The sequence below is a fragment of the Triticum dicoccoides genome, chromosome 6B (genome assembly GCF_002162155.2).
Source record: "Triticum dicoccoides isolate Atlit2015 ecotype Zavitan chromosome 6B, WEW_v2.0, whole genome shotgun sequence".
NCBI classification, from domain to species: domain Eukaryota; kingdom Viridiplantae; phylum Streptophyta; class Magnoliopsida; order Poales; family Poaceae; genus Triticum; species Triticum dicoccoides.
This window is the reverse complement of record NC_041391.1, coordinates 696,989,993-697,062,081: the sequence shown is the minus strand read 5'-3', so window position 1 is coordinate 697,062,081 and position 72,089 is coordinate 696,989,993. Positions and strand designations below refer to the sequence as shown.

At 46.3% G+C, this 72,089-nt stretch overlaps 1 protein-coding gene, 1 long non-coding RNA gene and 1 pseudogene across 2 annotated transcripts; 2 read left to right on the top strand and 1 right to left on the bottom strand.

Moving 5' to 3' along the window:
* Positions 1 to 6,910: 6,910 nt before the first annotated feature.
* LOC119325787 (probable LRR receptor-like serine/threonine-protein kinase At1g05700) lies at positions 6,911 to 9,041 on the top strand. The gene is made up of 3 exons (XM_037599517.1): positions 6,911 to 7,336; positions 7,554 to 8,121; positions 8,362 to 9,041. The coding sequence occupies exons 1-3, from the start codon at positions 7,030 to 7,032 to the stop codon at positions 8,906 to 8,908; spliced, it is 1,422 nt and encodes a 473-aa protein (XP_037455414.1). The 5' UTR covers positions 6,911 to 7,029; the 3' UTR covers positions 8,909 to 9,041.
* A 24,134-nt stretch (positions 9,042 to 33,175) lies between these two features.
* On the top strand, positions 33,176 to 41,194 carry LOC119321539 (annotated as a pseudogene).
* Positions 41,195 to 42,248: 1,054 nt separating this feature from the next.
* LOC119325341 lies at positions 42,249 to 46,516 on the bottom strand. Its single transcript, XR_005157480.1, has 4 exons — positions 46,430 to 46,516; positions 45,388 to 45,659; positions 42,582 to 42,644; positions 42,249 to 42,495 (listed from the first exon to the last, which is right to left on the bottom strand). It is a non-coding gene; the product is annotated as an uncharacterized LOC119325341 (long non-coding RNA).
* Positions 46,517 to 72,089: the final 25,573 nt, after the last annotated feature.

Sequence of the window (72,089 nt, the reverse complement as noted above, 5' to 3'; positions counted from 1 at the left end):
TGTCAAAGACAGTTCACTTCCGAGTGACTAAGGAAAAATTATAGCATTTCTAAGACTACAGCCGAATATAAACATTCGACCATAGTCTCGGGGACTACACCCAGTGGGTGCACTCAGCGTGCCCCCACTAGTTCTATCAGTTAGAGTCGATCAGTCGACCAACAAATAGCCAAAAAAACGAGAGATGTTCTTCAGACTGCAGTCGACTGCCAGCAGTCAACCACAGTCTCTGGGACTACACCCAGTGGGCGCACTCAGCGTGCCCCCACCGGTCTATGAATCCATTCGACCTGATCGAGTAAAGAAAAAGCTTAAGACATAAAGACTATGGTCGACTGCCAGCAGTCCACCATAGCCTTGGGGACTACACCCAGTGGGTGCACTCAGCGTGCCCCCACTAATCCGGAATTTCAATCGACGCACCCAGTGGGTGTACGACAGACACTAAGATTTTCAGAAAGAAGGATTTTCAGATATCATATCCTAACAGAACAGGCGGTGACCGACTAACCTGAACATTGCTTTGAAGAGCTGAACTGGTGTCATAAGCCGCCTGACTGGCGTCTCGGATCGCCTTCACTTGCTCCATCATGACCCCCGCCTGGCGTATTGCTTCTTTAGCAGCGCTTGCTTGGTCTTCTGGGATGTGGTGGGTCGAGAAAAGTGAAGGCTGAGCAGCACTCGACGACGAAGGGCGAGCACTCGTCAGCGGCACCGCAAAAGATACGGTAGGCCGAGTGACGTTGTCCCCCTCCGCAACCAATGTCTCGGGTGCTGACACGTCCTGAGTCGCCTTGCCAGCCGACTCTTTCCTATTCCTCCTCTGCCTCAGTGGTTCCTCGTCATCGTCATCAGGAAGGTCAATGATGATGTTAGTTGGAGCTGCAGAAAAGATCCAAAGTTAAAAATGAAGATCCTACCGACTGAAAACGAAGCTACAAAGGCCATACCAGTGTTGGAAGTGACAGCATCCTCCATTTCATGATCCTCAGGTCTGGTCGAGGTATCAGAAGTAGCAGCACTGCAGTTCCAGAAGTCAGTCGGTCAGCTCACGAATCGACCAAGTATAAATCCATGAGAAATAAGAAAACTCAAGATACGTCATTACCCTGAGATAGTGGGGATAACCATCTTCATCTTCGGCTTCGACGGTGCCACTCGAGATTGCTTCGGCGCTTTCTTAGTCGGCACCGGAGAAGTCGTCCGAGGACGCTTGGTCGACTGCACGACAGGCGCGACTCCCTTACCGCGTTCAACCGCAGGGTCATGGACAAGCTTCGAGCATCTTTCAGAACGGGGAGGTGCAACTTCCTCCTCTTCTTCCTCTTCCTCCTCATCAGAGTCGTCATCTTCATCGTCGTCATCACCATCCGAATCCCACTCCTCCGGGCTTTCGCCTCCACTTCCTTCCTCCTCCTCAGTCGGTGCCTGCGCCCCATGGGCATCGAGTAAAATTCAGTGGTGGCCTGACAGACAACAAAACAAGACAAAGGTCAATCGACCGATTTGCAATAAAACAGGACCATAACCAGGGATAAGTGGTCATACCTTGTCCGGCTGGTAGGTACGGTCGAGTGGTGGGATCCTCCTAGCCCCACGAGGGTTATCCTTGTTCCCTGTGATGGCGGTCATCCACCTCTCCAGTGTGGCATCGCTGACCGCTTCTGGATGGACCCGAGTGGTATCTTCAGTACCACAGTACAGCCACATCGGGTGGCCTCGGTATTGGAGTGGTTGAATACGCCGTCGAAGGAAAACCTCCAGAAGGTCCATGCCAGTCACTCCATCCCGAATGAGCTGGACTACGCGTTCCATCAGCATTTTAACCTGAGCCTTCTCCTCCGGAAGCACCTTCAGGGAAGATGGCTTGTTCACTCGGTCCATAGAAAATAGAGGGAGACCAGTCGACTGCCCGGCGTCGACTCGTCTTGGCAGTAGAACCAGGTCGACTGCCACCCTCTAACCGACTCGGGAAGGGGGTCATGGCCGGAAAAGCACTCTTACTCCTCATTTGGATCCCAAGACCCCCGCACATCTGGATAACCTTGGTCCTCTCATCATCCGGACTCGCCTTTCTCACCGTCTGAGAGCGACAAGTAAATATGTGCTTAAAGAGACCCCAGTGCGGCCGGCAACCCAGGAAGTTTTCGCACAGAGACACGAAAGCGGCGAGGTAGGCAATGGAATTGGGAGTAAAATGGTGGAGTTGTGCCCCCAAAGAAGTTCAAAAACCCTCGGAAGAAAAGACTCGGTGGCAGAGAAAATCCGCGATCTACATGAGTGGCCAGGAGAACACACTCACCCTCCAGCGGCTACGCTTGCCACTCGGTCCCCGGAAGTCTGGCTGACCCGTGAGAGATCAGTCCTTCATTGGCCAGATCGTCGAGATCCTGCTGGGTGATGGTCGAGCGGATCCAATCTCCTTAGACCCAACCTTGCGGCAGGCGGGACCGCGACGAAGATCCACCCCGACTGGTCGCTCTCCCCTTTCCTTTCGTCGTCGCCGTCGCCTTCTTCGCTCGCTCCAAGGCCGCCGTCTTCTCCTTCACCATTGCCGCCGGCGAGGCGTGCGAGGGGTGGGTGGGCGGAGATAAAAGCGGGCGCAGCAGGCGAGGGTGAGGAAGGTGGAGAGGGGAATGGAGACGCACTGTTCAAAACCCTCGTCCGGCACCTTATATAGGGACACTTCCAAGTGGATGACAGGTAGGCCCGGCCGATCCTGTCAAATCCCGAAACAGTTGCGCGCGCGATACGTGGCGAAAAAGGCGGCGCGGAAATCGAGGCATCTTCGCCTTATCCCATCCGAGTACCGCGGTCCTCCCCGCTTCGCGCGCTTCCCAAAATTCGGATCCCACTAAATCTGCTAGCAGCAGAGCAACCTATCAGACAGTAGATTTCCTACGATCCGTCGCTCGGAAGTCCACCAAGTTCAAAAGTTCACTCGACAGAGGAAAAGAATGGATCAAGGCGACTGAAAGAAAAGTTGATGCCATCTCTAAAAAAGTCATTGATCCAGAATGAGACATACTCAGAGCACAAAAACAGGTCGGAAAGATTATCAACTCCTTCCTCACTCAAACCTCGGTCCATTCGGGGGCTAATGATGAAGTCATGTACCTAGGGTAGGGTCATGGACCTGTCCAAAGTACCCTCCCTAAGGACATTTTTAGAAGAAGCTGCCTTCCAGTCGACCAAGAGGGATTCCACTCGACGGACTCGAAGACAGTCGACCATGAAGACTCACTCGACCACCAGGAGATCAAGAGCCACTCTGTATCCAAACGGTCTGTAATTAAGTAGTCTTTATGGTCATGATGACACTTTATGTAAGGCGTTACAGGTAATGCTTGGCCTTAATGTACTTTAAACCCTCCGCTGCGTGGGCTGGCTGGGGTCCTGGCGGACACTATATAAGCCACCCCCCTCCACTAGCAGAAGGGTTCGCACCCCTGTAACTCATACACATATAATCCAGTCGACCGCCTCAGGGCTCCGAGACGTAGGGCTGTTACTTCTTCCGAGAAGTGCCTGAACTCGTAAATCCCTTGTGTATACAACTACTCCATAGCTAGGATCTTGCCTCTCCATACCTACCCCTATTCTACTGTCAGTCTTAGTACCACGACAGATTCTACGTTGGTGTTACCTATGTCCGGGATTTCTCGGCTAGAGAAAGTCCACTTTTGTAAGGCCGGTTGCTACCCCCTAAGGCCCTGTTTGTTTCATAGGTCATAGGACTTTTTTAAGTTCCAACTTATAAGTCATAAGTCCCTACTTGTTTGTTTACATCGACTTATAAGTCCCGAGTCCCTGCCTGTTTGTTTACAAGGACTTATAAGTTGGTAAAACACTTGTTCACATAACCCTTGTTCATACCGGCGGATGAGCCCAACTCCGGGAAGACGTCGACGTTGCTGTTGAGATCCAAGAAACCCATTCCCCTCCCGAGATTTCCACCGGCGAATGAGCCTTCGGGTGCCTGTTGAGACGAGGGGAATTGAGAGAAGAAGGGGATCTCGTCCTCCTCATCGGCCATGGCGGCGGCGGTTGAGGGTGCCGGCTGCAGCGGCGATTGGGGCGAGGCGGGGAAGGAGCGAGGCGAGGAGGAGGGGAACGAGCGGGGCGGGGTTCGTGCGGGGCGATGCGGGGTAGGTGCGTTCAGATCGATAAGTCCCAATAAGTTCCTCCCTGAGAGTCTTTTTTGACAAGTCCCAAATGACCCCAATAAGTCCCTATAAGTCCCTCCTGTTTGGTTTAGATGGGACTTATAGGGACTTTTTTAAGTCCCTAAACCAATAAGTCCCTGGAAACAAACACCCTCTTAATTTCAAGCAGTTAAGAGAAAGTTGCAGTCTGATTGGGACATGGCCCATGCGCCATGCAGTCAATATATGCGTGTGGTGCAGCAATGCATGCGGGAGCGTTGATGGATGCAAGGAGGTTTAACAATTAATTTACGGTAGTTAAAACCATTCAATCCTGCTCACTAATTGGGCAGATTCAAAACAAAAAAGTGGCCCTGACGTGCCTTTGTTTTGGCGATATTATGGGTAGGCACAATAAATCCTCACATGCAAGAGGTCCATGGTTTGATTCCTAGTAGTATGTGCATGTACTTTGTGAATTTTTACCTTTCCGTGAACAGCCGCACTCTCTACATCGGTCACTAATGGACCGGCCCAGTAGGCGTACGGTGTATACACTTCGGTGGAAGGTAGACGTATTTAAAAAAATATCAATCACTCAAAAAAAAATTAAGAAAAGACTATCCTATCCTTTCTTATGAAGGGGTATGGATAAATCATTAAATCTTTAAATCTCCCTCGTTGATGTGTTTAGGGGGTTGTATCGTAGCGAAAGTGTTGTTTTTATAAGACGTTTCAGACAGCTTGTGTTGTAGTACTGTTTTGAACAGTGTCTGAATGTCTAAAACGTCTTATAAAAATGAAAAAAAATGAACAGAGGTAGTAAAATCAACAGCTCGGCTATGCTAGACAACTGCGTACTCTGTCCCAGGCTTGCTTTCCGGCGAAAAGAAAGAAGACGCTGCCAAGTCTTGTCCAGGAAATGGACGGCTCAGCGGCTCTCGTCGTAGCGCGGAAACACACGGGGATAGAAAACAGATGAAAGGTTGCCGATCAGTTTAACTAGTATCCGGTCGGTTGTCTTACTCTCTGTCGACCGCGTGCCGGTCTTCGACACGGTAGACACGCTCACACACATACCAACTCGATCGGTCCGACGAGGATGGATGTGGACGTTTGAACGGTAGCCAGGAGAACGCACTAGTTTACGTTGGCTCATTTTGTAATCGTTCGAGTATGAAACGCACAAGGCCTTCACGTCTGAACGGGTCCATGCACATTGCTAACCATTTTTTCTACTCGTATATGAGTGCATCTAAAATTCTCAATCTTTCAGTTTTTGTTAGGTATTTCTCCTTGCAAATAGACAACTTTTTAATTAAAATCACATCATTTTTCCATCTAATTTTATCCTCTCCGCCGCAACCTCGTTCTGTTGTGTCACCTTGTCGGCGGTGGGCCTCGTCTCCGCCGAGGTGTAAAAAACCGTCAGATTGCGTGGCGGAGCGCTGCATTGTCATCCTTGGCGGGCGGCAGCAGCTTCAGCGCAGATCTGGACGACCTGCGGCTGTGCCTCACTCCGCCCTGTGTTGCCGCCTGGCAGTAGGCACGGCCCGTCGTCTTCGGATGTCGCTGCCGCGCCGGCGGGCTGGGGGTGCGGGCACCAGCACCCAGCGGCTCCCAGCAGGGGGCAGGTGATGGCGCTGCCGAGCGCCGCTGCTCATGCTACCGCCTCGCCGTGGATGACAGAGAGCGGGCTGGGCGGCATCAGGCCTCTGCGAAGGACGGACTGCCAACCCAGGAGCTTGGCGATGCCGAGTGCTGGAGCGCCAATGCGGAGCACGAGCTCCTCCTCGTCTAGGTCAGACAAGCTTGGCGGGTCGCCAACGGTGAGCCCCACCCAGTCGATCTCTTTCGATCCGGAGCTGGCCATGGCGGAGGGGGCGGTGGGGAAGCAGAGATTAGACGGGAGTGAAGGAAATATGCCCTAGAGGCAATAATGAAGTTGTTATTTTATATTTCCTTATTCATGATAAAGGTTTAATATTCATGTTAGAATTGTATTGATCGGAAGCTTACATACATATGTGATACATAAACAAATACTGTGTCCCTAGTATGCCTCTACTAGACTAGCTCGTTGACCAAAGATGGTTAAGATTTCCTAGCCATGGACATGAGAAAGAAGGGACAACAGTGGGTACCTGCAACGCCGACGAGGGCCAGCAGCAAATCCCCCCACAGTCCAGCAGCAAATCCGCCAGCGGTTTGAGAGACGCGGCACGATTTCGCCGCAGTTGCGGGAGCGAGAGCGAGACGGGAGGAAAGGAACGGAAATGGGGGAGAAAAGAAAGAAAATGGGGGAGAGAACGGCTTGCATTTCGAAACCGCCGCCCACGATCTCCCTCTACCGCTTACTTGTGGGTTCCTTCCTCGTCCAGGTAAGGACAAGTCGCCCACGACCGCGCGGTGCGAGGTCTCCCGACCAGGTGGCACCTAGAGCTCGCACGAGACGATCGCGACGCGATCGTGCGGCCAGGAAATGGCCACCCGTTCTCTCTGTTTAATGCGCGTGCACTTTTTAGATTTTAAGTTTAATTTAACACATAAGACTAGTTCAGAATCACGTGCTGCCAACACCGGCCCCGCCAATCCGCCATAGCTACGCTGTCGTGCGGCCCCTGCCACGGATCCGGGTTAAAGCCCACAGATCCAGAGGCCTCAAACCACGCCGCTTGTTCAATTTACCAGAGAAGACTGGTTCAGAGGAATGTCAACGCTGTAGGAGCAAGCTGCATGCATGCATTGTGGCCAAAATCCAGTGGGACTTCTTTATCACGGTGATGGGCCGCACGTTAGCGCTGAGATTGTCAACCTAAACTCCATGGCAAGTTGCACTTTCATTTTTAGATGAATACAAGTTGCATTTTCTATTTCTAAATGAATGCAAGTTGCATTTCTTTCACAAAAAAGGTTACTTGTTGATGTTTCCTCCATATTGTTAATCGAGCACCAGGCAAATTCAATCCAAATACTAAATTGTGCCGGTTGTGTTTCTCTGCTATATAACTACGCACACAAGTCATTTGTTGCTTATACGAAGCTTCTTGGTTTGCATGATTGCTTCTCGGCAATGCAAGAACCCAAGAGTGCCATGGTGTTCAGCTTCAGTTGCTCGGCAAATAGAAGACTGCCATGGATCTTGGCTTTGCTGCTCATGATGACTCGAGGCGATGGCCAGTCTACTCCGGGTAATACAAACCATATCCTCCTAGTTTCACTTATCGCAACTTTAATCCCTGCTCCATCTGCACATTTTAGTTTACTTCAGCGTAGAACTGAAGAAATCCCACTTTACTGATATCTTAATAATAAAGGTATTATTAGCTACTGAATACCTAGTGGCACATGTCATGATCATCTTAAACATGAGACACATGAAACTGATACATACTCTCCATTACGCAGGGTTTCTAAGCGTAGATTGTGGATTCACAAACGATAGTCCCTACAAGGACAGCACCACGGGACTCCTGTTCCTTCCTGACCTTAAATTTGTCGAGGGCGGTGTGAGCAACAATATTTCAGCAGCATTCATGGCTGATGCCCCATATGAGAACCAGAAAACCTTGAGGAGCTTTCCTCAGGGCAAACGGAATTGCTACACACTGCCATCGACAATTGGGAAGAAGTTTTTGTTGAGGGCTATGTTTACTTATGGCAACTACGATGGGTTGAACAGGAGTATGGACGGGTCACCTTTTCTGTTCGGGCTCCATATTGGCGTCAACTTCTGGGATACGGTGAACTTAACAAATATGGATCCATCGATCACGGATTGGAAGGAGGTACTCACCATTGCTCCGAGCAACTTCGTATCCTTCTGTCTGATAAACTTCGGTTCAGGGACTCCGTTCGTGTCTTCCTTGGAGCTGAGGCCACTGCTAGATCCGATGTACCCTTTTGTGAATACAAGGGTATCAGTCGGCTATTTTAGACGGATCAGATTTGGCAATGCCACTGAATATATCACAAGGTGAGACTGACATCCATGATAGTTTTAGATTGAAATCGGATTATGCATGTCAATTGTTTTTTAATGTGTTGGCTAGCTCAATGCATTTGAAGCAGAAGAGCACACACTTCAAATACATTGTCCAATAATATCTCATGGTGCCAAGAAATTTATATAACCAGCTCCAATAGAACCAAAAAATAGTGTATCATGCTAGCTTAGCTATTTACATGTTTTCCCTTGTCTTTGTGTGCGATGAAGATATCCAACGGACCCTTACGACCGGTTTTGGGAGGGCTGGTCTTTCTCCTACAGCTCCTACCCCTGGATTAGCCCCAGCACTAGCAACAAAGTGGAGATTCTCCCAGGAGACGACTACTTCAATGTGCCGATGGCCATCTTCCAGAAGGCCACGACCCTAGACGCAAACTACTCCTTCATGAGCCTCGGCATGGCAAAGGGTCCTAATTGGGACCATGAGAGTGTCCGCCTTCTCCCGATCTTCCACTTCGCTGAAATCAATGGTAGCAACCCGAACAGAAGGTTCGACATCTACAACGAAGGCGATTTGCTGCACCGGGGCTTCTCCCCGTCGCTTTTACAGGCCAACAGCTTGCACGACAGCGGGCGGTTCTTGTATAACGGCAATGCGTTGTACACCCTGAATAAGACGCGCAGCTCGATCCTGCCACCGCTCATCAATGCGCTTGAGGTGTACTCGCTCATTCGGATGGAAAACTTCACCACTGACTCCGAGGATGGTAAGATCGATCATCAACGTAGATATTGCACGCATATCCGCATATAACAAATATAACATGTAGGAGTATGTGGCAGATTCGCATTATCATGATGCAGTTTATTCAGTTGATGAACAACACCTCCAGGCTCCAACTCTCTGCATTTAAAAAAATCTTAATGACAAAAATCTCATTGTGTACACCCTTCGTTCCTAAATACAGGTCTTTCTAGAGATTTCAATAAAAACTACATACAGATGTATATAGACATATTTTAAAGTGTAGATTCACTCACTTTGCTTCTTATGCAGTCCGCGTTAGAATCTCTAAAAAGACTTATATTTTAGGAATGGAGGGAGTACTTGTTTAGACCCCCGAAGATTCTAATCTCCATTCGACATTGTCAATATCCTCATTAAAGTAATAGAAACAAGCTTATTAATCTAGTACACTCAACTCCTGAGTCCTGAGTAATCCATGTTCTAAAATTCAAAAGCCATAGAACCATGGCCAAGACCTTAGTAGAGAAATGGATTAATGCAATTTATTGACTTCTATTAAATAGATAAAACATGCATATAACAAATATAACATGTAGGAGTATGTGGCAGATTCGCATTATCATGATGCAGTTTATTCAGTTGATGAACAACACCTCCAGGCTCCAACTCTCTGCATTTAAAAAAATCTTAATGACAAAAATCTCATTGTGTACACCCTTCGTTCCTAAATACAGGTCTTTCTAGAGATTTCAATAAAAACTACATACGGATGTATATAGACATATTTTAAAGTGTAGATTCACTCACTTTGCTTCTTATGCAGTCCGCGTTAGAATCTCTAAAAATACTTATATTTTAGGAATGGAGGGAGTACTTGTTTAGACCCCCGAAGATTCTAATCTCCATTCGACATTGTCAATATCCTCATTAAAGTAATAGAAACAAGCTTATTAATCTAGTACACTCAACTCCTGAGTCCTGAGTAATCCATGTTCTAAAATTCAAAAGCCATAGAACCATGGCCAAGACCTTAGTAGAGAAATGGATTAATGCAATTTATTGACTTCTATTAAATAGATAAAACATGCATAAGAAGTAATTAACTTTGCAACTAGCTAAGCTTCTATGTTTTCATTCTTTTTTAAACATATGAGCGCCCATACCCAACATATACAGCTGTCTTTACACTTCTTCTTCTTCGGTACAATCCCCCTAAACACATCAACGCACGAGATTTCTTCATACCCCTTCATAAGAAAGGGTAGGATTGTCTTTTTTTAAATACGTCGTGAACATATATATGGCATGGGAGGCACCCTCGACCGGGCCGGCCCATTGGTGAAGGCTGCAGGGAGCGCGACGCGAAATGTAAAAATTCACAAAATACAAGCCCCCGTTAAGAATCGAACCACAAACCTCTTTATATACATGTAGTAGATCCACTCACCAATTGAGCTGACTTGTGTTTGTGAATAATTAGGAGCCTGCAAACTTAAGAATCTCCCCGCCCGGATTTATTGGGCCCTTGAGCCGAAACAGAAAGACCACTAAATACGCATAGGAAAAATTGGAAATAAATCTCTTAGATAATCACCGCTATTAATTAGGCCTATTAACTAATCTGTGCATGCAATGGCTACTACCTGATCCAATCAAGGAGACCCATGCGCTAGCTTCCATGAAGAGACGAAGGAATAAAGTGACGTGTTTAAATGCAGCAGCCTATTTTTTTCGTTTTTGATATAAAGTTTGCAGCAACCTAGTAAACATGGTAGTACAAGTTTTGGTGGCTCTCGGACCCAATAAACCCGAATGGAGGGAGTAACACCAAGGAAATTATGTATGAATTTTAAAAAATTGAATAATGTTTCATAATCCAACATTTGTTATTGAACAACTTGAACACAATTTGAAAAAGTCATTTTTCATAAAAGCATGAGCATTTTTCAAAAAAAAAAATTGAATAACATTTTTACAAGCGTGAACATTTCAAAAACAAATCAGGAGATATGTTAGTTCAAAATGTTAAGAACATTTTAAAAAAATATGAGGAGTGTGCAAACTTCAGAACTAACATTTTGAACACTTCCTTTCTTTTTAGCTTCTTATATGGCTAATGTAACTTTCTGAATTTTCAGTAAAAAAATCGTGTGTTTTAAAACCAGCTTTTGTTTGGTTTTCTTCTAGGTTTTTTCTTCTCTTTTTTTTCAAATGCCAGAAATTTTTAAAATAAAAAAAACAAATTCGTGAAATTTCTCATTTTTTAAACTTTTTCTCAACTTTTATTGGGTAATATTTCTGAAAATCTGCAAAAATAATAATAATTAAATTTGTGAACATTTTTTCAACATCGATGAACTTTATTCAAATCTGCGAACTCTTGGGCCGGCCGAACAGGCGGCCGATTGGAGCGATGCCATCGCCTATCAGGGTGGTAGAAACCGAAAATTTGGTTTTTTACCATCCGTTCTTTTTAAATTTTTGGTTAGCAAACCTAAAAATCAAAAATGTTAAACCAATACAACAACTGAAGATGTCGACAAACAACGTGCTCCCAGATAGAGCCTTTTGACCTACACGGACACCTTTCGTTGAACATGTTCCAGTTTTGGACATTCTTAAGACCACTGCAATTTTATCTAGTAGATGGGCATGCGCATGGTAGGCATCCATGCTAGTTTGAACGATTCCGACACCTTATGCAAGTTGCGTGACATTTGGCCATTTATCGATCATTTTCACCGAGAAAACTCTAAAAAATGTAAGAATTATCGAAAACGCAAACAACTTAGCATGGTGCCTTGAATTGGTCATACAAGCTCATGGAAAATTTTGGACTCATCTGAAGATGCCAAAAAAGTATTCTCATGCGGACCCATGTGGCCTACCCGAACACCCTCCATTGAACATGGTATATTTGGACATGCATGAAATGACCCAACCTTTTGCCAGCAGGTGGTCATGCCCATGGCAGGCAATCATGCCAGGTTTGAACGATTTCCAACGCCATACGCAAGTTGCGTCACGTTCGGTCATTTATCGTCCATTTTTCATCAAGAAAACTCCATAAATTGCAAAAAATAATGAAAACTCAAACAACTTGACATGATGCCTTGAATTGGTCATATAAACTCATGAGATTTTTTGGGTCATTTCACAATGCCGATAAATACGTGCTCTCATACAGACCAATCTCGCCTACCCGAACAACCCCCATTGAACATAGTCTATTTTTTGGACATGCATGTAATGATCCAACTATTGCCAGTAGGTGGGCGTGCCCATGGTTTGAACGAATTTTGACACTATATGCAAGTTGTGTCATGTCCGAGCATGTATCAGCCATTTTTCATCGAGAAAACTCCAGAAAGTGCAAGAATTGTTAAAAACTCAAACAACTTGGCATGGTGCCTTGAGTTGGCCATTTAAGCTTATGGGGAAAAATTGGAGTCAATGGAAGATGTTGAAAAACATGCTCTCATACGGACCCTTCTGGCCTACCCGAGCACCTCCGTTGACATGGTCTATTTTCGAACATGCATGAAATGACCCCAACTTTTACGAGCATGTGGGCATGCTCATGGTAGGCATTCACGCCAGGTTTTAATTATTTCCAACACCATATGCAAGTTGCAACACATCCGGCCATTTAATGCCCCTTTTTTTACTAAAAAAACTCCAGAAAAAGCAAAATTTATAGAAAACCAAAACAACTTGGAATTGTGTCTTGAATTGGTCATACAAGTCAATGAAAAAAATGAGGTTTTTTAACGGATGTTGAGAAACAACGTGGTCTCGGTGGAGCCTTCTCGCCTATCTGCAAACCCTACGTTGAACATGGTATTTTTTTGGACATTCAAAAAAGGGCATCAACTTTGGTAAACAGGTGGGCATGCACATGGTGAAAATGCGAACACTTTTTCAAATTTGCCAGCATTTTTTCATATTTGCGAATATTTTTTGAAAGCTTTTCTTATTTTCTAGGGCCTAAGCACTTTTTTCTTCTCTATTTTTTCGCTTTTCTTCTCTTTTTTTGTTAATTAATTTTCTCCTTCTTGAACTTTATCATTATTTTTTTAAGTTGTTCAAAAATTTGAAAATTTCTTTAGAATACCAGATTCTTTTTTCAATATAAATTTTTAAAATTGATCTAGAATTTAAAAAAATGTCCCCGTAATCTCATACAAACCCTTCTCGCCTGCCTGAACAATCTATGTTGACTATCGTCTATTTTTCGACATGCATCAAATGAGCTAACTTTTGCCAGCAGGTGGGCATGCTCATGGTAGTCATCCATGTCAGATTTGAACGATTTTCGACATCGTATGCAAGTTGTGTCACGTTCGGCTATTTATCGGCCATTTTTCACCAAGAATACTCTAGAAAATACAAAATTTTGTAGGAAACACCACCAGGGTCCTGATTGCTTTTTTACGCTGCTTATGTGTGGGCCCAACCGGTCAGATTCGGGCTTAGCGCGGCCGAACCGAGCAGTTAAACGAGTTGGTAGTTTTTTGCCACGGTTTAGGATAAAAGTGGTAGTTTTTCGCACAAAAACGTAAAGTGGTAGTTTTTCGTCACGTTTCCATGAATTGTGGTAGTTTTTGGTTAAATACTCGCCGTGAACAGATGAGGTTTCAGACGAATTGTTCTTGAAAAAGGTTAAGGTTTCAGACCAATATTGATGTCAGGCAGCTCTAGAATTCAGGAGGGACACCCCAATGAGATCCCATTGAATGAGTTCCTGAACATCAGTCCAAGGTAGTTTCAGGCAAATTTTATGGCCTTTCAAAGTTGTTACCATGCAGTTTTTATGGCCAACATAGCTCAAGTATTGAACTTGCCGTGAACAGATGAGTTTTTGGACCAAATTCAGTGTTCCAGTCCAACTGGGAGGGATATCTTTGTCAAATTTTAAGCTTGTATAGGCAGATGGTTACATGAGACGAGCTCTTGCTTCTAGGATTCAGGAATACAGGGAAGAAGAAAGAAAAAAGGCGGCACTTCCGAAAAATAAAAATGCAAGATGATTGATTTTGAACACAACCTACAAAAGTAAGTGAGAGTGAATGAACCCTGCGAACATATAAGGATGGGTCACCAGGTCCTGTTGTGACAGTCGAATCAAAAGCTAGGAAATTCATCTGGGTTAACAGTTGCGGCCGCGGTGCTGCTGGCTGGGTAGAAACAGAGAGTCAGGGAGAGGGGAGTTGGACTGCACGGTCCAGGAAGAAGTCTGCACAGGCCGGGTGTTGATATGGGTTTCTATTCAGAAAAATAAATTGATCTGGGCTTCTATTTAAAAGGGAAATTCATCTGGGCCTGAATTATAAAAAAAATGTTTGGATATGGACAGTTTTTTTTGGAAAAAGGATACGTTTAGTCTAGGTTTCTGAAACGCGAGACCTATGTCTCATATCAAGTGATCTGGCCCAATTTGGTTTTGGTCTTCCTTTTTCATTATTTTTTCTTTTTTCTTGACATTTTACAAATGGACATTAAATTTTTTAATACACATTAATAAAATATCTATAGAATTTTTCAAATACAAGTTGAATATTTTTAATGTGCATTAGGTTTTTTTAAAATGAATGGCGAACAGTTTTGAAATATATGTTAAAGAATTTTCTAGTTCACGTTGAACATTCCAATAAATAAATGGTGATTTAAAAAAATATGTTGAACAATTTATAAAGACACGATGAGCTTTTTTTAAATAAACGAGGATCATTTTGTAAACACATGACAAAAAATTTAAATACAAAGGTAACATTTTCCAAATACACAATGACCATTTTTGAATACTCCCTCCTTCCCAAAATATAAGGCGTGATTGACTTTTTACGGTCTTTGATGCACGACTTCGACCACTAATATATTCTCCCTCCGTTTCTAAATATAGGGTGTATAGTTTTTGGCACGGAAATTAAAGAACACACATGGAGGAAAAATTTCACAAGTTTTAGGCAAGATTACACCTGACTAATTGACATGAGAAAATAGAGGAGCTTGCCTGATATAAGAAAATGTAATCAAATCCCTAAGAAAAATATCCAAACGAGTGGTGCAACGTAATACACCTTATATTTAGGATTTTTTTCTCAAAAATCTATACACCTTATATTAAGGAACGGATGGAGTATTAAAGTATATGGATTGGACATGTATAAATGGCATCGTCATATTTCTCTTGCCAAACAATTTTATTTTATATGTATGTATACTAGTTTTTATAGACATATAATACATGAAAAACATAGTCAAAATTGTGCAACGAAGACCAGAAAAGTTAAACCGCGCCTTATATTTTTGGAAGGAAGGAGTACATGGTTGACATTTTTTAACCAATACGTGAACATTTTAGAAAATACATGATTAGCATTTTGAAAATCACACAATAAACCTTTTTCAAACATATGAAAACTTTAAAAAATGTAGAAGAAAAGTTCAAGGTGTCTTTGAAAAACCAAGAAATGCATTTTTAGCGAAACAAGCGATCATACATACACAGTAAAAACAATGCCCCCTGCTCACTATACTAATATTTGATGTGCTTGCCGCATGTGTTAAGCCGCGGAACGACGCTGGGACCGGCCATCTATCAGGAGCTGTTGGGAAGTGAGATGATAGTCGCATAAAGCGATATAAGGATGCACCCTTTTTGAAAGAAGCTCAAACTAAAAAAACTTACTGAAATTAAAATTTTGAAAAAGGACAATATAGGTCATTAGATGAGCTCTTTGATGGTACATGTCCGCTGAGGTTGTCAGCGAGTTATTGGATCCGTCTCTCCTCTGCCCGATGCTTTGGCGGCTGATGGCGAGGGGGCAGGGGGATCCTTGTGCCGCAACTCTTGCTAGCAGTTTAGGTTAGGGTATTATTTTCTTCATAGGAGCGGCACTCGACAGATGGTAAAGCTTCATCTTCCAGTTGAACTCCCTAGTTTCGACCCTTCTCGATTTTGTCCATTGGAACGGAGTTTGCCATTTTATTCGCTGACGAGGTCAGGTTTATTCGCTGACGAGGTCAGGGTGTCATGCTATGGCAAGCTTTGGTGCCATACTTTTGAGATCAGTTGAAGAGTTCAATAACAATTTCCATAAAAAAAGGAGTTCAATGACAACAAACTATTGAGTTGTTAATTCTTAGGCCAACTCCAATGCATGACCGCATTTGGTCCGACTCTGTCTGTTTGGGTGGAAGGCAATAGAAAACACGGTGCAACGCGCCGAGCAACGGACAAACGTCCGTTTTCTATTCGTCAGTGACCCATATCCAACTCAAATATGTGACATATTTGCATCGAAACGGACAGAGCACGGACGTGCGCGGCACATGCCCTTTTACTCCCCTGGTCCGTCGGGGGCACAACGTCCCCATTTCCCTTCTCTCTCAAAAACCCTTCCGTTCTCCCACTCCCGCCATGGCCACCGCGCCAAAGCATGCCGCCGTCGTCATCCCGGCCGCCACAGCCGACCGTCCAGCTCCCCGAAAAAGAAGAAGCCCAAGAAGGTACTCACGCCGGAGGAGTTTGCCAGAGAATTGAAAGAGGGTTGGCCGTAGGGCTAGAGATGCGAAGAGGAAAGCTGCCGCGTGGCCCTTCCAGTTTATATTTTTCTTTCTTGCAAAAAATCCAGACACCTGGACGAAATGCAGCTGCCTGTTGGGTGCAAGCACAAACATAAAAGAGGCCAGCCGCCGCCTATTTGGCCGATCGAAACAAACAGAATCCAAATAAAACCGATGTCCGTTTAAAGTCGTCTGTTAGAGCTGGCCTTAGGGCATGTGACTTTTGAAGTGTCATAGATGAAGTCAAAGCTGACTCTGGCCGAAACCACTTCTTCAGCGGCGCACTGCCCATAGTTGCTGCTTGATGGAGAGTAAATAGCATCAAACTACTAGTTTACAGGTTAGGGTTTCAAAAAACTACCACTTCTTAATTTTTCTCAGAAATTAATCTACCAAACGCGCGGTCCGCTGTTTCAAAAAATCCAAACCCACGGTGACTAGCGATTAAACCATTTTTCTGACGGATTGGGCCCATCTGTCAGCCCACGTGGCCACGCGCGCTCACGGCGCGGCCGTTAACGGCCGTTAGCCCGTGCGGTCCAGTCAGAACCAAAGTAGGCGGTCGAGCCACACACTCTCTCAGTCCCCCTCCTCCCCCCTCCTCTCCGCCGCAGTGACCTAGGTGGGCGATGGCGGCGGCGCAGCCAAATGTCGGCGGCGGTGAGGTATTGAGCCAAGGCGGCACCGGCCAGGAGGGCGGTGGACACTCAGAGGTGGACAAATGGCTAGGCAGCTCGAGCTTCCCGACGCAGCGGTCGCAGCAGCCATCACCGCCCGCGGCTCATGTGGATCCGGCGAGCTCAGATCCGGAAGTCCGTGCGGCTAGAGCAGTGGCGAAGCGCATCCACACTGATCCAGCAGGCGGCCACCATTGGGCGTCGTCCTTTGGTGGAGTGAGATAAGCACTGGTCAATGTTTCTGGGTCCTTTAGTTAAAATTTCTAGGTGCTTTAGTTCAAATTAGAACTAGGGTTAGTAATTGTTTGTTCTTGGCATGCTACTGTATTTAATTGGTTAAGTCAGTGTAGAAGAAAGTGCATTTGGTTAGTTCATTTGGTCAGTGCATTCACTGTAATTAGAAGAAAGTTCAGTAATGTTCAGTGACTTAAAAAATGGTTGTTTGTCAATTTAATCCTACAACTTAGATGAAGAGATTTGGGACTTGAGGCTACATTTTCAAGGAATAGATAATATGGAGAAAAAGTATTCAGTTTCCTCAGATATCAGTTATCTGACCATATTAGCATTGGTTGAGTTGGAGGGCTATGGCATGGATGCATTTCTGACTTATGTAAAGGAAGAGGGAAAGGGGCTGGAGGGTGTGGAGGCCCTGGATAGTGAGGAGGCATTATGCTTGACTTATTTGTTGATAAGAAGGTACTGAACATCAGTGTCAGAAAAGCTACTGATCCAAGCCTAGCAGATGAGGAACAAATCCACATTGATCATGTTGGTGAGCCTGTTGTTTACAGAGTTTCACAAGAAGGTGTTATGTACCCTGCCTCTAATGCTAGTTTGCCAGCTTTAACCCCTGATGAGCCCTACATGAACACACATCAAAACAACAATTTGAACAAGGGGAAAACAGTTGTGGAAGAAGAAGATGCAGAAGAGGAAGCAGCAGAAGAAGAAGAAGAAGTACCAGAGGAAGAAGATGAAGTTGAAGATGACAAATCATCTTCAGATTTTGAGTTCTTTAGGGGTGATTACAGAGGGGAGAAAATTTCTTACAAAGCTTGGTGTAGGGGTGAAGATGAGGCTGGCATTGATATTGCAAAGCACTTTTATGCAGCTAACTCAGAACCTTCTGAGTTTTGGAAGGAAGAACCAATTGTTTCTGAAGATGAAGAAGTAGAGGATCCTGCTGCTGTAACTACAAAAGCAGCCAAAAAGCTTAAGCCAATTAGAAAACCTGGCCCAACTAGCAAGTCTCACAGTGAGCCTGAGCACATCAAGTTTGAAGATTATGTCCCTAAAGCTAATGAGTACTGTTTTCCAGGTGATTTTGGCATAAGTGATGAAGAGGATGCACCAAGGCTGCCATCTGGAAGGAAGAGTAGGAAGAAGCAGAAGAAGGAGAGGAGATGGTATGATCCAAAAAGGCCTGATGCACATGAGCAGTTTTCAATGCATTTGTGCTTTGAAAATGTAGTTGAGTTCAGAGAAGCACTTAGAAATTTTCATGTGAGGACTCTTAGGAATTTTGAGTATCACATAAATGAACCAACTAGGGTTATTGCTTGATGCTCTGAAAGAAAACATGGTTGTGAGTTTTACATAGTTGCCTCCAAGATATCTCATGAGGCAACTTTTAGTATCAAGAAGATGAACCTGGATCACACTTGTGGAGCAAGTGGAGAGAACACAAAGGTGACAGTCAGTTGGGTTGCTCAGGTTTGTGAGGATACAATCAGATCCAACCCTGGAGCTGGTGTTAACACAATTATGTCATACACAAAGAAGAAGTTTGGTGTACATGTGCCTAAAAGCTTGGCATATAGGGCAAGGAAGCAAGCAGTTGAGGTTGTGCAAGGAGATCACAAACTCCAGTATCACAGAATAAGGGACTACCTGCAGTGTGTGCTAGATACTAACCCTGGCAGTAGGTGCATAGTAACAACACATGAGGACCCACTTAACCCAGCTCCTACCCCAAGGTTTCACTATATGTTTTACTGCTTGTTTGCATGCAAGGAGGGTTTTCTGAATGGATGCAGGCCATTTATAGGTAAGTATTCAGAAATTTATATGATTTTTAAACATTGATGTACTTAAGCACTCATGTTATCATGTTAGCAGGTTTGGATGGTTGCTTCATCAAGCTAAGCACTGGTCAGCAGATATTGGCAGCTACAGGGAGGGATGGCAACAATAACATCTTCCCAATAGCTTTTGGTGTTGTTGATAAGGAAGAGACAGACAGTTGGACATGGTTTCTCACACAGTTGAGAACAGTCATTGGAACTAGCAATAAGTTTGGCAAATACACAATTATGTCTGACAGGCAGAAGGTATTGTTCTGAACCTAGTCTTTACATTTGCCTTTACATTTTCCATGAGTAAAATGTTATTCAGTAGATGAGTAACACTTAAGATTACACTATATTGAACAGGGATTGTTGAATGCAATAGATGATGTATTCCCTGACTCTCCACAAAGGTTTTGTCTTAGACATATTTATGCCAATTTCCAATCTGCTGGTTTCAGAGGAGAGAAACTTAAGAAACATTTAGATCAGGCTGCCTATTCCTTTACAAAACATGGACATGATTTAGGCATGGAGAATTTGAAAAAAGAAAGTTTAGAAGCTTGGTAGTGGTTGTCACAGATACCAGAGCATACCTGGGCTAGGTATAAAATGGACACTGTGTGCAAAACAGACCTATTAGTAAACAACCTTAGTGAGATTTTCAATAGAATGATATTGGATGTTAGGAACAAGCCAATCAGAACTATGTTAGAGGGCATAAGAACAAAGCTGATGATTAAGTTTCAGAAGATCAGAGAGAAGACAGAGACATGCAGATGGGAAATCGCACCTACTTATTCAGAGATGTTAGAAGAGGGGAAGAAGTGGGCTAAATATTGTGAAGCATACATGGCAGGTCCAGGCATATGGCAGGTCACAAGTAGCTCTGAAAACACATATTGTGTTAATTTGAACAATGAGACCTGTGACTGTAGGAGGTGGGACATGACAGCTGTCCCCTGCAGTCATGCCATAGCTGCAATGCAGAAAGTGAAGATACACCCTGAAGACTATGTTTCTGCTTTCTTCAAGAAACCCATGCATTGTGAAACATATAAGCACATAATATTCCCCGTGCCAGGTCCTGACTATTGGCCTCATACACCTGGTGATGATATTTCTCCCCCTGTTTTTAGAGAAAAGAAAGGTAAAAAACAAACTGCCAGGAGGAAAGGCCTGTTTGAGGTGCCAGCTAAAAAGGATACTTCTAGGATTGGTACAGTGACATGCAGCAACTGCAAGAAGCAAGGGCACATGATCAACAATTGTGGTGTCCCTTTGAAACCTAAGTTCCAGATAAGGATGAACAAGCACCGGGTATGTCCATTCATTCTATTGTTACATTCATTGCATTGTTACATTCATTTCATTTGTAGGAAAATAGTTCTAACTAATATTGTTGTGTAGGAAAATAGAGCAAACTACTCTGAGGCTGGTTCTTCAATGGCTGCAACTGCACAAAGGCCACCAAGGGTACCTACTGCCTCTGCACCTGCACCAACTCCTCCTCCAACAACAAATGAGTCAACACAGACAACTTCTAGGTCAAGGAAGAGGGCAGCACCAGCTACAACAGCAGCACCACCACCTCTCAAGAAGAGCAGGACCAACACCTCTTCTGCAACACTAGTACCACCTCCCAAGAAGAAGATAACAACTATTTCTGGCAATGGATCAAGGTCTTCTCCAGCAAAGAACACCAGGTCATCAAGGTCTTCTCCAGCAAAGAACACCAGGTCAGCTGCTGCCAATAGAGCTGGCAATGGATCTTTCATTGCTCCTAGACAATCTTCTACAAGTGCTGTGCAGGATGGGTCAAAGAGGGTCAGGAAGCCATCTGGGAGGCTGAAAGATTACTTTTATGCAAGTGGTAACTAGCTGAAGTGGTTGAACTCCTATGTTATCCTAGACAATCTGCTACAAGTGCACTGTTTAATTTTGGTTTGTAATAACATTGCCTCACTAAGTACTTGATACTACACTATTTGATTTGGTTTGTAATATGGTACTGTATGTGGATTCTGCACTTGTCTGCAACTTCAATTCATCTGCAATTTTTATCTATATGTGGATTCAACACTTGATAAATTGATGGTGCTGCTGACCAAGTGCATTATATGGTACTGAGATATACATCACTGACCAAATGCATACATTTATTCAAAAACATCCAAATGTTACATGGATAGAAAGATAGTCTCATAGATTACATCCAAATCTCACAAATACTACCAAAACTCTCTCTGAAATTGACTTACAGATAGAAAGATAGATAGCAAGATAGATAGATAGATTGACATATCAGTCATAGCACTCAAAGAAACGGACCCACTTGGCCCTAGTTGCTGGATGAGGAGCCATGACTGCCCTCATCCTTGCCCACCTAATGATCTCCATGAATGACCTTCCCCTGCCGCCAGTGAAAACCAGCTCTAGTTCTTCATCATTGCACTTCTCCAGTACCTTGTTGGAGAGTCGGTGATTGAACTCCTCTTGCTGCTCATCCTGGGCCGCCTCTAGTGCCCTCTGCCTGCGCCTCCTCCTCCTCATCTGTGCTGCTGCTGCTGTCCTAACCTCCACAGCCTCCCCCTCTTCCTCTGTGACATCTCCCATGTCAGGATCCATCTGTAGGGTTTCTTTTGGGTGGCGGCTGGTGGAGTCACTGGAAAAGGGTGGGGGTGGGGAGGGGTTTATATTGAGAGATGGATGGGGTTGGGTTTAGTAGGCCTAGGGTTGCATTTGGTCAGAGACTAGTGGGCCACTAAGCCCAATTACCCACAGAAATAATATATGTAGGCTAACAAATAACATATAAAAAATATAAGATCAGGTTGAACACTTAATAGCATACAAGATTCATTTCCACAACTTAGTAGCATAGGAGATCCATTTTTCCACTACTTAATAGCATAGGAGATCCATTACAACACTTAATACCATAGGTGATCCATTACAACTTAACAACATAGGAAATAAGGTTCTTACACTAGGTTAAACTTCACATTCCCCTAAAATGTACACCCATAATCACTTGCAGTCATGCCAGGCCACATCCTTGTATAAAGGCCTTTGGATGTACTTACTTCACCAACATATCACAGCAAGTTCAAGACTCAAGGATGGCCTTGATTTGCTCTAACTTCTCCTTGCTGCCACACCCTTCTTTCAGCAGCTCAGCAACAACAAGCTCAAGCTTTGCCTTCTCCTTCTTAAGAACATCTCTGTCAACTTTAGCATCCTTCATAGCCTTCCTGGTGTTCTTGATGATATCATCTTGGCTCTGCAAAATGCACCTCTGCTCTTTTGCAAGTTTGAGCTTTTCCATCTGCACCTCCAACATAGCTTTCTCCTCTAGCTCCTTCTTATTCTCAAGTTCTTCCTCCTCCACTTGTTTCTGGTACACCTGCTTGTCCACCCTACCATCCTGCCAATCAAACATCTTGGATACATCATCAACAAGCTTGGTGTACTCAATGCAAAGCTTGTCATTTTCAGTCCTAAGCTTGGCCAACTCCCTATCATGTTCACTCTTAAGCCTGGCCAACTCCTTCTCAAACTTCTCCTTGTCTTGTACCCTTCCAAAGTTCTGCTCATGAAACATCTCCCATAGCTTGCACAAACATCTCTGAAGAACAGTTGGCCAAGGCCCATCAACCCACTCTACAACACCACAATTCACACCATTTTCTTGCATTTGTAAATGTGATAAGTTATTACAAATGGACCAGTACCTTATTTCAATTCCATGATTAACTTGATAAACTTGAGACTTTCTAACTATTGATAACATAAATGAGATATGATAAGTTATTACAATGCCATGATTAAGTTTCCAAAGTGACAAAAATACATATGTGACTGTCATATCAAACAAACTGCTGCATCATATCAAACATCACTGAACATCCATAGCAGAAAACTTAATTGGCATCTAACCTGGACTAGGCAGCCATAGAAACGCCTTCCTGTTACAGGCCCTTCAAAAGCAACACGCTTAATAGGCCTCAGTTGGTGCAGAATGCACTTGGGATGAGCAAGCTCAAGTTGGCCACAGAAAAGGGGCTCCACAGTGGTGTCTAGTTCCTTCTGCGACCATAATAACCAACAAACACTGGTTTCAATCTGCACTCAATACCAGAATCAACTTGCACTGTTCATTAAACCTGATTACTAAAAAAATCCCCAAATCAGCATGAACCCTAACACTGTACAGAGATGAACCCTAGGTTACCTCAATCCTACAATCAAACCCCACCCTCACTAATCAAGAACAGTATCACACACACAACAACAACACTACACTCAGCAACATCCATGGCTGTAGCCTAGGGCTACTAGCACCTAACCCTAACCCTAACCCTAGGTGGCAAAGAACTTACCATAAGTCCCATGTCCATGCTGACAACCTCGCACTCCTCCTTCGAGCTGGTTTCCTCGTCGTTCCAGGAAGGCATTGCGGCAAGGAGGTCGACGGCCACCGGCCTCGAAGACGGCGAGCGACGGCGAGCTCGTACTGGAGCAGGGGACTGAGAGCAGGGGAGTGAGCGAGCACGAGAGAGTGAGCGAGCGGGTGCGCCCCACCGACCGAGCGGGTATATTTACCCCAGTTCCGACTGGGCCGGTCGGCTAACGGCCGTTAACGGCCGCGCCGTGAGCGCGCGTGGCCACGTGGGCTGACAGATGGGCCCAATCCGTCAGAAAAACGGTTAAATCGCTAGTCACCGTGGGTTTGGATTTTTTGAAACAGCGGACCGCGCGTTTGGTAGCTTTCTGAGAAAAATTAAAAAGTGGTAGTTTTTTGGAACCCTAGCCTGTAAACTAGTAGTTTTATGCTATTTACTCCTCGATAGAAGCAGGGGAGCCTTTTTTTGCCGAACCCATTTAATTTTGGATTGTCGCCCATAAAAAAAATTAATTTTGGATTACTATTCGGTAATTTGGTCCTCGGCGCCTTGGCCTTTGACCTCCCCAGGTCCAGGTGTTCCAGCGTCCAGGTGCCACGTAGAAACAGAGAGAAAAACAGAGGCTGAGTGAGAAGCGATTGGCGAGCGATCCCGGCGGCGTCGTCGGGGGCCGACTGCTGCGAGAACGGCCAGGTCGCCGCCGACCCGGCGCTCTCATCCGGTAAACTGCGGCACCGCCACCTCCACCTTCTTCCTCGCTTCTAGTGATCCCGGGTAGAGCCCTGGTGATTTTCCTCACGAACCTTATATTCTTCTATTGGCGACTCGTGTTTGATTTTCGGGCGGCCTATTCGTCCGTTGGTCGCGTGTTTGTGCAGCATCGGGGAGCCTGGATCTGTTGCGGTTGTCTCTACAGTCGTCACATCCTACAAGACGGCTTCCGATTTTTTGGGGACGAAATCTGTTGCCCTCTGTAGTATATGGAATTGAGTTCCATAGTATACGTCAATGAGCAGGTTTAGAGTGGGTGCGCGTGGTGGGTTTACGTGAGTGAGGCGATCCCCCAAAATCCAGTGAAAGACGAGAGAAGAATATTAGCTTATTTATGTGTACTGTGCCTGTAATTACCGCAACAAGCATAATGGAGTTGAGGAGGGAGCTGTCCTCTGATTTCCATTTGGAATGCAGCGTTCATATGCGACCAGTCCCCTTTTTTTTGTATGTGCGTATACGCGCCTTGTGTTTGCACACACATCGATCGGAATGCGTATATTGATCATTGCTTGTTTGCTGTAACTATTCTGTACCAGGCCATGTTTTTCACTATGCGATCGGTACTCTCATATTTCTAACTCGGGTATTAGTTCATTAGGTTACATTTCACATATGTAGTAGCATGTGTTATTGAGCTTCAGAGCATATGGTTATTTTTTTTTGGTGAAGTTGACGCAGACTAACTTTAACTTCTACTTATGTGTCAATGGAAGTTGGTTAGTTAGTTCACACCTTTTTTTTTCCTTTTCATGCTTTTACCAATAGATATGATTGGTGCCTTACAAGAGGGGCCACCAGTGTGGTGTGATTGGGACATCATAGAATGATGAATAAACTGAATCAGTCAAAACTCAACAAAGCAATGCCTGCTATGAGCAGTGCAATTGAGGAAGCAAGTAAAAAAAATCTTTAAAGACACGAACGAACCATCATTCAGAATACTCGAGTTGGAAGATGATGTCACAACGGCAGAGTGCACCACCGCCGTGTGACTACCAGGGACCAGGTCCATGTGTAGTGAGTGCGTTGGGTCCACTTGTAAGGCCAGCTGGCCAGAGGCGTATGCGTGCGTCGTGTACTTAAGCCCAGGGTGGGCGCGTGTGTTGGACAGGCTGTGAAAACTGAATCTGAAATCCTCACCTAACCTGTTTTCTCTGCTCATCCCCTTCCTCACGCAACTCCTTCCCTCTCCCGGCTACTCTACCTACTCTGGATCGGCCTCTGATCGAGATCGGGGTGTGACAATTGGTTATCAGAGCCACCAAATCCTACCCAAATATTTTTCTCCGCTGCTCCGAGATCCTCCTGGCCTCGATCTGTAACACCCACCACCGCGGGTGCGACTTGCTCCGGCGACTCGCCCAAAATCCCCGGTGGGGTTTGATCGGTTCGGAGAGGAGCAACGGCACCTTCCAAGCCTCCGTCCAGACGCGACAGCTGCTGTCCACCATGGACGACAACACAAGCACCCTCAAGTCCCTCATGGAGAGCATCATCTCCCGCCTCGACGAGCAGAAGGTCGACAGCGACAAGCGACTTGAAGCTCAGGCCGCCTTCAACGCTCAAGTTTCGCAAGATCTGCGGGCTCTCTCCAAGCAAGTGGATCTCACCCAAGCCGACGTCGACGACAGGCGCAAGGCGCTCGCGCGGTCGCCGTCGCCGCGCGGATCGGGATCCGCCACCATCACCAACCCCTTTCCACCACCACCACCACCACCACCTCTGCGCCCTGCGCCCATCCCACAACATCATCCACATGGGCCACCGCCATCCCCTCGCCTCGAGGACCAGCGACCCCCGCTCCTGCATATGCCGCATCACCAACCAGCAGAGATGCATCACCACCAGCATACCGACGGCTACATCAAGCCCCCCAAGCACGACTTCCCCCGGTTCGACGGCAGCGCCCCCTACTTGTGGTTGGACCGTCGCCGCGCCTACTTCGACTTATACCGCGTCCCACCGTCCACATGGGTGACCACGGCGACGTTGTACATCTAGGGGCAGGTGGCACACTGGCTGCAAGCATTTCGACAAACACATAGCGGCCTGGCGTGGGAGGCGTTCTGCGCCGCGATCACCGAGGAGTTCGGCGTCGACGAGTTTGAGCTCGAGATGCACAAGCTCCTACAGTTGCGTCAGAGCGGCACCGTGGGCGAATACCGTCAGGCGTTCGACACACACATGTATAATCTGCTCGCGCTCGAACCGTCGCTCTCCACCAAGTTCTTCGTGACCCAGTTCCTTTTGGGGCTCAAGGACGAGCTACGACCGACAGTTCGACTCCAGGCACCGACAAGCATCACACGGGCGTCGATCCTGGCGCGGATTCAAGAGGAGGAGTTGAACACACCACGGGCGCGTCCACGCCCACAACCTCAAGGTCGTCCCCCGCCAGCACCCCCGGCGCGCCCTGGAGCGGCACCGCGTCAACAACCAGACGAGTACAACTGCGAACGGCAACTGAAGGAATTTCGTCGCGCCAACGGTCTCTGCTTCAAGTGTGGCGATCGGTACAGCCGCGAGCATCGCTGCAACCAACAGGCGCAGCTGCTCACGATCCAAGTGGGAGCCTATGGAGAAGTTCTCTCCGACGACACAGTCCACGCACTCGACCTGCTCGACGCACCGGAGCAACCAGTTCAGCCACCAGAATGCTGTACAATCTCCGCGCACGCATTGGACGGATCTGAGGCACCCAGTACCATCCGCCTTCGGGCCCTGGTGGGCAATCAGGTCATGTTACTGCTGCTCGACTCCGGCAGCACGCATAGCTTTGTCAACAAATCCTTCGTGGACAGGGTTGGCGCACCCACCCAGGAGATCGCGCCACTCCAGGTGCGTGTGGCCAACGGGGATCGCCTCAGCTGCTCCCGTCAAGTTCCAGAGCTCAAATGGTGGATGCAAGGGCACACATTCTCCACGCCCATGTACGAGCTCGACACCGGTGCGTATGACGGCATTCTCGGCATGGACTGGCTGGCCAAGTACAGACCTATGACATGCCACTGGCAGGACAAGTTCATCTCCTTCGTCCACAACGGTGAAGTGGTGACTCCCCAAGGTGTTCGACCCAAGACGACGACCATTCTTGCCGCAGTGCAACCAGCCGAGCTCTGCAAGCTCATCGCCGGCAATGACGTCTGGGCCATGGCCATGGTCGAGATGCAATAAGCGACACCCAAGTCTCGTAAGCCATCCCTGACACCAATCAGCGATCTTCTGGAGGAGTTCACCGATGTCTTCGCCGCGCCAAAGGGCCTTCCTCCGCATCGACAGTATGACCACGCAGTTCCCCTGGAGGACGGAGCGCAACCAACAAACGCTCGACCGTACCGCTACTCACCTCTCTAGAAGGACGAAATTGAGCGGCAAGTTAAAGAGATGCTTGATGCCGGCGTGATCACTCATTCCGTCAGCCCGTACGCTGCACCAGTGCTGCTCGTGAAGAAGAAGGACGGCACGTGGAGATTCTGCGTCGATTACAGACGCCTCAATGATGTCACCGTGAAAAACAAGTTTCCCTTGCCGATCGTCAATGAGCTCCTGGATGAACTGGCCGACTCTGCCTACTTCTCCAAGCTGGACCTGCGAGCAGGGTACCATCAAATTCGCATGTGTGAGGAGGACGAACACAAGACCACGTTCAAGACACACCACGACCATTTTCAGTTTCGAGTCATGCTGTTCGGGTTAACCAATGCCCCGTCAACGTTTCAGTGCCTGATGAATGCCATCTTCTCCAAGTATACGCGTAAGTTTGTCATCATATTCCTTGACGACATCCTTGTTTTCAGTGAGACCCTTGAAGAACACATCGAGCACCTCCGCCTCGTCCTCAACCTGCTCCGCGAGCATCAGCTGTACGCCAAGTTGTCCAAGTGCTCGTTTGCCCAGGACCACATCGACTACCTGGGGCACATCATCTCCAAGCAGGGTGTGGCTACCGACCTAGAGAAGACAGATGCCATGGCACAGTGGCCCATGCCAGGCAACGCGACTGAGCTCCGCGGCTTCTTGGGGCTTACTGGCTACTACCGCAAGTTCGTTCCCCATTATGGGATCATCGCCAAGCCCCTCACTCAGCAGCTCACCAAGAAGGGCTTCGCGTGGCCCGAGTCCGCACAGCTCGAGTTCGAGACACTCAAGAAGGCGATGGTGACCACACCCGTGCTGGCACTTCCCGATTTCGACAAGCCATTCTCCATCGAGATAGATGCTTGCGACACAGGCATCGGTGCAGTGCTCGTCCAAGAAGGCCACCCCATTGCTTATTACAGCAAGGCGTTGGGCGTGAAGAATCAGAAGCTTTCGACCTATGAGAAGGAATTCTTGGCTGTGATGATGGCAGTGGACAAATGGCGCTCATATCTGCAACGCGGACCATTTACTATCCTCACGGACCACAAGAGCCTGTGCACGCTCAGTGATCAGCAACTCGCGACCGATGTCCAGCGGCGAGCTATGTCCAAGCTCGTCGGATTGCAGTTCAAGTTTCAGTACAAGCGTGGCATCGACAACAGCGCCGCGGATGCACTGTCTCGTGTGGGCAGCCATTTCAGCGCCAACGCTCTGTCCCTTTGTCAACCGGCGTGGATCCAGGAGGTGGCCAACTCCTACGCAACAGATCCTGACGCCCAGGAACACCTGCAGCAGCTCGCCCTGCATAGTCCTGACGACGCCGGGTACGAACTGTACCGCGGGGTAATCCGGCGCAACGGGCGGCTATGGATTGGAGCCAACACAGCTCTCCGTACCAAGCTGATCAGCGCCATGCATGACAGCGCAATTGGAGGGCATTCCGGCGCAACGGCCACCTACCACCGCATCAAAAAGCTCTTCGAGTGGAAGGGACTGAAGCTGGCGGTCGACGACTACGTCCGGCAGTGCCAAGTCTGCCAGCAGGCCAAGCACGAGCTGCACAAGCCCGCGGGCAAGTTGGCACCCCTGCCCATCCCTTCAGCACCATGGCAAGACCTGACGATGGATTTCGTCGAGGGACTACCCAAATCTGAAGGTCATGATACGATCATGGTGGTGGTCGATCGATTCACCAAGTTTGCGCACTTTGTTCCCTTGCGGCATCCGTTCACAGCCGCGCGGGTGGCCAAGGCGTTCTGGGACAACATCGTCAAACTCCACGGCATACCCTCCTCCATCGTCTCCGATCGGGACAAGGTGTTCACCAGTGCGCTCTGGCGCGAGCTGCTGGCCGGCGCGGGCACCAAGCTCCTCTACTCCACAGCCTACCATCCGCAGACGGACGGACAAAGTGAGCGCGTCAATCAGTGCATGGAAATGTACCTGCGATGCGCTGTCCATGACACTCCACAGCAATGGCGTCGCTGGCTGCCTGCAGCCGAGTTCTGGTACAATTCCTCCTTCCATTCCTCGCTGGGCTGTTCTCCTTTCAAGGCTCTGTATGGTGTTGAAGCAAATGAGGGGAACATGGCGGCATGGCCAGCAGCCCCTCCTTCCATGCCAGACGGCGAGCACTGGGACTGGGCAATTCACAAGGACAACCTCGGAGCTCAACTGACACGGGCTCAAACAAAGTACAAGAAATTTGCAGACTTGAAGCGAACCGAGCGCAGTTTCCAGGTGGGGGAACAAGTTCTTCTGAAACTGCAACCCTATGTGCAGAAATCAGTGGCCAGTCGCCCATGCCCCAAGTTGGCGTTCAAGTTCTTCGGGCCCTTTCCGATCCTCGCCAAGATTGGCCCGGCGGCCTACAAGTTGGATCTGCCAACGGACAGCCGAATTCACCCGGTCTTTCATGTGTCACAGCTGAAACCGTTTACACCCAATTACAGTCCAGTTTTCTCGGAGTTGCCTACTACCACCGATCTGACGATCGTCGACACAATGCCGGTGAAGATTCTGAACAGAAAAATGTCGAAGCGCGGCGATGCGCCTGTGATTCAGATACAAGTGGCTTGGGACACAACACCACCATCAACTACCTGGGAAGATTATGACGTGCTCCGGCAGCGATACCCTCAAGCAGCCATCTGGGAAGAAGCAGCAGAAGAGGAGGCTCGTTCTCAAGAAGGGGAGAATGTCACAACGGCAGAGTGCACCACCGCCGTGTGACTACCAGGGACCAGGTCCATGTGTAGCGAGTGCGTTGGGTCCACTTGTAAGGCCAGCTGGCCAGAGGCGTATGCGTGCGTCGTGTACTTAAGCCCAGGGTGGGCGCGCGTGTTGGACAGGCTGTGAAAACTGAATCTGAAATCCTCACCTAACCTGTTCTCTCTGCTCATCCCCTTCCTCACGCAACTCCTTCCCTCTCCCGGCTACTCTACCTACTCTGGATCGGCCTCCGATCGAGATCGGGGTGTGACAGATGATAATGGGAAATATATTGATGAATCTGAACTGCGGTGACTAGTTGGGATGAACCTAAAAGATGATTACAAAGCTCAAACTCGAGTTATCCAACTTTGTGATTGTCCAAGATTGTTTATTTTCTTTTAGTTTGGAAACTAAAACCATGTAAGAGACATATGTGTCTTGCTAATCAGTTCCCCAAACAAAACACACTGTGCCACAATAGGAAAGCTCAGTATAATGCTGCTTCTCCTAACCGCTTAGGAAGTTGAAGGTATATACGGTTCTTTTGCCCCATCCATTTCTTATGTTTGCTATTTCCTCATTGCGCGTCAGTTTTTGAAGAAGCTAATTAGTTTCTTTCCCTGACTACAACCATGATGACCACGACTACAAGCTTACTACCCAGTGTGCACGAAGGCACCAGAGTTATTATAGTATTGAAAAGGGGTCTGCAGTCTCCGAGCAGAATAACTGCTATTAAACCAAAAACATAGATTACTGATTTTGATTTCGTAAGTTGTTTTCTGTTCGCGCAGGAGCGCGGCGGGGGAATTATCTTGATCTGTATGTAGACAAGATTTCTTCATTGTTCTTCAGAAGATTTTACACTAGCTGGTTCTTATTCCCAGATAGTTGTGATGATTTTTGTGACGAGCATAATCAGGAATCTAGCCAAACAAAGTACAATCGACGCTCAACTGTGAGTAAATAACATATGCATTTTTTCAGGGTTTCATTTCATTATCTATTCTTTCTGCATACATCGAGCTTCTTATTCCACTATTTTTTTGTAGATTTTTTTACATTACTTTGATTTTGCTTTAATGGAATTATACAAAGGCTAGAATAATATGTAGAAACCCTTTTCCAATTGGGTCTAACGATTCAAACCAAGAGAAATAATCAGATGTCTCTTATAAAATCCAATCAGAAGCAACCTTTATGTAACTGCAGTTTTTAATCTTTCCATTATTTCTATGATTCAAGTGTACAAAGTTGCACATTTGGGCATATGTCTCGGTTTTCACAGCTCCCAGCCACGTGTAACTGCTGGTTTTCCAGGCGAGTAGCACATTGGGCATGGCTGCACAGGCGGCACTGTTGAGTGTTGACTGTCGAATATGCAACTACTCCCTAAAACACACTGTCCTGCCTTTTGCTTGTGTCTGAACAAGTTCCCTAGGACATTTTGTTATTTTTGCAGGCATAAAAAAACTGGATCAAAGGAGCATACAACAACAAATACAGGACCGGGAAGAGGCTTTGGGGGATATGAGAGATATGCTAACCTTGGTGGGTACTTGTTCCTCCATCCATTTTATATGCTTGATTTCTTGCAAAATTCTTAAATTTCATGTGTGCGAGGTTTTAGGGAGGGGTGAAGCAATTCTCCTATGAAGGGTAAGAGGAGAAGGCGGGAAAAGTGGGGAGGAGTGTCTTTTAGGGGAATGAGGCGGGGTTTTGGATTTCTACCTTGTGTTTCTCTCTTTTTTTGTGTGTGTGATTTTTGTGTTGACTTGTGGGTTTGGAGACCAACTCCACAGGCCAGGAGCCGAACAGAAGAAACTGAGAAAAAACAAGTAAAAATAAACAACAAACCCCATGAAGCAGGGGAGGAAAGTATTTGCAATACAAGTCCAGCTGTCGTCGTCGACTGAGAATTAGTGTAGGCACACCTTTGTTATACGATATACTACTAGCAATCTTTACATCGCCAGCTGCTTCATAAGGTTCTTATGCTTGGATTGAACGTGCCCCTATAGATTCCATCTTGAAGGGATAGGTGGGACACAATAGATATTACAACACTTTCAAAAGGCTGACAGCTGTAGAATACAAACAAATACAAGATGAAACTTCCGAGACGATACATGTGATACTACATTAGCGTTGGTCCAAGCTGGTGTTTACATCGAGGACACGGGAAATAACAAGGGGCAAGTTGGCACATCAACCTAAGTAACCCAAGTGCTCCATCGCGTGCGTATATGCTTTTGCTTCATAGGGCGGCGCACGGTGCATGTGAGACCGTGTGTGTGGGACTGGGGGTAGTTTCCTTGTTAGTTCGTTCCTTCGTTCAGATGGGGTTGCCCACTTGCTTCCAAATCTCAAGCCACTTATCAAACCTTGGAGCCGTTGGATGCATGTTGTAATCTCGGTACATTTTTATTCTCGTGCAGTTACATGTATATGCATACGAGTTAGAGGCTAATCACCCCAGCTTGTGGTGCCCATCACGACAAGTCATGCAAGCGCAATATTTTTCCTTTCATATTATGCATGTAGATAGATGCTAATCAAGTGCATGTATGCCAACGGGTGCTGCTTGGCTGGTCATTATCGCTGGCTGGCATAGATTAAAATGCGGTAGGAGACTTCCGGTAAATGCGGGCTTCGCACGCTGCATGCGCACCATTTCCCTGTTTACCGTACAAGGATGGCCTAGGGAGCTGTAAACCACGCGTGTCCACTCTTCACTCTCACATGCTCATGGTTAGGCCGAACTAAAACAACACGCCATAAGAATCTTGCAGCCAGTACACACTCCCATTCGTCGGACCTCTTTCTGCACTTCTCTCCACTCTGAGCACACACCAAGCACAAACTGAGAGATGGGTTCGAGAGAGGAATAGAGAGATCAATGGCGGTGGTGAGTTCTTCGCTGGGCGTGCTGGGTCCCCTGTTGGGGAAGCTCACAGGTTTGCTTGGCGATGAGTGTGCCCGCCTGAAAGGCGTCCGTCGCGAGATCCGCTCGCTTAGATCTGAGCTGACCTGCATGCATGGCGCCATCCAGAAGTACACGACCCTGCAAGATCCTGATGTTCAAGTGAAGGCATGGATATCGTTGCTGAGGGAGCTGGCCTATGACATCGAGGATGTCATTTGACAAGTTCATCCACCAGCTCGGTAATGGCGGCAGCCACCAGGGTGGTTTCAAGGAGTTCTTCCACAAGACTGCTCGACAGCTCAAGACTCTGGGCTCTCGCCGTGGAATCGCCAGCCAAATTGACGATCTGAAGATTCGTCTCAAGGAGGTAAAAGAGTTGAAAAGTAGTTACAAGCTGGATGATATTACCTTTGAACATTCAGCTGTGGATCCTCGCTTGTCTGCTCTTTTTGTTGAGGAAGCACACCTCGTGGGCATTGATGGTCCAAGAGATGATCTTGCAAGTTGGATGCTGGAAGATGAAAGTAGCTCGACCAAGCAGCGCAAGGTGCTGTCCATTGTTGGCTTCGGTGGGCTCGGAAAAACAACACTAGCGAAGGAGGTTTACCGCAAGATCAAGGGGCATTTTCATTGTCAGGCTTTTGTCTCAGTCTCACAAAAACCAAATGTAAAAAAAATTATGAAGGATCTGATCTGCCAGCTGCCTTGCAAGAAAGATTTTAAAGAAGGTATCGACACTTGGGATGAAACAATGTGTACTGCAAAGCTAAAAAAATTGTTGCAAGATAAGAGGTAATTCAGCCCCCCTTTTAACAAGTACTATATTTATGATAATTTCTTAATACTAGCCTGTAGTGAAAAATAATCAAACGGTAAACAAATATGCATAGAGGCTAAAGATTAGTGATGTACTCAAAGGACTCAAAATATTTTTGTTATCCTTTAAAGCATGAATAAAATATGTGATATGTTGTCGAAACATGAGTATACTATATTAAGATAGACTTCTAAGTATGCTACAACACACACTAGATATTCAAACAAGTGTTTTAGACAAAAGATTACTCACACAAGTATTGTAGAATGATGTTTGTATGATCATGAGGCAAACATTATGTAGGTGAGATCTTTTTTGAGCTTAAGTTGGTTAGTTTTGACTTCCAACTATGGCTAATGTCTTTGTTAAGTAAGCAAACTACAGATTGCAACACAAGCAATAGGCACATGGTAGACCTTACCTTGTTGAGTACTCCCTGTGTAAAGAAATATAATAGTGTTTAGATCACTATTTTAGTGATCTAAACGTTCTTATATTTCTTTATGGAGGGAGTACGAATGTTATCATGGTTTACTTACTGTATTATTTTTGAATATTTTTATGATCATCCTCTTGGAGTTCGTAGTGTTATTTTGTATATTGTTGAATTCCTTTGACATGACATTGTTCTTCATATTTTGTACTTGAACTATTTTCATAGTAGGTTAATAATATCTACTTATATCTATTAGGTATCTCATCGTTATTGATGATATATGGTCCATACCAACATGGGACACTATTAAGAATGCTTTCCCAGAGAATGATTTTTCTAGCAGAATTATAGCTACTACACGCATTGTTGATGTAGCAAGATCATGTTGTCTAGATGGTAATGGCCGCATGTATGAAATGGAAGCCCTAAGTGATCTCCACTCCAAAAGATTGTTTTTCAAAAGAATATTTGGTTCCGAGGATGGTTGCCCTGATGTGCTAAAACAAGTTTCAAACAAAATACTGAAGAAATGTGGAGGCCTCCCATTGGCAATTATCAGCATATCAAGTTTATTGGCAACAAAACCGGTGATCAAAGATGAGTGGGAGAGGGTCAGAAGGTCTATTGGTTCTGCATTGGACAAAAACCGAAGCTTAGATGGAATGAATAACATATTATCCCTTAGTTACAATGATCTTTCACCCAATCTCAAGACCTGCTTGTTATATTTATGTATATATCCTGAGGATTGTGTGATTGAGAGAGATATTTTAGTGAGGCGATGGATAGCAGAAGGCTTCATCTCTGAAGAGCGTGGACAAAGCAAGCAAGAGGTTGCCGAGAACCACTTCTATGACCTAATAAACAAAAGTATGGTCCAGCCAGTTGAAATTGGCTATGATGGAAAGGCTCGTGCTTGTCAAGTCCATGACATGATGCTCGAGCTCATTATTTCAAAATCCGTTGAAGATAATTTCATCTCTTTGGCAAGCCATGGTCAAACTGACTTGGCAAAGCATGATGGTCTTATTCGGCGAATATCAGTCCATCATATTGACCAAAAGCTTGCAGCCATATTGGCAAATGAAGATCTAAGCCATGTACGATCTCTGGCAGTGATAGCATCAACTTACATCAAACACTTGCCTAGGCTTGTTGTTTTTGAAGCTTTGCGTGTACTAGAATTTCAAGATTGTGAGAGTCTGCACAAGTATGATATGGATGGTATAGATAAACTAGTTCAATTGAAGTACCTGAGCTTTAGGGGCACTGTCATGTTGAAGCTACCATCAGGAGTTGTGAGGCTTTATGGTCTAGAGACATTGGACCTTAGAAATACACATATAGAAGAATTGCCCACTGGAATTATTCATCTTGTTAAGCTACAAAATCTACTCATTGCAAGATATTCATATTCCCGTATTGCTCATGGTCAAACAAAGATACCAAATGGGATTGGAACTATGAAGAATTTACAGGTGATCTCGGGCTTCAATATTATCAAGAGTTCATTATGTGCAGTTGAGGACCTGGGGAATCTGACCGGTTTGAAAGACCTCCATCTACAGTTCGATGGTGGAGGATGTCAGGAATACAAGAGACATGAAGAGATATTACTCTCCTCACTGTGCAAGCTTGGCAGGTGTAAACTTCAGTCTTTACGGATACGCTCTCATGTTTCAACACCCATCCAGTTCTTAGATTCCTGGTCCCCTCTGCCGTATAACCTCCAAATATTTTGGATGGCCACTAGCTACTATTTACCAAAGATGCCAAAGTGGATTGTACCAGCACTCAGCAGTCTTGCGTACCTGGACCTTAATTTGGTTGAAGTAACAAAGGAAGAGCTGTGGCTACTTGGAGAGATGCCTGCCTTACTTCGTCTGAGTATAACATTCAGAAGTGTCCAAAAAGAAAGGCTTACCATACAAGGCGTTGCATTCCCATGTTTGAAGGAATTCAACCTTATTCCCTCTTACCGTTGCTATAAGGAAGGAGGCAAATAGCCATCCCAAACATCCCAGGCTATCTATCTGGGGTGAAATGAAAGAGAGCTGCACCAAGGAAGAAAGCTCCACCGACAATGAAGAGAGCTAGCTGTCAGAGAATTGTTATATGATGACATTTCACTGCGAACACAAGAGGTATTAATCATAATCAACACTTTAATTTCGGACAACACTTTCTGTACGCAACCTTTCACACGCTTGGATGTGACATGTTCTCCCTTTATCTATTCAGGGGATCTTCTGTTAAACGCAAGTGCGTGATGGTGTGCTGTTGGCATGATTGGAATGTTGTGGTGATGCGTGCATCCTGAAGACGTCACAGAAGAGGTCGTGTTAGTTACTCTGCTCCATGGTACTATTTGGTTTTCAGGGAATCTTGTATCAGAATGTTTTGCATTGATCACTATTGTTAAGAATTATTAAGTTATTTCCCCTATTGTGCGTGTACTTTCAGAGGCCGGGGTCTCTGAAATAAAATTGTGCGTTTACTTGTGTGTAACTTAGTTTGATGGACCATTCATTAAGTTAAGTTTAAACAGCTGGCTACAAGTTTGATGTCAGGTTTCAGAGTTGAATACTCTGAACTCTTTTTTCTTTTCTTTTTTGCGAATGAATACTCTGAACTCTTCTACTGTAGCGTGAACTGCTGTATTCTTAACTGCTTCACCTGGTTTCAGTCTCAGAGATGTAAGCGGGGCATGAGAGATTTGGAATGTAAAGTCGCAGGAAGTATCCAGCGTTGAACTCCTGGCCAGCTGCATCAACTCAGCACTTGGCAACAGTGCTCCGCTGTTGCCGGTTGCTCTGTTTCCTTCCTCTGCTGCCTAGTGGAAACGACCGACCACCTCCATCACCATGGATCTCATCACTCAAATAAGTACCTAGTCTGACAATTTATAATCAATCTGGTTGCAGTTTAATTATAGCTAGTGCAAAGTTGAGGGTGCACGGGTAGCACAAGAAGAAGATGCAGGAGGGTGTTGAAGGTGCTACATGCCACTATTTGCTTTTCAGGGGATCTTGTATTATCAGAAGAATTTGTTGCATTGCATCGATTGATATTTTTAAGAACAATAAGTTCACCTATAGGTGAAGTTTAGCTGTTGTGTATGTACTCAAGTACTACTTGTGTGTGTAACTTAGTTTGATTGATCATGCATTCAGTTAAGTTGAAACAACTGGGTTGAGAGTTATGCTGTCAGGTTTCAGAGTTGTGACGTCGTTTCGCCACTTCTGTACTCTGGACTCTTCACCGAAATTTCACAAAGCTAAATGAAATATTACTGAAATTTCACCGAAATTTTGCTGGCAGTAGAGGATAGTGAACTCAAGTAATTTACTGAACATAAAGGAGAGGACAGTTGCTCCTTGATGCTTCGGCTACTACAGAGAGGTTCAGACCAGCAATGTCAATCGACACCTCATGATCAACTTGCTGCAAGCAACTACTCCTAATACTACTAGTACTAGTACTGTAAATCTGTAACTAGTGGCGGAAAGATTGCTCACCTTCTCCGGAAGGAGCAGGCCTTCTCTGACGACGCCCGCACCATTCAACCTACTGGCTCAAGCTCCAGGCAAGCAGCGTCGCCGGCGGCACAGCTGCCGCGCTGAGTGGCGACTTTGTGCTCATCCCTGCCGTCACCGGACTCGAATGTTGGAAGCTGTGCCACCGCCGCCGCAGGATTTCCTTGCAACGGAGACTACTACAAGATACCGGAATTGGGACCCACGGCACCAAGCCGAGACAGAGGAAACCCTCGCGTCAGGGCAGCTCCAGATGGGCCGGCCCGGGTGCGCTTGAGGGCACACATCACTCTTTTTTTCTTTTGTGTTCACTTTTTTGTTTCTTTTTTGTGTAATTACTTTTTTACACTTCCGAAAATTATAAACACATATATTACAAAATCTGCTTTATATAATATTTTAAAAAAAATTAATCATGCATTTCCAAAATCTTGACCATGTATAGGAAAATTTTATACAACGTGTGAAAAAGTTGACAAAGTAATTAAAAAATATTAATCAAGCTTTAAAAAAATGTAAACAAGTATTTGAAAAATGATAATCAAGCATTTAAAAAATGTTCAAATATGTATAGAAAACACGTTGACCATGTATTAAAAAATGTTGAAATAGTATTTAAAAATGCTAAAGGTGTATATAAAAATAATTGACCGTGTATTAAAAAAATGTTGAATTTGTATTTAAAAAGTGCTAAATGTGTACAGACAAAATGTTGATCATGTATTAAAAAATGCTAAACTTGCATTTGAAAATGTTAATAAAGCATTTATAAAAATTTAAATATCTATATAAAAATGCTGTCATGTATTAAGAAAATGTTAATATGGCATTTGAAAATGTTAATCAACCATTTGAAATGTTTTAAATAATTTCTATAGAAAAAATCTTGACCATCTATTCAGAAAATGTTAAACTTGTATTTGAAAATATTTAAATTGTAATTAAAAATATTATTAGATATATAACAAAAACATGTATTGGAAAACAGTAAAAAGACCAGAGAAAACATATGAAGAGCGAGAAGGAAAGAGAAAAAGCTGAAGAAAAAAGAACAAAAATGAAAGAAAAACAAATGAAACCAAAGAAGATCAAAGAAAAAGGTAGAAAAAAAGCAATAAAAACAGAGAAAGAAATGAATAAAAACCGGAGAAAAAAAAAGCAGGAAAGCCATTGGAAACTTGTTACTTTTCCTTCAAATTCGCGCCCTTCTAAACTAACGTTATCTCCATAATTTCCTAGTGTCTACGAGATCTATGATATCCGAGGTTTGAATCCCGCACACACTCTTTCTCTCCCTGCTTTATTTGTTTCATGTGTGCTAATGGGCTGGCCCAATTAGCTTAATGGGAGATATAGCTCATTAGCGCAGTTGGAGCTGCGGCAACAATTTGCAGGGATGAACATGGTCAGTACTTAGTACCTTGCGTCCTCAGCAGTTGTTCTACCCAGTGTTATTAACCCGACGGTTCTACAGTTTAAGATGTCATTGCTCGTCGCGAGGCTTTGACACTTGCGACTAATCTATCTTTGGATCACTTGGTAATTGCAGTGACTACAAAGCGATTATGGATGACATCGTAAAAAGGCTAGGAGGCCCTCATATCACACTCGTCAAAGAGATAAATAATAAAGGAGCACATTTTGCTAGTTGTTATTTTATGATGGAAAGGCTAGTGCTTGTCAAGTCCACGACATGATGCTCGAGCTCATTATTTCAAAATCGGTTGAAGATAATTTTATCTCTTTGGCGGGCCATGGTTAAACTGATTTCGCAAAGCATGTTAGTCTCATTCGGCGACTATCGGTCCAACATATTGACCAAGAGCTTGCATCCATATTGGCAAATGAAGATCTAAGCCATGTACGATCTTTGACAGTGATAGCATCAACTTGCATCAAACACTTGCCTAGGCTTGTTGGGTTTGAAGCTTTGCGTGTACTAGAATTTAAAGATTGTGAGAGTCTGCACGAGTATGATATGAATGGTACAGATAAATTATTTCAACTGAAGTACCTGAGCTTTAGGGGCACTCGGATGTCGAAGTTACCATCCGGGATTGTGAGGCTATATGGTCTAGAGACCCTAGATCTTAGAAATACATATATACAAGAATTGCCCAGTGGGATTATTCAGCTTGTTAAGCTACAACATCTACTCAGTGGAAACTCTTCCTATGGTATTCCTTTCGGTAATACGAAGATACCAGATGGGATTGGAAATATGGCGAATTTACAGGTGATCTCAGGCTTTAATATTATCAGGAGTTCACCATGTACTGTCAAGGAATTGGGGAATCTGTCCAGCTTGAAAGACCTCCATGTACAGTTGGACGATGGAGGATCTCAGGAAGACAAGAGGCATGAAGAGATGTTACTCTCCTCACTATGCAAGCTTGGTGCCTGCAAACTTCAGTGTTTACGGATATTCTCCCCTGATTCAACACCCATCGAGTTCTTATATTCCTGGTCCCCTTTGCTATATAACTTCCAAACATTTTGGATGACCACTAACTACCATTTACCAAAGATGCCAAAGTGGATTGTTCCAGCACTCACCAGTATTGCATACCTGAACATTAATTTGAATGAAGCAACAGAGGAGGATTTGCGGATACTTGGAGAGATGCCTGCCTTACTCTGTCTGAATTTAACATTCATCACTATCCAAAAAGAAAGGGTTACCGTACAAGGCATTGGATTCCCGTGTTTGAAGGAATTCTACCTTATTCGTGCTTGTCATTGTGCAAGTGCAATCTACTTGACGTTTGAAAAAGAGGCAATGCCAAAGGTGGAGAAGCTGGAGCTTCCGTTGTTTGTTTCAGTGGCAGAAGCCTATGGGTTCTACTTGGATCTTAACCACCTCCCATGTCTCAGAGATGTCGAAGTTACTCTTTGCAATGATGATGACACATCTTCAAAAATCAAGTCTGCTGCAGATGCAGCTATAAGGAAGGAGGCAAATGGGCATCCCAATCATCCCAGGTTATCTATCCGGGATCAGTTTGAACGGAAGGTACCTACTTCGATGAGGAAGAGATCTAGCTGCCAGGGAATAGTTATATCATGACATTTCGCAACCAATGCAAGAGGTATTAATCATAATCAACAATTTAATTTCGTACAACATTTTCCGTGCACAACCTTTCTCACGCCCAGATGTGACATGATCTCTCTTCATTTATTCAGGGAATCTTGCACTGAATGCAAGTGCGTGATGGTGTGCTGCTGGTTTGATTGGAATGTCGTGGGTGATGCCTGAACCCTGAAACTGCCATTCATGTTGTCTCTCAGACGGGAATACGTGTGTTTAAGTTCAAATAAAGGTGTCCCGGAAGAAGTGGTACTATTATTTGGTTTTCAGGGAGAATACCCCCGCAAAAAAAGGGACAATACGTGTGTTCTATCAGATTTTGTTGCGTTGATTACTATTGTTAAACTAAGTTCATCTCCAGGTAAACTTCCAATGTTGTGTATACTAATCTAGTTTGATGGATCGTGCATTTAGTTAAGTGGAAACAGCTGGTTTGAGAGATATGTGTCAGGTTTCATAGTTGTAAGGCTGGCCATAGTGGGGGTAACATAAGTAGTATCATGGACTTGGGACTCGCAAACATACTTACTAGATCGGGATCGCGCCATGGCGCGAGGGTGCCGGTCTCAACGTTCTGTCGAAGCATGTAACAATATGTCAGTAGAAACTCAAGTATAGCATTTGCACTTACACAGGATCATAATAAAATAAAATAAACATTGAATAGCGATAGAAGTAAAACACAATGGATCTCAAGATCAACATCAGATTATAAGACAGGATCAAGCACAGTATCGACAGGCACAGTGTTACATGTAAAACAAGCGAGGAGACATGAAATAGAATCCATTACGAGCATACTAAATAAGCCAGTCAATTATGTCCTTACATTCACCAGCAACCAACAGCTAAACAGACCCCACACAAAAGCAAAGACCAATTCAGATCCGAGTACTAACAGCCATTAGTCTTTCGCGAACACCACACTAACTAAAGTTTCCCGGGGTCGGCGGAACAGAACATCGATTCATAAACAGCATGACACGACAAAAGGGACAATAGACCTAGAGCGAAGCTTCACCATCTAACCCGCGTCGAGATGTCCATTCGCTAGGTGATCACTTCGAGCACGCACATAACCAACAGTGTGATCCTGAAAAAACAGAAGCTAAAATGAAAACCAAATTGGGTATAGCACAAAAGGTAGTTAATGATAGAAAAGGCAGTGGACAGACACACCAAAAGAATAGGCTCTCCAATGCCGCCTGAACTACAGCTTGAGCCTTTTAGCCACATTGGAGCCGTCTCCTTCTGCCGCCAGGTCATCAGTTGATTTACTTCATGGACAAACAACGAGCATGTAAAAGAAGGCAGCAATGACGCATATACTGTTAGACACTTGCTTCAAATCAAAGCCATATACCTAGAGGTAGCAGCAAGATCATCACCGAGAACAACAGAGCCACCATCCAGTTTTGCACCCCCCCTGGCAGGTATAAACAAATATACCATGTCAACCGATCACCAAATAATCATGTGATCAGGTCTGGATGAATCCTCACCAAGCAAACAAAAGAAAATATAGTATGCTACATTACATCTTAAGTACAAGTGTAGATAATTTGATATCCAATATAACAGATGCTTTAGTTAACCAAACTCAAAGGACCAAGACTCTAGTCAGATGATTCTAAAATAACATCAAGATGCGTTAGAAATACCTCGCATAATATATACCGTACAGAAAAAATATAAACCTACAATAACTTCTTTTTAATTGGCTAACAATATAATAAAACAAAGAGGAATAATCATTATGGTTCAGAAATATTAATCAACCAAAAGTGTGACTCTAGATTTTGAATTGCGACATAAAGCACAATAGCATCAACTTTCTCCCTACTATTACAGTTGGATTGTGAGACTGCAAAATAAGCATCTGCATACAGCAAACTGGAACGATGCAAAATAATTACACAAAAACAGGACCATGGTGCAAGAAGACAAAATGAGATGAAATTATGTTACCTTCCCATATGTGTTGGCTAATACTTGACCTTAAAACACAGGGAAGAGACACTTGTAGACTTCATGTACAGATAAATACTCAAGCTACATTACAATTTAGAGCGGCTCGTTTCACATGACGAAAATGACTGAAGGGAAACAAAAAAAACTTGCTTCCACCATGAGGTTATATAAGTAATCATACTAAGGGATCCAAGGGTGGTTGAAATAAACTTGAACATAAGGAGATTTCAGTTGTATGCGCAATATATGTTTCCAAATAAATAATCTAAAAATCATCTTCTATGACTATTCCGAAACAGAGGCCCACTGAATGATACAGAGGCACGCTGCTGAAAAAGGAAGATGCGTCTCTGAAAGCTGCTGAAATATGGAATTGGCAGAAAAAATGGCACTTTAATCCCCATATTTTTCCTCGAATTCAGGTCAGTTTGCACCCTAGCAACATGAATTTAGATCTGCTATTGTTGCCGCGGGATCATTTGGCCCCATTTCATCTCCACCCCCCTCCTAGTTGTGCGGACAACGTCGGATTCAGGACAACTCGTAATTAAGCCAAAATAAACATACTGATTGGGACCACAAGACTCACAGCAGATCAAAGTACATCTACGAAAAACTAAAAAGCAAATTTCTCTTGAGATCAACATAAAAGAGTCCATCTGTTCTCAAAGTAAAGCATATAGCAACAACAACTATAAGATAAAACACAAGAAATGCACAAGCGAGATTGAAAACTAACGGTTTGTCTCATTGATTTTGTATGGTAGGACAAAAATCACCCCAGCTTGTACAATCTATTGTTGCTTCAAACATAACAAATGCTTCTCTTATTTATTTGTTAGCACACATAAATGCAAACTTGAGTTATTCTGTTCAAGCATACAACAAAAACAAATTGAAAATACTACAGATTCGAAAGCACAAGTAAAGCCTACAAGAATGCTTCTCTTATTTATTTGTTACCACACATAAATACAAACTTGAGTTATTATGTTCAAGCATACAACAAAAACAAGTTGAAAATACTACAGATTCAAAAGCACAAGTGAAGCCTATAGGCTGAAACTATTGCAGATTCAAAAAGCACATACCATTTTTAATTTCAAATTGAGCATAGATATGAACCTGAACTATTTTATCTGAACATATGATTAGGATAAATCTATGGTTAGGATAAGCCTAAAAGAGCTAGATTTACATGCCTGAGACACCGTAGATTTTCTATTCAAGCATATAGTCAGGATAATCCGAAATAAGTAGAACCCTGAACCATCGCTTATCCCAGAATAACAAAGTGCAACTTACTCTTAACCAGATTAGATCAAGGACCAATAACAAACAATAAAAGATCAAAGGTATGAGAGAGAAGAAATCTTTACATAAGACGGCTATAAACACTGGAGCATAAATAAGCAACACCTTTAAATAAAATTAGAAGGGTTCAGTGTTCAATGCATAGGGGGCTCAGATTCACCTTTCCTTGATCATATAATCTACCCCCATCATCTCTTTCACCAGATCAATCTGTTTATACAGTGGAGCTGCCCTGGTTATCATTCAACAAGAATGACCATCCAAGGACAGAACAATAAGTATCACAGGATCAAAAAGGATTCTAGAGACAAGGAGGAGGATCCAACTTGATACCCATAGGCGCCCCGATTGCTCAAAGGCACACTTATTTCAGCCACGGGTAATCATCATCGCCCTAGCAAGAATGGCTTCCGACCAATGGGGCACGTGATTCAAACGCGGTGGCACGATATATCTCACCGCGGGAGTAACTATTAATGGCTACAGGAGCTCTGGCTCGATCCTACGGCTGAGATCAATCCGGAGCGAGATCCGGCAGCCAGAATCGCATCAAGAAACCGATCCGACGGCGAAAGTGCCTGAGCTATGAGGAGCCAGGTGAGGTGCTTCATTTCTTCTTTCTCGATGGATCACCAGATCAATATGTTCTTATGACGGTGAAACTGCCCTGGTTATCACTCATCAGAAATGACCATCCAAGGACAGAGCCACTAAAATAAGAACATGATCAAAATGGCTCAAAGAAATGAGGGGGGATCCAAATTAATACCCACAAGTGCCTCAATTGCTCGAGAGCATGCCTATATCAGCCATAACTGATCATCGTAGCCCTGGCCATGTCCCATGCAGTAGCCGAAGCAGAGCAGGAGGAAGATGGAGCTCACCGAGGGAGGTTGTAGCTGAGGCAGTACTCAGTGGGCGCCGGGGTGGCGCCTGAACGCCGTCCAGCCGGCAAGGAACCGCTTCCTACACCGCACATCCACGACGCTGCATCGGAGTTGCGCCTTGCACCGTCCAACCGATGAGCACGAGGATGAGGTCATGCATAGCACATCCAGGAGCTTCCTGATGGCTGGCTAGCACAAGGGAGGGCCGACGCGATCCCGCATCAACGACATGAATTTGCATAAATCCATCCTTGCTCTTACCATGTTTTCTGCAAAACACACAAAACCCAAGCATGTTAATAGAGCACAACCAGAATCTTCTATCTCATATGGAGATTAAAAGGAACAACAATAAAGGACATATGAAACCAGTGGCTCAAATTTACACACATGATCAAGAAAATGGCAGAGTGGGCAGCATATATATGCAGCAATCCATCTCCATGCTCTTATCATGTTTTATAAAATCCAGAGTGACGCCTACCATCAGCAACATAACTTGCATAAAGTGACACCTACGATTAGTAATACTGGAGTAAACCTCACTATAAATTAGAGCACGTTGATACTCTTTACAGGGATAAATTAGAGCAAAAACTGGAAAACAAATTATGGTTACATACTATCGTCAGGCATGTCCTACAGTGAAATAGAGACTGAGCAGTGAGGGAAGGTGAGAAAGAAATTATATTTGATGAGAATCGATTTTGGTCCTTAGTATTACATGGATTTATCAGTCGATGCACATGAAGGGTGGCTTTAGAATTTTCTTGTCTTACTTAAAAAAACAGATCTACTCAGCATTCACATATGAGACATACATTCAGAGATCAGGAGAACCAACTAATGTCACCGTTATTATTTTTTAGCAAGCACTCTATCGTTATACTGGTCTCAAATTTGCACATCCGCTTTTGCAGCTTTATTGACCATAAAGCAACAATATAAAAATTTACCATGAAGAACATTGCACATCACCCGTCCATAAAACATGAATTGCACAAAAGAATAAAAGACAAACAAGAGGGAGCTGGTATACCTACGAACAAGATGGAATTGGCAAGGTTGCCGACAAGGAAGTCCAACTCTGTCCAAGGACTCCTACACTTTCGGGATAGATGTTGTCACACACAGAGCAGGCCCTAGCCATGGAATTGAGCGGAGCTCAGGGGAGAGGTGGACAATGCCGCGAAGATGAGAGCACACCTACAACAATCATTCTAGAGAGCTCAAGGTAAGGCCTGTAAAAAATAGCCAGCAATAGAATTAGGCAACAGAAATATCAACCTAACCAAGTATGTAAGATTTAAGACTATAAGCATGCACGGAAGCAAACAATCAAGGCTGAGAAACAAGTGTCATGTCTAATTGCTCTTTATTGCTGTTGTAAACTAAAACAGAAACCACCACAAACAACTATATATTGTGCATACATTAATCAGGGGCACATTAAAATAAAAAAGCATCTAGTGGGGTACTCCTAATTATCGTATGACCTCAAGAAATTTGGCACGCCTAACCCCCCTCCTCAACAACAAAGCCATACTGTATGAAAAAAACCTAGCTAGATCCAACGCTCCCCTGGACAACAAGGTACCCGCAAAAAAAGGCAGATCCAAAAATCCCCTTCCTCTATTTTAGCCTTCATCTCTCACCAGATCCATTTATTCATCCAAAAACACCCATCATAAGGGCCACACAAAAGCACTAAAGCATCTCATGGGGTACTCCTAATTATCACATGATCTATCACATTTGGGTACCTTCCTTTGTATTCTTGAGTACAGTGTGATGAACATTATTCAATGAGAAACCAATTTTGGCTAGCAAGAACACAGGGTAAGCCTCAAACTCACCATGGCTAAGAAAAGGTCGCCGCTCGCATGAGAGCCAATTTCAATTTCCAAGAACAGAGGGTAAACTCCAAACTCACCATGGAATCCTGCCTTTGCTTCGCTCCTGCTTCTTCTGACAAAATTAACAAAGTTCAGAAAAGATTAGTAGGAGCACGAGATCCTTGAGGCACAAACTCCGGACATCAGAAATTACTTTTTGAAAAGAAGAAGCATTTTGACCTTTGTTAGGCTAAACAAAAAAAGAAAGATCATGATAATATTTAGATGACAATCGAGGTGGTTTGCATAATCTGACATATAAGTTCTAACTACACATGGATAAAGACAGATGGCCAATCACCTGATAGACCTATTGTTGTGGTTATGTTGTTGTCCATCCAATAGAAAAGAAGATGTATCCTTTCTTCTGTAGGAATCTAAGAGGGACACACAAGTTGTTCCAAGTTGTCCTGACCAAAGACAGAGTCAGTATAAGACCAAAAGAAGTAGACCAACAATCTTGACACATCTCATATTCAAATGCATATGCAGAAAGACCAATTTGTCTCCTAGTATCAGATAGGAACAAAAAATTCCTCGAGAAAGGACACAGCCTCAGGACAAATTGGTCCTCCTAAACAGAAAATAAACAGGTACCCAACAAGCTAAGGAAGGCAACAAAAACTACTGTGCAGATACCTAGGACACATCTAGTTCTACCCACCCCCTCAATTCTAACCTATTCACACAATGCAAAACTGAAGAACACAACATCATGAGAAAAAAAATGCAAAGCTGGATCTGCCTCTCTATGAACACCACACCAAGTTGCTAGGGTTTGCTATTCCACATTGAACAATCTGAAATCTCCAGGTCCAGATTCTCTAGGGAGGGAGAGGGGGAGGGGGGAGAGATGCACCTGGAGGTCTAGCAGGCGCAGTAGGAAGGAGTGGTGAGCTCGTCGTTGCCGCTGCTCTCACGACGAGCTTGCAGCCGCGTTCGCATCAGCCCGACCGCTGTGCTCCTCCTGCCGTGTGCACGCGAGGACGATGGCGGCGTTCACAGCGGTGGCTCCACGTCTCCCGCACTCCTCCTGCCGTGTGCATGCGAGGACGACGGCGACGACGCCGGTGAAGTGGACGGCGGGGATCCGGGCGCGGCACAAGACGAGACGATGGCACGTCTGCCTCGTCGCCTGCGGCCCCGCCAGGTGCCGGAGTCGGACTCGCAGTCGACGGATCCGACGACCGCGGCGTGAGGCGCCCATCCACCCCGACGCGGTTAACCCGCGGCGCCGACGCCTCCGGCCACAGCGGTGCGAACCCGCGGACGCACATGCCCACCCCGTTGCGGCCGCATGTGTTCACGACCCCGACAAACGGAGTCGAATCAAGGAGGAGGAGCAGCCGGCCGCCGGAGGCGAGGTCCACCCCCACCATCGAAACCCTAGCAGGGGAAATCGATGGGGGCGATCGCATGAGGTGAGGACAAGTAGATCGACGCGGTGAAGCTAGTAGAGCTCATCCAGGAGTAGCTGTGTGTGTGTTGGGTGGCGCCAAAGCTCGCCGGAGCAGCCGGAATCGGCCGGCGACCGAGGCGGCGACAGTGGGGATCGAGAGAGTAGGCAGGAGGGGGGTGACGGGAGGAAGAGAGATGGGCTGCGCGAGTGCGGGAGAGAGGCAGCTAGGGTTTCTCCACAGGCGGCACGGCAATTTATATGCATGTATGCGAAATGACGGAAATGCCCTCGGCGGGGCAGGTTATTTACACGCGGTGGCACGACCGGGGCGCATCGGTCCAGATCGGACGGTCTGCGAGCACCGGGTTTCGATCGGGTTTCGATCCGGCGGCTGAAATCGATCCGGAGCGAGATCCAACGGCGGGAATTGCATCAAGGAAACGATCCGATGGCCGAGAGTCGCTAATCGCTGAGGAGCCTCTGGCATCCATCCCTCTCATATTTCTGGATGTGGCAGGCAATTAAAGAAGAGAGAGAGATGATTATAGTAACATAGGTAGATATCGTAACATAATAAATATGATGCTACTATGTGTCATGCATGGCAATAAATGAGACCATCTATGATACTAATCTATTATACTATGCACTATAGAGGTAGTAACATAGACTAGTAACATATGCATGCTACTAGTCTAAGTTACTCCCCACTATGACCAGCCTAACGTTGTTTTGTCACGAAAATTCGTTGGCGTGCCCGAGCATGCCTGCTCACGGTATCTTCTGTCGTCCAACTCATCACGGGATATGGGCTGACGCGGTATTTCAGGGCGCGCGCACGGGGTAGTTAATGCGTACACTTGGATGGATACCCAACGGTGTACAGTTTGTGCAGACGGCGTGCATGACATAGCGACGGCGTTACGACGCTGTATCAACATGGGCCGTAGGTACAAACGGCATGGAAAACGGTGGGGTCCTTTTTCACTGCCTCCCGGCAGACGGCGGCCGCAACTACGTCGACGGTTGCTTCTTCTGGTACGGCGCCGGCAACTTCACCGCCGCCACCTCCGGCGCCAGTGACACGTTCCTGTGCTTAACGAGACCGCACCGGCCACACCGGCGTTCGCCGCCGCGCTGATGCGCAATGTCACGGCGACCGCGCCGAGGGCGAGGGGGTACTACCACGCCGGGTCGGCGCCTGCGTCGGCATACGACCGGCGCACGGGTGTACGCGGCGGCGCAACGCAGGAGGTCGCTGAACGCCATCGCGTGCGCAGCCTGCACGGCGAGCGCGCAAGCGGGTGGTCCGGCAGTGCCTTCCCAGCGCCAATGCCGGCTGCATCGTCAGGTACGCGAGCAGCCCTTCTACCTGCCGGCCAAAGCCGCCAGCGGCTGCGGATCATCTAGTGACTACTGCACACATTTTTTTTAGAACATAGACGTCAGGGACGTCCGGCTTTAAATTAATAAAGCTCTCAACATAGGCAGCGTACACAACCAAATAACCAACACACGGAACCACAAACTAGTTTTGCAGGGTCTTAGAACACGGCACGAAAGCAGCCGGTGGAGAAATAAAGTGCATTATAAGGCGCTACCGGCCTAGCAAAACGAGCACGCAGGCTCGGAGGTAACTCGACCAAAAGGGGCTGCCCATCCCTATGAGGCAGCTGACGCGGGCGACGGGGCTCGGTACGCCGAGTAGACGGAGCGAAGGCGTATGAGAGCTTGGCGATGGAGATCAGAGTCCTGTTGTCTTCCCAGAGGTGCCCATTGCTGCAAGAACACGATGCATTTGAAGATTACGTCAGCGGAGTGAGAGGGAAACACTCCCTCAATAGTAAACTTCTTACGAATATGCCATAGAGCCCATAACATGGCCGCTGCACATGTCCACATGACCCGACGGGAAGGGCCTTGGACCAAGGACAAAGATGACACAAGCTCGGAGCGGGAGCGTTGATCCCAATCCACACCCGCGGCCTCACGAAGCGCGCTCCAGGCAAAGCGCGCCAAAGAGCACCGAAAGAAAGCGTGGTCAGCATCTTCCGGTACACCACACAAAGCACAAGGACCGAAGGCAGGGCCATTGCGCTTAGCTAAATTGATAGAGGTAGGAAGGCGATCTTGGCAAAGTTGCTAGAGGAAAACCTTGATCTTGAGCGGAATTTTAGCCTTCCAGAGCCTCATGGCAGCCGTAGGGACATGGCCGCGGGTTAGCTCTCTATAGAGGGACTTGACAGTGAATTTGCCAGAGCCCGAAAGTCTCCAAGAGAACGAGTCTGCGGTGTTCGACAAGCGTACACCCGCTATCATTGCCCGTAGGCGATCCCAATCCACCAGCTCTGGCCCCGAGAGCTCCCTTCTGAAGTTGATAGGGGGCGGGGAGGAGCTTAGAGCCGAAGCAACCAGTTGGTTGGGCTCAATTGCGATGGAGTAAAGTTGGCGAAACTCCGACCAGAGGGGCTGTTGGCCTATCCAAAGGTCGTGCCAAAAGCACGTGGAGCGCCCGCTGTTAACCGCAAATCTTGCGCCCCTGGCAAAGAATGGTTTGAAGGCTTGGATTGAGTTCCAGAAAGGGGACCCATGAGATACCGCCTTAAAGAAATTCCCGTTCGGGAAGTATTTCGCACGGAGGAGGTCAACCTAGAGGCCAGACTCTCCCTCAGACAGCTTAAGATCCACTTGCACATGAGTGCAATGTTCATCAGCTTAGAGTTGATGATCCCGAGGCCCCCCGGGCTTTAGGTCTACAAACGGCCTGCCATTTTACCATATGGTACTTCCGTTTAGGTCCCGCTCCTTCCCAAAAGAAACGGGCCCGCGGGGTGTCCATTTTAGAGTGCACCCCATCAGCCAGCAAGAACAAACCTGTAAGTGCATCTAGTGCCCCTTAGTGATTTTGGTGTATTGAAGACTTATAGGTTAAGGGACTGATGCGTTTGTGAGTGTACACAGGTCTATAAGTCTATGAGGAGTTTGACATTTACAGAGAAAGTCGACCCCTAAAAATGAAGTTCTTCGACTGAAGACTTTGATGTTCTGAAGACTTTCTAAAGACTTTGAAAGTGAAGAAATTGGTGTGACCTTGAAGACTTGATATTCATTTGAGGAACATGAAGCGTGAAGACTTTTGTTTTCGTAGTTTCATTTTCTCCTTCTTGAGTCATAGGAAACACCGCACTGTTAAAGGGGGTCGAGGAAATACTAAGGAAAAATTTCCATGTGATGCTCAACTCAAAATCCTACACCTACCAATCCCTTCGAGTGAAGCCATTGGAAATCTCATACAGTTTAGTCATTTTCTTCAGTGACAGAGACGCAGTTCTTCTGGTCACTGAGGACTTTGCTCTGACTGAGGAGTTAGGAATTCGCCAGTGCGAATTGCCTACACAGTGAGGAACATGATAGCCCTGAGGAATTTGAGAGTCAAATTTCCGACCGTTGCTGTGCTGCGCGCCGGCTGTTCCAAAATATCTTATCCACCTAACAGTCATATCATTGAAGGGCATTTATGTCTTATCATGTCGGGCTGCTCCCTAGGCTATAAATAGCCGCCCCCTACAACCACTAGCTGATTGGCTGCTCCAAGAGAACTTGACACTTGTCATTTGAGAGCAACCCATCCTCCGAGGATTTTGAGCGAAAATCATCAAGTGAGGAAAATCCCAAAACCAAACCCCCACAAACCCAAAGTGATTGAGCATCACTGAAGAAATTGATCCTGCGTGGATCCGACGCTTGTTACCTTTGAAGACTGTGCTTCTTCTAGACGGTTAGGCGTCAAGGTCTAGAGCATCCAAGAGGAATTGTGGATCGCCGAGTGACCAAGTCTGTGAAGGTTTGGAAGTCACCTGAAGACTTACCACGAGTGATTGGACGAGGCCTGCGTGGTCTTAGTTCAAGGAGAATACGGTGAGGACTGGGTGTCCTGAGTTGCGGCTCAGTGACTGGGTGTCCGGGACTGCGTGTCCTCGAGTTTAAATACTCAGCCGCTCCAACCAGACGTACAACTGAGACAGCAGTTGGAACTGGTTTACCAAATCATTGTCTTCACCAACTAACTGGTTCTATTCCCTCAACCCTTTTATTTTCTCATTACTGTGTTGAGTGTTTGTTCATATCTGTGCTTGAAGACTTTGACTGAAGACTTTCTCAATTTCCTCAGTTCAATTTCTTCAGTCTATTTGTCTTCATCTTGTGTTATCCTGTGATTACGCTTTCTGTACTCTGTGCCTGTCTTCATTTCATCATGATGACCATGCTTGTATTCTGTTATGCATACTTCTGAGTACTTATTCCGCTGCAAGTAGTTGTTCGCTAAGGAATTTCCTCACCAGCAAATTCCTCAGTGAAGAATTCATAAAAATCGCCTATTCACCCCCCCTCTAGTCGATATAACGCACTTTCAATTGGTATCAGAGCAAGGTACTCCCTTGTTCTGTGTGATTTTGGTTTAACCACCTGGAGTTTTAGTTATGTCGACCGCAGGTATGATCAAGGTCTCGGCTGGGTGTCCTACCTTTGATGGGACGGACTACCCCTACTGGAAGAACAAGATGCGAATGCATCTTGAGGCAATTGAAAACGATCTCTGGTATGTTGTGGAAAATGGTGTCCCCTCTGTCACACCCTCACTGAACGCTACCGATGTGAAGAGATTCAAGCAACTCGATTCTCAAGCGAAGAATATCATATGTGGCCATCTGAGCAAAGGACAGTATGGAAGAGTGAGTGCTTTGGAAACTGCTAAGCTTATCTGGGATAGGCTGTCCAAAGTAAATGAAGGAGTCTCAACTCAGCGTGACTCTCGAGTTGATGTTCTTCGGAATCTCTTCAACCGCTTCAAAAGACTCGACAATGAAAATGTCCAACAAACCTTTGATCGCCTCACTGACATCTCAAATGAGCTTCAGGCCCTCAGTGCCACTGACATCACTGATCATGAAGTGGTGAAGAAACTGTTGAGATCGCTTGGTTCCTCATTTGATACTCTGGGACTGATGATACAAGAACGTGCTGATTACAAGTCTCTTGATCCTGCCGATATCCTCGAAAGGCTAAATACTCACGAGTTCCAGCTTGCTGAAAAGAGAGATCTCTATGATTCAAACTATGGCAAACCACGTGCCCTGAAGGCCAAGGCTGTGTCTGACTCTGAATATGATGATTCTGGTAGTAGCCTTGGTGATCCTGAAGAATTGAGCCAGGAGCTAGCACTGCTCGTGAAGAAATTCCAGAAGTTCTCAAGACGTGGTCACTTTGGAAAATCCTCAAGAAGCAGTGATTCCTCATCCAGTGACTATAAGAGAAGGCTGTGCCACAAATGCAAGATACCTGGTCACTATATCCAAGATTGTCCTCAGTGGGAAAAGGAAATGAAGAAGAAAAAATACAAGGATTACAGTTCTGATGATGCAAAGAAGAAGAAGAAATCGTCAAAATCTTCGTCATCAAAATCCTCGAAGTCTTCATCTCACAAGAAGAGCAGCTCCAAGAAGGCTCGGGCATTCATTGGCAAGGAAATGGACTCTGAAGCTGAATCTGAGGAAAATGAGGAAGAGGAGGCGTCTGAAGAATCCGAATCAGGTGTGGCGAGTCTAGCCTTCGCTACTGCTTTCGTCAGCAAGTCCATCTTCAACACTGAAGAAACTGACCCCACCGACAAGCCTGATGAAGATAATGATGACTACGCTCCCACCTATTGCTTCATGGCGAAAGGTGCAAAGGTACTCAAATACAACTCCTCTGAATCTAGTGAAAATGAATCTGATGAGGATCTCAAGCCCAGCTACTCTAAACTTGCTAAAATTGCTGTAAAACAACAACGGGCTTTTGAAAAGGTTCAAAACATGCTAGACAAAAGTGATGATATGTTGGGTGAAGAAATGGATAGCACTAAAGCCCTGACTGAAAATCTTCAGAGACTTCAGTCTAGGTTTGATAACCTTCAAAGTCATCATAACACTCTCTTATCTGATCATGAGAAACTATCTTATGAATTTCTTCAAGAAAAGCAAGATCACGAGAAGCTTTCTTCTGAATCTCTTCAAAGAAAGGAAGATCTTGAAAAGCTAAGAGTGTGTTATGAAGATCTTCAGAAGGAGCGTGATTCATTACTAGCTCAACAAATCAGCGCTTCTCAGGAAGAATTTGTTCCTCCATGCTTAAAGTGCATTGAACGCGAATCTGCTAATTCTTCACCTGAATGTTCAAATGCTTCAACTGTTACAAATTCTTCATCTACCTCTGCTATCACTAATTCCTCATCTGAGGACATTGCTAGTATCACTGACAATGCATGGCTGAAGGAATTGTACATGACAGGCATGTACAAAAGCCTCAAAGGGCATCAGACTCTCTGTGATGTGCTTAAAAAGCAGATCCTAAACAGAAACCCTAGGAAAGAGGGTATTGCCTTTGAGAGGAAACTCAATGCTGATGGAAAATATTGGAAGCCTGAGCAGTACCCCAAAACCTCATGGGTTGCTGCAAAGGGACCTCCAGTTGATCCATCTAACTTATCCGGCTTTACATGTGAATCTCCTCATTCTTCTGATGAGTCATTTGACTCCAACTATAAACTGTTCAAAAATCAGAATGGTGAAGTATTTGCTAGATATGTTGGCACTAACTGCAGGAACGGTTCCCCTATGAAGAAAATCTGGGTTCCCAAAAGTTATGTTGAAAGTCTTCAGGTGAATGTCCTCATGACACCACCTGTGAAGAACACGAACCCCAGATCAAATTCTTCATATGGACCAAACTCTTCATATGGATCCAAGTCCTCATACGGACCAAATTCCTCACATGGATCAAATTCCTCAAAAGGATCAAAGTCCTCATATGATTATCATCGTGCTAACAACTCTGTCTTGCAGGGTAGAGCTAAGGGCTATGAATATGTGCATTATTCTTCAAACCATTATGTTCATAAGTCCTCGAATAATTACTCTGCTTATCCATATGCTTACCCTAACCCCTCTTATGTGAAACGAAACGGTTTGGCATCTTTGCCATCTTTCTCATATGGTGCTCGCAGAGTGATGAATTCTTTGCCACCCCTCCAGATGTGGGTGGTGAAGAAAAAGAACTAATCTCTTCTGCAGGGTCAGGTCTCCAGACGTGCTTTAACGTCTGAAGAATTTGCTGGGGACCTGACAAAATGCCTGAAAGGACGCAGGCAAATCATGATGAAATGAACTTTCATTTCACACGTCCTCATACTGCTATATCTGTTTACTGCTTGATGAAATTCATCTGATGAACTTGATATCATATTCTTCATGATGAAGCATATGAGATTGTAAGCTACACTAATTCATCTGCAGGATGATCAACCCAAAACTACTGAATGGGTCCTCGATAGTGGATGTACGAATCACATGACTGGTGACAAGAATCTATTGATGGATGCTCCCTTATCACCGTCACCTCTGAAGCATATCATCTTTGCCGACAAAGGCAAAAGTTAGGTATTGGGTCTTGGTAAGGTTGCGATCTCTAAGGATAAACACATGGACAAAGTCATGCTTGTTGAGTCCTTAGGATACAATCTCATGTCAGTCTCAATGCTTTGTGATCTTGATATGGTTGTTGTCTTTGGCAAGTATCGCTGTGTTGTGATTATGGAAGCTGACAATTCCAAAGTCTTCGAAGGCTTTAGGAGAGGAGATTTGTATATTGTTGATTTCTCTACAGGACCACAACCAGCCATGTGTCTACTTGCAAAAGCTTCAGAAGGCTGGCTATGGCATCGACGACTTGGTCACGCAGGCATGAGGAATTTGAACACGCTTGCGAAGAAGAAGCATGTCATTGGCATTGAGAATGTCAAATTCCTCAAGGATCACTTATGCGGAGCCTGTGAAGCTGGAAAAATGACCAAGGCCAAGCATCCAGCGAAGACTATCATGACCACTACCCGTCCATTCGAATTGCTTCACATGGACCTCTTCGGACCTAATCATTACTCAGCAGTCACTAATGATGCATCTCTATATGGTTTTGTCATTGTTGATGATTACTCTCGATATACATGGGTACACATTGTTACTTACAAACATGAAGTGCAGGAAGTCTTCAAACGATTTTCCTCGAGGGCTTCAACCAACTTTGGTGTGAAGATCAAGCACATCAGAAGTGACAATGGAACTGAGTTCAAGAATTCCGGTCTTGATGCCTATCTTGATGAACTTGGTATTACTCATGAGTTATCTGCTCCCTATACTCCTCAGCAAAATGGCGTCGTGGAGTGCAAGAACAGAACTCTTGTTGAGATGGCTCGCACTATGCTTGATGAATACAAAACGCCTCAGCATTTTTGGATTGATGCAATTGATACTGCGTGCCACATCATCAACAGAGTATATCTTCACAAATTCTTCAAGAAGACGGCCTATGAACTCCTCACTGACAAGAAACCCAATGTGAGTTATTTCAAAGTCTTCGGTGCTAAATGTTGGATTAGAGATCCTCACCACAACTCTAAATTTGCACCGAAAGCACATGAAGGTTTTATGCTTGGTTACGGAAAGGACTCGCACACCTACGGAGTCTTCAACATTGTTATTCACAAGATTGTTGACACTGTAGATGTGCGGTTCGATGAAACTAATGGCTCGCAAAGAGAGCACCTACCTTCTGTGTTAGATGAACCAGCACCCGAGGATTCTATCAAGTTTAAGGCAACTGAGGATGTCATTCCTACTGAAGAATCTGCTGAAGAATTCATTCCTGTTCATGAAGAACATCGAGCTGATGCACCTGAAGAACATGATGAGGAAAATGGTGCTGAAGAAAATGCTGATCAAATTCCTCAGCGACAACCAGCTCATCCTCGCGTTGCAAAAGAAGTGCAAGTGGAGAAGATCATCGATGACATTTGTGCACCAGGTCCTCTCACACGCTCAAAAGCTTCACATTTATCTAACTTTTGTGGGCACTATGCTTTTGTCTCTATCACAGAGCCCACTAAGGTAGATGAAGCATTTCTGGAGCCGGAGTGGATTCAAGCTATGCAAGAAGAATTACATCAGTTCGAGCTCAATAATGTCTGGGAACTGGTCAATCGCCCAGATCCTCGCAAGCATAATATCATTGGCACAAAGTGGATCTACCGCAACAAGCAAGATGAAAATGGCCTTGTGGTGAGGAATAAGGCACGACTAGTAGCTCAAGGCTACACACAGGTTGAAGGAATTGATTTTGATGAAACTTTTGCACCTGTTGCTAGACTTGAGGCTATTCGCATATTACTTGCTTATGCTAACCATCATGATATCATCTTATATCAAATGGATGTGAAAAGTGCATTCCTCAATGGTAAGCTTGAGGAAAAAGTATATGTTGCTCAACCCCCAGGTTTTGAAGATCCAAAGAATCCTGACAAAGTCTTCAGACTTAATAAGGCCCTCTATGGCCTCAAGCAAGCCCCTCGGGCGTGGTATGATACATTGAAGGAATTCTTCATGAAGAATGGCTTCACACCCGGTTCACTCGACCCTACTCTCTTTACTAAATCTTATGATGGTGAACTGTTTGTGTGCCAAATATATGTTGATGATATTATCTTTGGCTGTACTGACCAATGGTATAGTGATGAATTTGCCTATATGATGAGTGAAGAATATCAAATGTCTATGATGGGAGAGTTGAAATTCTTCTTAGGTCTTCAAATTCGTCAGCAGCGCAATGGCATATTCATATCTCAGGAGAAATACCTCAAAGATGTACTGAGGAAATTCGGCATGCAAGATTGCAAAGGCGTCAAAATCCCTATGCCCACAAATGGCCATCTATGCACTGATGAAAATGGTATTGACTTCGATCATAAGGTATACCGCTCCATGATTGGTTCTTTATTGTACTTATGTGCATCTAGGCCAGATATAATGCTTAGTGTTTGCATGTGTGCCCGATTTCAAGCTGCACCGATGGAATCACACCATAAGGCTGTGAAGCATATTCTTCGATATCTAGCTCACACACCAACACTAGGATTATGGTACCCCAAGGGCTCTGCTTTTGATCTCATTGGATATTCTGACTCTGACTATGCTGGTGATCGTGTGGACCGCAAGTCAACATCTGGTACTTGTCATTTCCTCGGACAATCTTTGGTCTGTTGGTCCTCGAAGAAACAGAACTGCGTATCACTGTCTACTGCTGAAGCTGAATACATTGCTGCTGGCTCTTGCTGTGCTCAACTGCTTTGGATGAAGCAAACCCTCAAGGACTATGGTGTCAACGTGAAGAATGTGCCTCTCCTCTGCGACAATGAGAGTGCCATCAAGATTGCACACAACCCAGTTCAGCACTCGAAGACAAAGCACATTCAGATTCGTCATCATTTTCTTCGTGATCATGTGTTGAAGGGCGACATCTCCATCGAGCATGTGAAGACTGAAGAACAGCTAGCTGATATCTTCACCAAGCCCTTGGATGAGAAGAGATTTAGCAAGTTGCGGTGTGAGCTAAATATCTTAGAGTCTTCGAATGTTCTTTGAAAAGGACACACATCCTAACACTTATGCAAAATTGATGACTTAGATGTGCAACACATGAAGAAACATTTTTCTTCAATCAATGAAGAATAACACTCTAAGTGTGAAGAAATTAATGAAGAATTTGATTCTCAGAACCCTACGACAATTGTACGCGGTGTCTGAAATTATCATTCTTATACGGTGGGTCACGCCACCACAAAAAGTTGAAAATCTTCAATTTGAGTTTTTCCTCATTTTGAAATTCTTTAGTTTTGCAAATTCTTCAACTTTGCAAAATCTTCACTGTTTCCGTCGTTTTTCTTCATTGGCTATATATATATATATATATATATATATATATATATATATATATATATATATATATATATATATATATATATATATATATATATATGAGTTTATGTCCTCTACAGCATTCACTTATGGCTATTTCTTCAAGTTGCGTTTTCTGCTAAGTGAATGTGATCGGACCCTTCCCCCTCTATGCTATACTCAACCCAATCTATTCACAAATTCTTCATGTGCGTTCTAATTGAAACTCGTTCAAAATCTTCACTGTGTCCTTGTCAGCTGAAGAAATTGCGAACGAAACTTTAAAACAAATCTTATCCAGATTTTTGGTTTTGCCGCTCAAACCGTTCCGCATCCCATGATGCATTATTATATTCACCCACAATCTTACACGATCTCATCTGCACAGTACGTGGGTGACACATGTCGCGTGAAGGAGAAAGGGCAGGGGCATGTTCGTCCCAAAATCTTCGGGCGAACAGTTTTTCACCGTGGCTATAAATATCCCTCTCCCCTTCCTCACTTCATTTACTCCGCTCGACCGCGCTCTCTCTCTCGCTCGAGCTCCTCAAACCCTAGCGCCGCCGCTACTCCATCGTCGCCGGTGAGGAAGAGCTTCGCTGTCTCGACCTCGTTGCCGTCGTACTCGCGCCGGTTGCGGAAATCTTCACTCCGCCGCCGCCGTAGCTGTCTCCCTCTGCCAAGTTAGGGCATGGGAGATCTAACTTGACGAACTTCACCTCTGTTCATCTCAGTTCGTCGTGTTCTTCAGTTCGGGTAATTAAAAGTTACTTTTATTACTCACTTTGATTCTCAAGCTTTCCTGAAAATCTTCAAAGGTGTTTTATTCTTCAAATCTTCACACATCTGAACACCTCACATACTGTATGCTCTTGAGCCATCTCTCTAAGCACTCATTTTCTTCAAGATTCCTCAATTGTGTGGATCTTCGATCTGTACAACTCTGGAACCTAAGACAAGAACGCTTAGTGAAATTCCTCAAGGCTCAACTGGTCAAATTCCTCAAAACTTGTCTTTTCAAAAAACCTTCTGAGAACGCATATGACCTCTCCAAATTCCTCGCACCTACACTCTGTTCACAGGTACTCATGTCCGCTGCTGAATCACTAGGTTCTCATCAACTTAACTCATTTGCAGCGTTCCTTGAAGAAAAACTGCATACTTCTTCAGAGTGTTCAATTGTTCAAATTCCTCATCTGAAGAATATGGCTGAAGGAAAGAGACCGCAGAAAGGAGGAAAGAAACCTGAGGTCATGACTGCTTTCGAGATCCCTGATGACATATACAAGGACTATTGCACACCTGATGAAGCCAAATTTGGCAAAGAGAACAAAAATCAGCTCAAGGTGCGCATTCAAAGGATTGAACGAAGATGGGCAAGAGAATGGAGGGAGTACAGATATGTAACTCCAAAGTATATGAAGAAATTCGCTTTAAATCCTCCATGCCCAAGAGCTCCATTGGCACCTGGCCAAGTAGCCGATCCCACCAGCATCAAGCGTGGTGAGGACTTTCCTGAAGAATGGGCTAGGCGCCAAGCTAAATTGGCAAGACAAGCCAAGGAGGCAGTGAGGAAATTCAATGAGGATTCTGTTGCTGCTGCTGCTATAGAGGCCTCGGTCAAGCCGAGGAAATCAATGCCCAAGAAGCCTCCTCGCAAGCCAAGTCCAAGGAAGAAACAGGTTGCATTCCAAGTGCCCTCTGATGATGAAGCTTCTGATGAAGAACTTGCAGAAATCATCAGAGACAGGCAAGTGAAGGCCGCTAGAGCCAAAGGCACATCTGTGCCACTGCTTTTGGATTCGAGGAAAATCCTCGACTACATTGACCTCTGGCACAAGGATCCAAACACCCCCATGCCTGATTTTCAACTGACTCCTGGTCAAAGTCACATGCTGACCCATTTCATCACTCAAGAGAAATGGAAGTTTGAAAAGGCTAGAGAGATCAAGAAGGCTCAATACAGGAAGGAGAAGCTCCTAAAAAAACGTTGTCAGAATGACACATGAGGAACTTCTCCAGGCTCAGTCTGAAATCCAAGCCCTCAGCAAAGACTTCGATGCATACTATGCTGATTGGCAAGGAGCAAAAGTAAGATTCGTCAACCTGACGAAGAAAATGACAACTATTGCAGCCCCATCGCAACAAGAAAATCTTCAGGCTGCAGACTCTGCTCAGCCTGCTGAAGAACATGCCAGCACCGCTGATGACTTTTAGCCTGCTGAAGAAAATGTAAGTTCCAGGGCTGATGACTCCATTCCAGCAGCTGAAAAAATTGCCAGGGCATCCACTAGTGGTGCGCCTGAAGAAACTGAACAGATCAGGGCAACTGCATCAGTTGCGCCTGAAGAAAATCAACCAGATTCCTCAGCTCCTCCCACGCCTACACCAACTCCAATTCTTCCTTCTGCCTATGAAGTGAAGAAGACCAAGGCTGCAGAGCGAGCTGCAGTGAAGAAAAGGAAGGCATCAGCTGCGTCAAATTCTTCGGCTGTGAAGAAAATGAAGCCAATGACCAGCTCACTTGAACATCCAATTGATGCCGTTCCGATTTCCTCCATGTCATCAAAGGAAATTGTTCCTTTTGGAGAAGACTACAAGATTCCAAGCGGATCTGATGAAGAAAATCATTCTGCTGCTTCGTCAGAGCAGATTGATGAAGAAATTGAAGTGGATAACATCCCTTCAACGACAGTCAATTCCTCACCTATGCCTCAGTTCATAGCTGAAGAGGCTGGTGTTGAGGAAATTGAAGATGAAGATGTGGATATCGGATGCACCATACCTGTGATGAACGATGACTTCTGGGAAAGTCAGCATCCCAATACTCCTCTCTTCACTCCTATTCAACAGATTCCTCAGTCCCCGGCAACAACTGTTCAAATGGGCTCTGAAGAAACTCATCCCACTTCGTCTGTTCATGAAGATATTCCGGCCGCTAGTGCTGAAGAACCTGCTACTGCGGATCCACAGATTGCACAAGAAGAGGAACCAGAAATTCCTCAGCCTAAAGAACCTGAGCTCGCGATTCCTGAGGTGGTACTGCAAATCACTGACATTCCTCTGCCGAAGCCAAAGAATCCGTTCTCAAGCAAACAGAAGTTCAAGGCTGAAGACTTCTTTTCCGAGCATGTGTTCTTCACTGACTACAACCCATATGACTCTGCTCGCATAAAGAAGAGGCGTTTCTGGACTGCTAGTCAAGCCAACTTCTATTCCTCAGTGCTGTTTGACAAGGACAAAATCTTCGATCATGAACATATTCCTCACGTGGATATGGAATCTCTGCCATGCTTCGAGCCAGTCCTCAGTGTTCTTCACGATGCATGATTACTCAATTTCTGCAATGACATTTGCGATTGGAATGAAGAACTCATTCTTCAGTTCTACGCCACACTGCATATCACTGGAGACGCTGAAGATGTCAATTCATGGGTGTTGGATTGGATGACCGAAAACACTCACTACAAGGCACCGACAACTGAATTGCTTCATGTCCTTCCTCTTGATCCTCCCCATGACAGTGCACGTTGCATCTACAATGACCCTGAACTAACAAATCACTATATGCAAGTGCTCATGAAGCCTTTGAAGCCTGGGCAGGCCCCACGAACCAAATTCCTCGTCAAGGAATTGCTTTATGTGCCTCGGACTGTCTATCACATTCTGACGAAGACAATGAGTCCTATGAAAGGCCACGACTCAAATGATGAAGATGTCGTTGGCATCATGAAGAATATGCTTTTCAACATCATTCATGGCGTTCCCGTTAACTTCCATGATTTCTTCATGAGGACTCTGGCAAATGTTGCTATGTCACCTTTTGAGCTGAAGCCCTATGCGCCTTGGATTATGAGATTCATAAGGGCAAGATCTTCACTGAATTATAAAGCTGATACTCTGAACCATGGTAGCTACTTGTCTCCCATTGAAGTCCTCAAACGGCCAGTTTCATCATCTGATGATAAAGGCAAGGCAGCTGCTGTGATCGATGAAGGCATTCGTCCATTGGATGGTCAATTTCGCCTGGCTACATCTTACTCTACTAATGATGACTCTGCTACTCATGACACTGCCGAAAATACCTCAGCTAAGCAAAATCCTCAAGCCACAGCACCCAGGGTGATGACTGACCGTGAGTTACTCCTCAGTCTTCATCAGAAGGTTGATCGCAATCACAAATGGGTGAAGCGTCAGTTTGGTGCACTTCTTCACAATATGACCTCAACACACAATGCTGTGAAGAAAAACCACTACTACCTTCATGAAACCCTCAACCGCACCTGGGCTGTCCTCAATCATGTCTATAGCGCTGAAGAACTGAAGACTATGGGTCTCAAGGAAGAATTTGACTAGTCTGCACCTCCTCCGAAGAAATTCAAGAGGGTCAAAGTTCCTGATCTGGTGGCCAGTTCTTATTCTTCATCCCGTGACATTGATGAGTATGAAGATTTGGACGACACTGCGGCAGGCCCTACTACAACAAACAACCCCGACAACGCTGGCGCTCCTCCATCGACTTGAAATTCTTCAGGGGCGTTAGTCCTCAGTTTCAATCCTTTTGGTCATTTGATGACAAAGGGGGAGAAATCTGAGTTAGTCTTCAAGCGGGTCTATATAAAGGGCATTTTTTTAAGTTACAACTCTCGTTCTTCCGAAACTTTTATTGGATCGAGTTGTAATCTTAAACCCGATGGTGCTCTGATACTTTTGGATGGTGCTCCGATACTTTTGTTGCACTATGCTCTGATACTTTTGATGCTTTCGGCATGCTTATTCCTCGTTAATATTATTGCGCGCATGCTGAATTTCATCAGGCACCATATTTCATCATGCATTTCAAATTCTTCATATTATATATCAAATGCGTGTATGAATTACAAGATATAGGGGGAGATCTCCATGATTTAACTCTTCAAATGTGCATTGCCTCAAAAGCAAATTCCTCACTATGCACATCTTCAGGGGGAGTTCTTCTATATCTTGCAATCAAATTCCTCAATATCAGTAGTTACACTTCATATGTTTATCCCCGTTGAAAACTTAACCTATGTTGTCATCAATCACCAAAAAGGGGGAGATTGTAAGTGCATCTAGTGCCCCTTAGTGATTTTGGTCTATTGAAGACTTATAGGTTAAGGGACTGATGCGTTTGTGAGTGTACACAGGTCTATAAGTCTATGAGGAGTTTGACATTTACAGAGAAAGTCGACCCCTAAAAATGAAGTTCTTCGACTGAAGACTTTGATGTTCTGAAGACTTTCTGAAGACTTTGAAAGTGAAGAAATTGGTGTGACCTTGAAGACTTGATATTCATTTGAGGAACATGAAGCGTGAAGACTTTTGTTTTCGTAGTTTCATTTTCTCCTTCTTGAGTAATAGGAAACACCGTACTGTTAAAGGGGGTCGAGGAAATACTAAGGAAAAATTTCCGTGTGATGCTTAACTCAAAATCCTACACCTACCAATCCCTTCGAGTGAAGCCATTGGAAATCTCATACAGTTCAGTCATTTTCTTCAGTGACAGAGACGCAGTTCTTCTGGTCACTGAGGACTTTGCTCTGACTGAGGAGTTAGGAATTCGCCAGTGCAAATTGCCTACATAGTGAGGAACATGATAGCCCTGAGGAATTTGAGAGTCAAATTTCCGACCGTTGTTGTGCTGCGCGCCGGCTGTTCCAAAATATCTTATCCACCTAACGGTCATATCATTGAAGGGCATTTATGTCTTATCATGTCGGGCTGCTCCCTAGGCTATAAATAGCCGCCCCCTACAACCACTAGCTGGTTGGCTGCTCCGAGAGAACTTGACACTTGTCATTTGAGAGCAACCCATCTTCCGAGGACTTTGAGCGAAAATCATCAAGTGAGGAAAATCCCAAAACCAAACCCCCACAAACCCAAAGTGATTGAGCATCACTGAAGAAATTGATCCTGCGTGGATCCGATGCTTGTTACCTTTGAAGACTGTGCTTCTTCCAGACGGTTAGACGTCAAGGTCTAGAGCATCCAAGAGGAATTGTGGATCGCCGAGTAACCAAGTCTGTGAAGGTTTGGAAGTCACCTGAAGACTTACCACGAGTGATTGGACGAGGCCTGCGTGGTCTTAGTTCAAGGATAATACGGTGAGGACTGGATGTCCTGAGTTGCGGCTTAGTGACTGGGTGTCCGGGACTGCGTGTCCTCGAGTTTAAATACTCAGCCGCTCCAACCAGACGTACAACTGAGACAGCAGTTGGAACTGGTTTACCAAATCATTGTCTTCACCAACTAACTGGTTCTATTCCCTCAACCCTTTCATTTCCTCATTACTGTGTTGAGTGTTTGTTCATATCTGTGCTTGAAGACTTTGACTGAAGACTTTCTCAATTTCCTCAGTTCAATTTCTTCAGTCTGTTTGTCTTCATCTTGTGTTATCCTGTGATTACGCTTTCTGTACTCTGTGCTTGTCTTCATTTCATCATGATGACCATGCTTGTGTTCTGTTATGCATACTTCTGAGTACTTATTCCGCTGCAAGTAGTTCTTCGCTAAGGAATTTCCTCACCAGCAAATTCCTCAGTGAAGAATTCATAAAAATCGCCTATTCACCCCCCCTCTAGTCGATATAACGCACTTTCAAAACCCATGGCGAACATAGGTAGGGATGAGAGGCTGGAGTTAGTTAAGATTAGTCTAGCCCCTGAAGACCTAAATCTACCTCTCCACGGACAAACCCGGTCCGCAACCTTGGAGTTGAGAGGTTCCCAATCGGCAATCGAGCATTTCTTCGCCGCGATCGGGAGGCCGAGGTAAGTATATGGAAACTGCCCAAGTTTGCAATTAAGCAAGTTGGCTACCCGCTGACTTTCGGCCGCGTCCATCCCTATGGACACCACTTCACATTTGTGAAAGTTGATTTTTAGCCCAGACATAAGTTCAAAGCACAGGAGAATGGCCTTGACCGTTGCGATACTGTGTGCGTCCGGCTCGAAAAGAAGGAGTGTGTCATCCGCATACTGCAGGTGTGACACACCCCCAGGAATCAGGTTGCCAACCACTCCCCTGATGGGGCCGGCCAAACGAGCTTTGTCTAGCATGGCGCCCAAGGCGTCCGCCACAAAGTTAAACAGCAACGGCGAGGCTGGGTCCCCTTGACGCAGCCCACGCTTGTTGCGGAAGAAGTTCCCTACTTCTCCATTCACCGCAATCGCCGTTTGGCCCCCCGAGACCAATTGCATCATGCGATGAACCCAAACCGACGAGAATCCTCGATCCAGGAGAACTTGTCAGAGAAACTCCCAGTTCACTCGATCGTACGCCTTCTAAAATCTAATTTCAGAAGAATCGCAGGATGGCGAGAGCGTTTGAGCGAGTGAACAATCTCTTGGAGGGCCAACGGCCCCTCCAAGATGTTGCGACCACGAATAAAAGCCGACTGGTTCCTACTAATAATATGGTGAGCTATCGGAGACAAGCGCGTAGAACAAGACTTAGCACATATTTTAAACGGGGCATTAATCAACGCAATCGGACGAAATAGCCTAATATGATCCGCATCCGGAACTTTGGGAATAAGAGAGAGAACCCCAAAGTTTAGGTGAGAGATATCTACCGTACCCCGCATAAAACCATTACAAACGTCGATAATAGGCCCTTTGAGCACTTGCTAAAACCGTTTAAACATCGCCACCGGCCACCCATCCGGACCGGGGGCGGTGTCGGATTTCATCCCAAGAGCCGCCTTGTCAATCTCTTCAGGGAGGAAAGCCAACCCCATGCCCTTGTTTTCCTCGTCTGTGACCCGCAACGCAGGGTCCCAAACATCCGCCCGTAGCCGAGCACAGTACTCCTCCCTGGAGCCCATAAGTTGGATGTAGAAGTCGTAGATGTGACGGACGATATCCTGTTGCCGCAAAAGGAGCCCCTGCTCGGATTGCAATCTCAGGATGGCGCACTTGCGGCGCCGGCCATTAGCGTAGGCATGAAAATATTTAGTGTTCGCGTCTCCCTTGAGCGTCCACTTGATACCACCACGTCTATGCCAGTACCCCTCCTCTGCTCTAAGGAGGGACTCGACTTGGGCTTTTAACGCGTATCGCTGAGCCCAGTCTTGCTTCAAGAAGACCTGCACATCCACAGCCGCATCCATTTGGGCGAGGTCCATGATCAAACGCGATCGGAGCAGCTTATCTACGCGACCCTGGTTGGCCCCCCACCCTTTGAGGGCCGCACGCAAACCCGTCCCTGCGGAATCCAGAACTCCATAGGCCCGCGCGTGTGCCCAACCCGGATGACACAGTTCTCCCATTTAGTGAGAAAGATTTGCTCAAAGTCCGGAGACTCTAACCACGCGGTTTTGAAGAAAAAACGAGGGTTGCATTTTAACCTTTCCTCCCCTGAGGAGAGGATAAGGGGGACATGGTCCAACCCGATCCTCGTTTCGGCGTGCAAAGAGCACATGGGAAAAAGCATCTCCCACTCCGCGGACATAAAAACCCTGTCCAGGACCGACCGCACCGGCGTTAGCAGTTTGTTGGTCCAAGTGTAGCGTGCGCCCATGCGAGCCACTTCCCTAAGGTCCATAGATGTGGTCGCATTATTAAACAAGGACACCCTTGTCCAGTTAATGATACCGTTGTTCTTACCCGTGCCCGAACGGATTAAGTTGAAATCACCACCCACAAGCAGTGGCAAGTTACGCACTCCCAAAGACGCAACCTTCTCCTGGAGTTCCCCCAAGAACTCGTGTGAGTGCGAGTGGTCGGACGGGCCGTAAACCACAATAACCTCCCACTCATGGAGTGTTGCGTGGTGGCGCACGTGAGCCGACAGGAAGAATCTACCGGCATCCCACGCCACCATCTTGTAGCAAACTAGGTTGATGCCAAGCAACAGACCCCCCGAGTGACCGACCACCAGCACCCAATGCCACGCAAAATGCTCAAGCGGGTCGACAGCTAGCAGGTCCCGATGATTGAAATCAGCCTTGATGGTTTCCTGCAAGCCAACTACGTCGATCCCCTCTTCACGTATGAAATCTTTTAGCTGGGTCCGCCTCCCAGCGTGGCCGAAGCCTCGGATGTTCCAGAAGATGAAACGCATTAGATTATGCGGTTGCAGAGGCGGATACCGCGAGCGGTTACCACTTTGGCCACGCGTCGTGTCTTGGCAGGACGACGGGTTGAGGGGCACGGCGCAGCCTCTGCTGCCATGTCCTCCTAATCGGGCCGCGCAACAGACACCAGAGAAGCCCCTCCTTCTTCTGCTGCTGGCGCAACGCGGGCCGCTGCTGCCTGAGCGAGCGCGGCCTGCGCGATTTCCTTAACACAAATGAGAGAACGAAGTTCGCGTGCTTCACCCACGTCGGACATAACTATGCCACTATCCTCTAAGATTCCCCCTAAACACTCGTCAGAATAGTCATCAAAGATCGTAAAACGGGGCATGGGATTACCTTCTGTTTCCATGTTCTGGTGAGCCAGCAAGAGTTGGGCGCATTGCAGGGCTGGAAGGTTGCCCTTGGCGCCCTTCGGGCGCGAGCTTGCCCTCTCCTACGTCGCCGGAGACGCCACCACCGCCTTGGAGCGTTTGGCCGTGGATATGGGCGCCACCTTGGACACCTCCGCCCGAAGCACATCAGAGGCAGGAGGGGAGATGGCCGATGAGGGGCCGCCAGCCGGACCCCCAGGGGAGGCCAGCGCCATCACCACCGGCCGGTGCGAGGCAGGCGTGCCCGCACGAACAGAGGGGGACTCGCTGGTGCCACCGGGGGAGTCTTGCAGCCCGCCGGCTTCTTATGGAGCCGCGTCCCGTCGCCACCGAGGCTGGCGTAGACTTGGGTGAGCGCGTCGTGAAAGCGCGCAGCCTACCCACCTTCGCAGCCACCGGAGATACAAACATCGAGCGACCCTCCGAGTCGCAGGACGCCGAGACGCCCTTGTCGATGTCGAGGCCGAGCGACATGTTGGAGCCGTATTGGTTGAAGCCCGTCTGGTTGCTGCCCACCACCACTTGACGCTCCTCCTGGTCCTTCGCAGCTCCCGCAGCCGGGGCCGCGGCCTGGGCATCCTTGTCCTTGAAACCGAGCTTGTCCCAAGTCACGGTATCTATGGAGTCATCACCCATGCTCGTGTCATGGTCCTTGTCCTTGCCATCTGGCCCCTTGTCCACGCTTGCTGGGGGAGGAGGAGGGGGAGCAGCACCCTGCAAGCCACCTGCCTCGGCCTCCAGCCGAATGGTGAAGCCCTCACTGTTGAACCACACTTGGACGTACCCCCTGAGCTTGGTCGGGGATTGACACGCAAAGCGCATCCGCACTGGGCTGAGCCCCGCCAACGACGCCTTGTCCACCTCCATTGGGCGCCCGATCATCACAGTCCCGGCCATGAGGCGATCCGCGTGGCGGTGCTTGGGCGGCACACCCCACAGCTTGACCCACACGTCCGACATGATCTCGGCCTTGGGCTCCTCCGGGTGCGATTCCTTGATTTCCGCCATGATGTCGTTGAGGGAGAGGTATAGCTTGCCGCTGCGGGTTGCCATCCGCAGCATGGCCTTGTTGGGGAAGATGACCGAGAAGTGATCGACGCCGATGGCCGTCAACTGCCAATCCCACTCCCCCTCGAAGAGGTGGGGGAGCTCCGCCTCCAAGATTGGGATCGACATCATGTCGGGCATCGCCGAGATGATCGCAGTGTCCGTCACCAGCGGGGCACAGACCTCCTCGCCCTCCGTCTCCACATAAGGCAGGCAGAAGAATCCCTCGCCGGGGATGGCGTTGCCCATGATCTGAAGCAACAGAGGCCGCCCCCGCGTGGGACAGTGCGCCGACGCGTGCCCCTCCTCGTGGCAGACAACGCAAAGGGGCTTGAAGTGGCACATGTTTTGGTAGTGGCCCACCCAGCCGCACTTGAAGCACGCCGGCCCGTCGGACTCCTCCACTGGAATCGGAGCGTCAGCCGAACCCTTCAAAACCGACGGCCCGACCGCCAGCTGCAGCAGCGGCGAGCCGACCCCCTTTTGCTTCTGCTTCTTGGCCAATGGATCCCCAATCCATTCGCCGCCCGGAGGAAGCTGGGACTCCTTTCTCTTGAGCTCCTTCTTCTGCTCCAGACCCCGGCGCCGATACTCCTCCTTCTTCTTCTTTTTGCGCTCGCGCTGCTCCTGCTTCTTCCTTTCTTGCTCCGCGAGCCACCAAGGAGGCGGCGGCCCCCAGCCCCCTTCCTCCGCGGGGGGCGCCGGCACCTTGGAAAGCGCCTTCGCTCGCAGATCTTGCTCGCGCTGACGCTCCGTCGTCGGGATCGGAGGCGACATGGGCGGCTTGTCCACGCAACGGGATCCCATCCGCACCGCGGTGGCGAACGAGCAGGAGAAAGGGGTAGGAGGGGCGGAGCAGAGAAGGGGACGAGCGAGGTGCCCGAATCGCCGCACTTGAGTGTGGGATGCGGGAAACCCTAGCGACAGATCTAGGGCACCCTTTGGCAGCCACAACCACCTATATATAGGAGTGGGCGGCCGCTCGTCCTCCTCCGCGTTGGGCCCGGGCCTAAACACTGGCGCACACGAGGCCACTGGGCCAGGCTGGCCAGGCCCAAGCACTAGGGAGCGCCCCTGCACCCCCACTGGCAAAGAGACAGGTGGGTCGGCCAATGGGCCCCCCAGCCCACGCCCTGGTAAGCTAGGCCAGTCCACCAGGCCCAGCAAAGAATCAGGCCCGGCCGTCGGCTCCCCCGAAACCCTAGGCAGGACCCGCGACTCCCTGTCATGGGCAGCCCCGCCGTCGCCGCCGACCCCTGTCAACACCGGCGAGCACGCCGGGACCGAAGGTGGCCCAGCCAACACCAGATCCCGGCATCCCACCTTGTTAGACTATGTATAGCTTCTGTACCTATGTACATATTGTAACACAACCATTATATATAATGAGATAAGCCACCCCTAGAGGGGTGTGCTGGTTCCCCAAAACTTATTGTCTTACATGGTATCACGTTAGGTTACGATCGCTTCCGCTTCTAAACCCTAATACCCGCACCGCCGTCGCAGCCGCCGCCGCCTTCACCGCCGCCGCCGCGCCACCGATCGCGCCGCCGCCATGTCGAGCGCCGCCACCACCGGTTCCACTGCTGTGGGCTTCCTCCCGGCCTCTCTTGCGGCTCTGCTCAACCTCCCGCTCGATGCCGTCTCTGTTCCGGCTCCGATCGGGACAAGGAGCATCGGCTCCGTCTTCTCCATGCCGCCGGCGCCCTCGCTTGGGCGTGACCTCGTGGTCCACACCGCGGCGCCGCCGTCCGCTGCGGACTCCGCAGGCGTCGTCCCGCCGCTCCTGCCGCAAGCGGATCACACTGCCCCGCTGGCGGGGTTGGCGGCGTCCGCCCCGGCCGCGGGCCTTGCGGCGTCCGCACTGGCCGCGAGCTTTGCGGCGCCCGCCCTGGCTGCGGTCCCGCCTCCTCCTGCATCGGCTTCGGTGCCTCCGGCTGCCTCCATGGTGTTTGCACCCCAGGCAGCCTCCTCGATGGGATCGTCTTCGCCGCCGCCGTTTCACTTCGGTCATCTCATCACCATCAAGCTCTCCGCCGACAACTACATCTTCTGGCGTGCGCA

Coding starts and splice junctions, on each gene's coding strand:
- LOC119325787 (XM_037599517.1), top strand. CDS start 7,030: ATGCAAGTTGCATTTCTTTCACAAAAAAGGTTACTTGTTGATGTTTCC. Junction 7,337..7,553: donor CGATGGCCAGTCTACTCCGG/GTAATACAAACC, acceptor TCCATTACGCAG/GGTTTCTAAGCGTAGATTGT. Junction 8,122..8,361: donor GCCACTGAATATATCACAAG/GTGAGACTGACA, acceptor TGTGCGATGAAG/ATATCCAACGGACCCTTACG.